The 72089-nt window shown below is 30.9% G+C and overlaps 1 protein-coding gene across 1 annotated transcript; it reads left to right on the forward strand.

The window, feature by feature from the left end:
* The first annotated feature begins 39558 nt into the window (after positions 1-39558).
* On the forward strand, positions 39559-49742 carry LOC127282111 (piggyBac transposable element-derived protein 4-like). Its single transcript, XM_051306195.1, has 3 exons — positions 39559-39642; positions 48487-48684; positions 49056-49742. The coding sequence occupies exons 1-3, from the start codon at positions 39559-39561 to the stop codon at positions 49740-49742; spliced, it is 969 nt and encodes a 322-aa protein (XP_051162152.1).
* The last annotated feature ends 22347 nt before the right edge of the window (positions 49743-72089 follow it).

The following is a 72089-nucleotide window of genomic DNA, read 5'->3' on the forward strand; positions in this document are numbered from 1 at the left end:
ATTGTAATTATGAAAATTTTTTACTAAAAGATTGACAATTTTTTTTGTATTTGTTTCATTATTTTTCTACTATCCAATTCTCTTTTCAAAATAATTTTAAAAATAAATTTGGTTTATAATTCATTAATAATCTTTTGTTGCTAAAATCATGACAAATGAATGTTTCATTTCAGAAAAATAAATTTTATTAGGATTAAATAATTGTATTAATTTTTACAACTAGGCACGTTGCAAAAAGGAAAGGAAAAGTTGTTAGAGTCTCTGCTATTATCTGAAATTGACAGTGAGAACACGGAAGATTATGCTAACAAGTATAAAAAGTCTAGAAAAAATCGAACGAGAATTAATCCGTTGACAGAAAATGTTAAATCAAATGAAAATTAGGCGACGAAACAAAAAGCCACTGAAACAATCCAACCACCAAAGCCAAACCTCACAGATAGTATTAGTCAAAATTCAGGTGAAAAAAACAATATAATATAAAATATTATATTAAAAAATGTTTAATAATTATAATAAAATTATTTTAATCTATTTTATTCAGTATAAAAATTAAATTAACAAAAACAAAATTTATTTTAAATAATTTACAAAACATCTTCTTTAACTGGAACTTCAGTTTCGCAAAAACCAAAAATTACGGAGATGAAAACATAGCAAGAAAAAATCAATCTTTCAATACCACCATCAAAGAGACCTAGATTGGATAGTAAGGTTGAAAAAGTCTCAGGTAAAATATAACATTAAAAATAAATAAATAAACGGTAATAATTTTATTTACTAGATATACCCGTGTGGAAAAAGCCACGATCTTGTCCTCAAGAGTTCATGAGGGCTGATCCATATGGCGAATCCATGAGGGGCAACGTAGGGGCCCCGCAGGGATCGCCCTCATGATCGATTAGCAAAATTTTCTACGTCCAAAATTCAAATATTTTTTCATCAACACAAAATGAATGTTTCCAATGATTCAAAACAACGAAAAACGCGTTTTTAATAAAAATATATTTACACTTTTTTTGAAAATAACACTCACACTTATGGCAAAATAGATGAGGGCCATCGTAGGGGCCCGCATGGATCGCCCTCATGATCGATTAGCAAAATTTTCTACGTCCAAAATTCAAATATTTTTTCATCAACACAAAATGAATGTTTCCAATGATTCAAAACAACGAAAAACGCGTTTTTAATAAAAATATATTTACACTTTTTTTGAAAATAACACTCACACTTATGGCAAAATAGATGAGGGCCATCGTAGGGGCCCGCATGGATCGCCCTCATGATCGATTAGCAAAATTTTCTAAGTCCAAAATTCAAATATTTTTTCGTCAACAAAAAATGAATGTTTCCAATGATTCAAAACAACGAAAAACGCGTTTTTAATAAAAATATATTTACACTTTTTTTGAAAATAACACTCACACTTATGGCAAAATAGATGAGGGCCATCGTAGGGGCCCGCATGGATCGCCCTCATGATCGATTAGCAAAATTTTCTAAGTCCAAAATTCAAATATTTTTTCGTCAACAAAAAATGAATGTTTCCAATGATTCAAAACAACGAAAAACGCGTTTTTAATAAAAATATATTTACACTTTTTTTGAAAATAACACTCACACTTATGGCAAAATAGATGAGGGCCATCGTAGGGGCCCGCATGGATCGCCCTCATGATCGATTAGCAAAATTTTCTAAGTCCAAAATTCAAATATTTTTTCGTCAACAAAAAATGAATGTTTCCAATGATTCAGAACAACGAAAAACGCGTTTTTAATAAAAATATATTTACACTTTTTTTGAAAATTCACCTGAGATGATTCATGATAATAATCATAAAGCATATAATTAATTATATTTTATAAATTGCATTTGATTGGAAAATATAATTTAATATCTTAACTTTAACTAAATGATGTTAAGCACTTTTCTTTGTTAGGTATTTTTTAAGTTTAAATAGCATCAAGAAGTTAGCATTCGTTTTGAAGTAGCGTGCGTAGCGTAGTTGGTAAAGCGTTAGACTCATAGTCCGTAGGTCGTAGGTTCGATTCCCCCCATGCGTTAGATTTATTTATTTCTCAGGTTTGCGTTTAATCATTAATTCTATGTATGAATTAATTGAAAAATGAAAATATCCGTTAATAGTATGCATAAATTACATATTTTTTAATTTTTTAATTAATTAATTTATTATTACTTTTAATTATATCCGACAGTTAATTAATTAGAACGTTAATTAATAAATTCAATTTGAGTAAGAATTTAATTTAAAATTGAATAATTATTAAATAAATATGTTATTTATTCATAACTTAAGCTTATTTATTATTAATTAACTTTTATTATTAATATTATTGATTAAAAAACATTATGGCAAACTTGAGGGCAAGATGAGGGCAAACGTGAGGGCCCATAAGGGCGCCCTCATCGATAAGCATGTCGTTTCCATGAGGGGCCCCTGTGGATCATCCATATGCGCCCCTCATGGAATGAGGGAGATCCATAAGGGCCCCCACTGGGGGCCCACATCACTTTTCCACACGGGTAAAAATAACTTATTTACAATATTAAAGTAAAAGGTTTAATTAAATTAAACAGAAAAGTATCAAAATTTTAGAAATCTGGAATTCTTTTATCTGTATATTTTGACTCTACTTTAACTTTTCAAACTTTTTTTACGATAAGATACACTTGTACAATTCGAACCATCTCCATCAATGTCGACAAATCACAAGGAAACTAGCCATGGTTCCTCGAAACATCAGGAGAGAAATAGAGAAAGCGAAATTAAATTTGATCACTTGAAAAGCCTTGATCAAGAAGACCAAAACTCTGGTATTAAAACGGATATAAAAAACATCCATTTTAACCCCTTAAACTTATTGTGACTTTAATATTCCAAGCTTTTTTTATTTCAGGTGAAAAAATTGCCGCAAATAAACTCTCAGGTATTTCTCAACTATTGATTCTTGAGAACTGATTTAAATATTAATTTAAATTTATTAATAATTTATTAATTTTAATAAAAGAATACTTAAAAAGTTTAAATAAAAAATTTAATAAATTTTATATTAATAAAAGAGTTATATTTAGGTTTATAATTTTTTCAAGTACATCTACTTGAAAAAATTGCAATACTATGGCGGCCTTACCAAGATGAATTTATTGTTTTAATAGAGCGAGTTCAAAACAGATTTTTGCGTTTTGCTGCCAGGCAAACTGGTTTGACGTTAGACTATAATAATCATGATTATAGTGAAATTAGACGTAAACTTAAAATACCACTAATGTCTGAAAGATTTTTGTTTTCTGATCTTCTTTTTTTATTTAAAATCATCAATGGTCGAATTAACTGCTCAGACCTGTTGTTTTTATTTGATTTCTACGTGCAGCAAAGATCGCCTAGAAACCCATCATTATTGAAATTACCTTTCATTAAAGAAAACTACATTATAAATTCAGTGATCAACAGACTGAGCAGTGAGGCAAATCAGTTTCACAACAGCATTGATTTTTTCAGTAATTCACTCACAACTTTCATTAATAATTTGCGTATCTTAATTTTCATTGATTATAATAACAATGCAGCCAATTAATATACAATAAACATAATGTATCTTTATAGTACTCTGTACGAATGGGCTTTGCCCGTATATTTTCAATAAATAAATATCAAAATTAATTATAGTAAACATACAATTTAAATGTATTCTAAATATAAAAATATTTTACTTTTTTTGAGCTGTTAAGTATTTTTTTATATTGACTCTATTTTTACACTGGATATATTTTTTCAAAAGATATAAATTTACAACCTGAACCATTTTCGTCAACGTCATCGAGTCACAAGGAAAGTAGCCATGGCTTCTTGAGAAATCAGGAGAGAAACAAAGAAAGCGAAATGAAATTTGATTACCAGATAAGCCTTGATCAACCAGACCAAAACTCTGGTATTACAACGATTATGAAAAAACATCCATTTTAACCATTTAAAATTTATTATCAGTTTTAATTTAAAATTATTTTGATTTTTCATGAAAAAATTGCTGCAAATAAACTCTCAAGTATTTTTCAACTGCAGATTCTCAGGGATTGATTCCCAAGGACTTGCATTGAATATTTTTTCTTGGAGCTTTCTTCAGTTGTTTTATTTTATATTTTGACTCAAACAATACAAATATTTTTTTGTAAAATGATACAAGTTTGCAATTGAAACCAACTCCGCTTTCGTCAACATCGTCGGATCACGAGAAAAGTAGACGGGAATCCTTGAAGCATCCACAGAAAAAGAGAGAAAGCGCTACAAAATTTGACAATTGCATGGCAAGCCTTAATTACCAGGACAGAAAATCTGGTATTTCAATGATTATGAAAAAAATATCTATTAACTTAAAGAGAATAATTTTAAAAAATACAATTCTATTGTAAAAATTTGCAAGGTTTATTGGCTTGGTTTTTCAATCAGTCGATCCTTTTTTGACTCTGATAAGTGCCCGAAATTGACCATTTCTTCGGAATCAGACCTTAATCAAATTTCTGAGAAATTGAAAAGTAAATCTCTGAAAATGAAGTTGGTAAGAAATTTTTCCTAAATTTTCTTGGAGTGAATTAAATTAAATTCAACTAAATTTAATTAATATATAAACTATATGATAGGTATATCACTTCAAGTAAATCATTAAAAAAATTTAGATTGAAGCTCTGGCATCTATTGGTGGTCGCAATGTAAATAATGCCATAGCCAATGTTTGTCAAAAATTATTTATCAATTCATTGGCAAACCAATATACTTGGTCTGGGAGAAACAAAAAAAAACTTTCTTTGGATGATTCGATTTTGACAAATGTTATTATAGGTGAGTTTAAAAATACAAAGAATTATGATCTGAAATGTTTATTTGTCACAGTGGCTTGAATATAAGCTTATTTAAGTAAATAAATAAATTAGTCAATAATAATAAAAATTATAATACAATAATTTATTTTAAAAATATCAAAAAACAACCAATTAAAAAAAATATTAAGATAGAGTATGTTTTATCAAAATCTAATTAACTAATATTTTTAAAAAATGTATAACTTATATTTAGAGAGAAATGTAAGAAATAATTAACTGACAAACAGAATTGATAACGATTTTTGTATTATATTTAAATAGTGTCAAAGTTAATTTTCCGAAAGAAACTACAGATACGATCAAAACTGCAGGATCAAAATGGTTGGCCCAAGCTCGGACTAGATTAGACAGAGAAACGTAAGCAATATGTTTTCAAGCTTTTGGCATAAAATGCTTAACGTAATCTTTTAGATGTGATTATTGTTGATTAATATTAATTAAAAATAATAATATAATAAAATATAATTGACAGCAATGAATATTTTTCTCTCAATTTTTTCCTCGTTATTATAAAGTCATCTATGATATTGATTTTTCTTTTAACAGAGGAAAGAAAATTTCAGAAAATAGTGACTCAGAGAGAGAAAACGATGAAAATAAAGATCCCGAGGACAATGTTGATAACTATGAAGGCGATAGACTTGACGCCGATGACGAGGAAGACGATGTTTGAGTTTTAAAAGCAGTTTTTTTTATTTTCTTTATAATATGATACTCATCATAGTTATCATTATTATTGTTACAATCATCAATTTGTAATTATTTTCTCATAAATAATTAAATTAGCATGAAATACGTTCCATTATTTTTACTAAGCGATATCTTTTGTATTTTAATATTTATTGTTCAATAAAATTCTATTTGTATAATTTAAGGTTTATAGTTTTTTTATTTTTCTTAATATTCAAATTCTTTGTATTATAAACTATTGTTCGGAGAATTACTAATTTTTTTATTAAAATATTGCTGAAGGTATTTTTGTAATATTAGTGGAATGTCGCATCGAAATATTGCTATAAAATTTCAAAGAAACATTTCAGCAACATTACTAAAAAATGTTCATGCAACTTTCAAAAAACATTTTTTGAAGATTTTTTGCAATGTTTCTGTAATGTTTCACTGCAATATTTATTAAGTCAGACATAGCAATGTTCCATTTTAAGTTGGAATATTCCAAATATTGCAAAATAATGTTGCAGCAATGTTGCTGCAATATTATCTGTTATATTGTTATCAATAACAATAATTAGAGGAGGGTGAGGTAATGGGAGCTTTTAAATTCCAAGTACTTAGAGACTTTGAATTTTGCTGAAATAACTCGGAAAGCTTCGACAACTTTTATTTATGTCATACGAAGACAAACGGTCATATTTCTGATAGAGTTGTAGAAACAACAAGGAAAAATCAAGTTTTTGAGTTTTTGTTATTAAATGGAAAATATTTCTAGAGATTAAAGTAAATAGTAAAAAAAACTTATTAAATTATGTTTTGTGATTATATTAGAGACAAATATGTGCAGATTTAGATATATGAATAAAAATAGAGGTAATAATGAATTTTTTGTTTTTGAAATTGTGGCTTATATAAATTCTTTGGAGCAATCGGAGAATATTGTCAATATATATATATATATATATATATATATATATATATATATATATATATATATATATATATTCACATATAAAATAAGTTGTATATTCCCGTGTAGAAAATTAAAAAAAATAAATTGTGTTTTCCATATATTTACGGAATTATTTTGCTATGAAGACTAGGTGGACCCCCGATATTTGAACCCTATTGTGGCTTCTACCGTTTGTGAGCTGCGCCTAGACGCGCTCAGCCAAGGGAGGCTATGAAAATCAGTTACAAAGTGTCATTCATAAGGAACAACATCGAACAACATCGAACAAATATTTTTTAAACCAAATAGTTTTAGCCTGGAATTGGTCCTAAAAGTTACTTTTTATGTTTTTGGGGTCGCTGATTACGATGCTGGTGTCCGTATGACCCCATCACGTCAGTCTCAAGGTAAACACAAGGTCAAATACCATAATTTGAAATATTTTTTTTGACCCCGGATTCAGAAAGAGCGGAAAAATTTTACTTCCAGATATGTCTTGACCTTTTTTTAAACTAAAATTTCAAGGTCATCTAGAGGTCAAATTCTTCTTTCAATCTCTGAGCCGGAATATTATCATGGAATTGGTCCTAGAACAGTTGCTTCTTATGTTTTTAGGGTCGCTGATTATGAAGCCGATGTGTGCAAAATCTAATCTCGAAACTCGATCGAGATTTTCGTTTTTCGATTTGAGCCGAGTCGAGCATTATTAATTCGAGCTCGAGACGAGTTCGAGTCGAGCCGAGCTGTATAAAAAACTCGAAAATAGTCGAGTCAAGTTGGTAATATTTGACCATTTATTTTTATGTGAGAACGTTTGTTCCTATCGATCCGGAGCAAATGACGACTGACAATGCATTTGCATGGGTTTTTATACTAGAAAATCATCTTCAGTGGTAGTAAATAAGTACAAAGATCACCCCATCTCCAAGCTTGACTCTTAGATTTTCATAGAACTGCAACAATTCTCAGAGCTTTAGATGAACACCTGCATCCTGTATCGCACAGCGCAAGTATCGCTATTACATTGTCTACAAGCATCTCACAATAGTGCGACGCTAGAATACTGTGCTTGCGCCTCGCTAAACGCTTACATGAGTCATAAGTCCACTCGCTGCTACAGAGTATTGTGCGTAGTAGTGTCAAATGACATAGGTTTGATTTCTAGGAATTGCCTACCATCAGGCTTTCGATATTCAAGTCAAGGGTCAGCCTATGCGATTTGATGCAAGTGAGAAATAGATCATCGCATAAAACTTTATACTTTATGCAGCTGTAAAAACAATTCCTAAGAATTAACTGAAGCATTGCGTGGGAATCAAATTAGAAAAATGTGTATACTGAACATTATTCATATTTTTGAATAATGGCATTTTGAATACTTTAAAATATAAAATATGTAAGGTTTATTTTTTCTAATAGTAATAGGTAACTGAATTTTAAATATAATAGCAAAAGAAAATAATTAATTTTGAAGAATTAGGGCGAAAATTAGTATAGATAGTTTTCGCTCTTGTTCAAAAACCCACTCTATTCCTCAACATAGCCCTTCTGTAGCGGGAGGTCACCTTCGATGATGCATCTACGCGCTATATCTATACTCATATATCAATGCCTGTACGGACTATATCTATATACATCGTTCGCTCACGTCGAGTCATAGCATGGAGGCAGCATATATGCGTATATATAGATATAGGCACATGTAATGATATATATGTTACGGGCAATGTGCGGGAGGCGGGCAATGTCCGAGAATGCCCGGGCATTGTCGACAATGCCCAAAATCAGTGGGCATTGTCGACATTGCCCACTTATTTTTAAAAACGTTTACAAAAGGTTAACAATGCCCGGTCATTGTTGACAATGCCCGGGCATTTTCGACATTGCCCACTAATTTTTGGGCAATGTTGTTTATTATAAATAAGTAACATGTTATTAGAAAATAATGCCCGAAATATTTATTTTCACTGTCACTGTTAATAGGTCTAATTAATTTCTTGTTTCCGTTCACGGAAATTGTGTCGTATTTTTTTAAAAATCTGTAACTCCTCGAATCCTTTTTTTCGCATAACTTTAATTGGTCCACTTTTTTAATGTAACTTTCATATTCCTCACAAGACATGTAAGCACAATTGTCTGTCCGTTTTTTTGACAGCAAAATAATTTGTTGTACTAACAAAGCGTTGATCAAATAAATTTTTCTCACCTTAATTAATATTTTTGTAGAAATAATAAAATTAATTGATAATTAAGTACAAAATTTATTAAAACTTTTTTTTTTACAATTATAAAACATTATTTTAGTACATTAAATATTAAAAATTAAGAATTACAGCCGAGTATCACAATGAAGTCTATACTTATGTTTGATATCGTAAAATGACGAAAAGTCCTCCTTTTGGGGCACACAAAATGATTGCAAATAAATCCATTGAATTGACTGCACAAATAAAAATAAATTTAGTAAACAGCGTTAAATTGATTATATTATTCAATTATTCAGTTTTAACAAGTGATGAAATATTTACTTATATTACAAATTATTTTTTATTAAAAAATTTTATGCATTTCAACATTGCCCAAAATGGACTGGGCATTGTCGACATTGCCCAGAAAACAGAATTTTATAAATAATTTTCGACATTGACCGAAAAAAACAGGGCAATGTCGACAATGCCCACTGATTTTGGGCATTGTCGACAATGCCCGGGCATTCTCGGACATTGCCCGCCTCCCGCACATTGCCCGTAACATATATAAGTCAATCCTTCAATACAATTAGAAATAATTATAATTTTAGATTATCAATTTTGAAAAGATTAAGAATAAAGATTTGTTTACTACTATTATTACTACTTATTATATGTCTATATAAATGAAATATATTTACTTAAATAAAAGTATTTTAAAAGAAATTTCCTTGAAATTAAAATTTTGTTAAATTAAAATGTATTCAAATGCAAAATTTCCTTAATGATTTATAACCGAATTTCAATGTTTTCTTCATTTAATATTCTTTTTATTCCTCATAGTATCGGTGTTTAAGTACCTCATATTTTAATTCTAATACTCGCAGAAGTCTCTGATATTGAATCGCCAATCAGTGAAAGTAATTATTTTCATTATTTCTAAAAGACGAATGTTTTTTTGCAGGAATTAGAATTTAAAAGAATTATGAAATATTTCTTAGTAAAGTATTTTAACTGTAATCAAATAATCGATACTCCAGGATGACTCCAACGTACATCATGATGACTAGGAGTCAATTGGACAACTTCATCAGGGAATTTTAGCTGTAATCAAATAATCGATACTCCAGGATGACTCCAACGTACATCATGATGACTAGGAGTCAATTGGACAACTTCTTCAGGGAATTTTCGTTTTAACCAAATAATCGAGTTTCTATGACAACTCCAACGTACATCCAGATACCCAGGTGTCAATTGGGCAACTTCTCCAGGGAATTTTAACTGTAATCAAATAATCGATACTCCAGGATGACTCCAACGTACATCATGATGACTAGGAGTCAATTGGACAACTTCTCCAGGGAATTTTAGCTGTAATCAAATAATCGATACTCCAGGATGACTCAAACGTACATCATGATGACTAGAAGTCAATTGGACAACTTCTCCAGGGAATTTTAGCTGTAATCAAATAATCGATACACCAGGATGACTCCAACGAACATCATGATGACTAGGAGTCAATTGGACAACTTCTCCAAAGAATTTTAGCTGTAATCAAACAATCGATACTCCAGGATGACTCCAACGAACATCATGATGACTAGGAGTCAATTGGACAACTTCTCCAGGGAATTTTCGCTGTAATCAAATAATCGATACTCCAGGATGACTCCAACGAACATCATGATGACTAGGAGTCAATTGGACAACTTCTCCAAAGAATTTTAGCTGTAATCAAACAATCGATACTCCAGGATGACTCCAACGTACATCATGATGACTAGGAGTCAATTGGACAACTTCATCAGGGAATTTTAGCTGTAATCAAATAATCAATACTCCAGGATGACTCTAACGTACATCATAATGACTAGGAGTCAATTGGACAACTTCTTCAGGGAATTTTAGCTGTAATCAAACAATCGATACTCCAGGATGACTCCAACGTACATCATGATGACTAGGAGTCAATTGGACAACTTCTTCAGGGAATTTTCGTTTTAACCAAATAATCGAGTTTCTATGACAACTCCAACGTACATCATGATGACTAGGAGTCAATTGGACAACTTCTCCAGGGAATTTTAACTGTAATCAAATAATCGATACTCCAGGATGACTCCAACGTACATCATGATGACTAGGAGTCAATTGGACAACTTCATCAGGGAATTTTAGCTGTAATCAAACAATCAATACTCCAGGATGACTCCAACCTTCATCATGATGACTAGGAGTCAATTCGACAACTTATCCAGGGAATTTTATCTGTAATCAAATAATCGATACTCCAGGATGACTCCAACGAACATCATGATGACTAGGAGTCAATTGGACAACTTCTCCTAAGAATTTTAGCTGTAATCAAACAATCGATACTCCAGGATGACTCCAACGTACATCATGATGACTAGGAGTCAATTGGACAACTTCATCAGGGAATTTTAGATGTAATCAAATAATCGATACTCCAGGATGACTCCAACGTACATCATGATGACTAGGAGTCAGTTGGACAACTTCTTCAGGGAATTTTCGTTTTAACCAAATAATCGAGTTTCTATGACAACTCCAACGTACATCCAGATACCCAGGTGTCAATTGGGCAACTTCTCCAGGGAATTTTAACTGTAATCAAATAATCGATACTCCAGGATGACTCCAACGTATATCATGATGACTAGAAGTCAATTGGACAACTTCTCCAGGGAATTTTAGCTGTAATCAAATAATCGATACTCCAGGATCACTCCAACGAACATCATGATGACTAGGAGTCAATTGGACAACTTCTCCAAAGAATTTTAGCTGTAATCAAACAATCGATACTCCAGGATGACTCCAACGAACATCATGATGACTAGGAGTCAATTGGACAACTTCTCCAGGGAATTTTAGCTGTAATCAAATAATTGATACTCCAGGATGACTCCAACGAACATCATGATGACTAGGAGTCAATTGGACAACTTCTTCAGGGAATTTTCGTTTTAACCAAATAATCGAGTTTCTATGACAACTCCAACGTACATCCAGATACCCAGGTGTCAATTGGGCAACTTCTCCAGGGAATTTTAACTGTAATCAAATAATCGATACTCCAGGATGACTCCAACGTACATCATGATGACTAGGAGTCAATTGGACAACTTCATCAGGGAATTTTAGCTGTAATCAAACAATCAATACTCCAGGATGACTCCAACGTACATCATGATGACTAGGAGTCAATTGGACAACTTCTTCAGGGAATTTTCGTTTTAACCAAATAATCGAGTTTCTATGACAACTCCAACGTACATCCAGATACCCAGGAGTCAATTGGACAACTTCTTCAGGGAATTTTAGCTGTAATCAAATAATCGATACTCCAGGATGACTCCAACGTATATCATGATGACTAGAAGTCAATTGGACAACTTCTCCAGGGAATTTTAGCTGTAATCAAATAATCGATACTCCAGGATCACTCCAACGAACATCATGATGACTAGGAGTCAATTGGACAACTTCTCCAAAGAATTTTAGCTGTAATCAAACAATCGATACTCCAGGATGACTCCAACGAACATCATGATGACTAGGAGTCAATTGGACAACTTCTCCAGGGAATTTTAGCTGTAATCAAATAATTGATACTCCAGGATGACTCCAACGAACATCATGATGACTAGGAGTCAATTGGACAACTTCTTCAGGGAATTTTCGTTTTAACCAAATAATCGAGTTTCTATGACAACTCCAACGTACATCCAGATACCCAGGTGTCAATTGGGCAACTTCTCCAGGGAATTTTAACTGTAATCAAATAATCGATACTCCAGGATGACTCCAACGTACATCATGATGACTAGGAGTCAATTGGACAACTTCATCAGGGAATTTTAGCTGTAATCAAACAATCAATACTCCAGGATGACTCCAACGTACATCATGATGACTAGGAGTCAATTGGACAACTTCTTCAGGGAATTTTCGTTTTAACCAAATAATCGAGTTTCTATGACAACTCCAACGTACATCCAGATACCCAGGTGTCAATTGGGCAACTTCTCCAGGGAATTTTAACTGTAATCAAATAATCGATACTCCAGGATGACTCCAACGAACATCATGATGACTAGGAGTCAATTGGACAACTTCTCCAAAGAATTTTAGCTGTAATCAAACAATCGATACTCCAGGATGTCTCCAACGAACATCATGATGACTAGGAGTCAATTGGACAACTTCTCCAAAGAATTTTAGCTGTAATCAAATAATCGATACTCCAGGATGACTCCAACGTACATCATGATTACTATGAGTCAATTGGACAACTTCTCTAGGGAATTTAAACTGTACTCAAATAATCGATACTCCAGGATGACTCTAACGTACATCATGATGACTAGGAGTCAATTGCACAACTTCTTCAGGGAATTTTCGTTTCAACCAAATAATCGAGTTTTTAAGACAACTCCAACGTACATCCGGATACCCAGGAGTGTATTGGTCAACTTCTTCAGAGAATTTTACACGGAGAAAATTTAAGTATCACTTTTTGTTAAACTCATATGTATTTTTAGTAAATTGATTACTAAAGTGGGGAAAAAACGAGAAGAAGGCGAAATTTCTTATTTAATAGAAGTCTCTTTATCAATATATGACCTCTTTTTTTCAATATTTAGTAGTCAAGTTAAGAAAAATTGGACGTGGACAGTGTCGTAACTTAAAAAAGTTAGATGAAGCCCCGACTTAATCGCAACAATTATTCATTATCTTTTAATTATATCATAAATAATATTAATGAGGCTTTAATGTATAGGTTATTATTCTTTTTCTGTGTTTAAAATTTCACAATCCGGTTAGATTATACATTGAAAATACATTTTTTATGAAGTTAGGGGCGCTTAAAACATCAAGTACTCTTCTGAGCACATGTGAGCTTGTCTATGAAACCCCCCCAAAAAATATATCATGTCATGTACATCTCTTATATGAGAGATTCTTTTTCAATCGCCCCAGCCCAAAAAGTCAATGTTCTGGGATTGGCTTCATACTTTGGTTAATTGTTGTCCGATATGATAGTAATAAATCCCTAAAATATAAACGCATTAAAAAAATATTTGTAAAAAGTAGAGGGGGTTGGAGTTTTGACGTTAAGGGTAACATTGTCATTTTCAAATCCGTATAACTATGACAAAAGTTAATGGATTTTAATTTGTCAATAGTGAATTTTAATGAATATTTCACGAACTTTTCAAAAATGTTTACGAAATTTAAAAAAAAAAAATTTTTACCCCTTTTTTTCAAAATCAACCCTTATTTTTCGATTTTCACCCCTTCGGATATTTTTTTTTATTTTTTTTCTTTTCATTGGAAAGCTGAGGTTTTTTCCCATGAGCTATGTAAATATGAAAATGGGACAACAGTAATTTTGTGAGAAACAGAATATTAAAGTAGGCGGAGCCGATAAGGGTGCCGTTAAGGGTAACATTGTCATTTTCAAATCTGTATAACTATGACAAAAGTTAATGGATTTTAATTTATCTATAATGAATTTTGATGCATTTTTCACGTACTTTTCAAAAATGTATACAAAATTTAAAAAAAAAATTTTTGACCCCTTTCTTTAAAAAATCAACCCTTATTTTTCGATTTTCACCCCTTCGGTAAAGTAAATTGGGACAACAATAATTTTGTGAGAATCCTAATATTAAATAATCATAAATATTAAATCCAAGTTTATAATTCTTTTAATTATTGAGAATCAGTTTGAAGCGAAAATTCCCTTAAGAAGTTGTCCAATTGACTCCTAGTCATCATGATCTACGTTAGAGTCATCCTGGAGTATCGATTATTTGATTACAGCTAAAATTCTCTGGAGAAGTTGTCCAATTGACTCCTAGTCATCATGATGTACGTTGGAGTCATCCTGGAGTATCGATTGTTTGATTACAGCTAAAATTCCTTGAAGAAGTTGTCCAATTGACTCGTAGTCATCATGATGTACGTTGGAGTCATCCTGGAGTATCGATTGTTTGATTACAGCTATAATTCCCCAGAGAAGTTGTCCAATTGACTCCTAGTCATCATGATGTTCGTTGGAGTCATCCTGGAGTATGGATTGTTTGATTACAGCTAAAATTCCTTGGAGAAGATGTCCAATTGACTCCTAGTCAGTAAGATGTACTATGGTGTTATCCTGGTGTATCGATTGTTTGTTTACAGCTAAAATTCCCTGGAGAAGTTGTCCAATTGACTCCTAGTCATTATGATGTACGTTAGAGTCATCCTGGAGTATTGATTATTTGATTACAGCTAAAATTCCCTAAAGAAGTTGTCCAATTGACTCCTAGTCATCATGATGTACGTTGGAGTCATCCTGAAGTATCGATTGTTTGATTACAGCTAAAATTCTTTGGAGTGGTTGTCCAATTGAGTCTTAGTCATCATGATCTACGTTAGAGTCATCCTGGAGTATTGATTATTTGATTACAGCTAAATTTCCCTGAAGAAGTTGTCCAACTGACTCCTAGTCATTATGATGTACTTTGGAGTGATCCTGGTTTATCGATTGTTTGATTAGAGCTAAAATTCCCTGGAGAAGTTGTCCAATTGACTCCTAGTCATCATGATGTTCGTTGGAGTCATCCTGGAGTATCGATTGTTTGATTACAGCTAAAATTCTTTGGAGAAGTTGTCCAATTGACTCCTAGTCATCATGATGTACGTTGGAGTCATCCTGGAGTATCGATTGTTTGATTACAGCTAAAATTCCCTGAAGAAGTTGTCCAATTGACTCGTAGTCATCATGATGTACGTTGGAGTCATCCTGGAGTATCGATTGTTTGATTACAGCTAAAATTCCCCAGAGAAGTTGTCCAATTGACTCCTAGTCATTATGATGTACTATGGTGTCATCCTGGTGTATCGATTGTTTGTTTACAGCTAAAATTCCCTGGAGAAGTTGTCCAATTGACTCCTAGTCATCATGATGTTCGTTGGAGTCATCCTGGAGTATCGATTGTTTGATTACAGCTAAAATTCCCTGGAGAAGTTGTCCAATTGACTCCTAGTCATCATGATGTACGTTGGAGTCATCCTGGAGTATCGATTGTTTGATTACAGCTAAAATTCCCTGAAGAAGTTGTCCAATTGACTCCTAGTCATCATGATGTACGTTGGAGTCATCCTGGAGTATCGATTGTTTGATTACAGCTAAAATTCCCCAGAGAAGTTGTCCAATTGACTCCTAGTCATCATGATGTTCGTTGGAGTCATCCTGGAGTATCGATTGTTTGATTACAGCTAATATTCCCTGGAGAAGTTGTCCAATTGACTCCTATTCATCATGATGTTCGTTGGAGTCATCCTGGAGTATCGATTGTTTGATTACAGCTAAAATTCCCCAGAGAAGTTGTCCAATTGACTCCTAGTCATTATGATGTACTATGGTGTCATCCTGGTGTATCGATTGTTTGTTTACAGCTAAAATTCCCTGGAGAAGTTGTCCAATTGACTCCTAGTCATCATGATGTTCGTTGGAGTCATCCTGGAGTATCGATTGTTTGATTACAGCTAAAATTCCCTGGAGAAGTTGTCCAATTGACTCCTAGTCATCATGATGTACGTTGGAGTCATCCTGGAGTATCGATTGTTTGATTACAGCTAAAATTCCCTGAAGAAGTTGTCCAATTGACTCCTAGTCATCATGATGTACGTTGGAGTCATCCTGGAGTATCGATTGTTTGATTACAGCTAAAATTCCCCAGAGAAGTTGTCCAATTGACTCCTAGTCATCATGATGTTCGTTGGAGTCATCCTGGAGTATCGATTGTTTGATTACAGCTAATATTCCCTGGAGAAGTTGTCCAATTGACTCCTATTCATCATGATGTTCGTTGGAGTCATCCTGGAGTATCGATTGTTTGATTACAGCTAAAATTCTTTGGAGAAGTTGTCCAATTGACTCCTAGTCATCATGATGTACGTTGGAGTCATCCTGGAGTATCGATTGTTTGATTACAGCTAAAATTCCCTGAAGAAGTTGTCCAATTGACTCGTAGTCATCATGATGTACGTTGGAGTCATCCTGGAGTATCGATTGTTTGATTACAGCTAAAATTCCCCAGAGAAGTTGTCCAATTGACTCCTAGTCATCATGATGTTCGTTGGAGTCATCCTGGAGTATCGATTGTTTGATAACAGCTAAAATTCCCTGGAGAAGTTGTCCAATTGACTCCTAGTCATTATGATGTACTATGGTGTCATCCTGGTGTATCGATTGTTTGTTTACAGCTAAAATTCCCTGGAGAAGTTGTCCAATTGACTCCTAGTCATCATGATGTTCGTTGGAGTCATCCTGGAGTATCGATTGTTTGATTACAGCTAAAATTCCCTGGAGAAGTTGTCCAATTGACTCCTAGTCATCATGATGTACGTTGGAGTCATCCTGGAGTATTGATTATTTGATTACAGCTAAAATTCCCTAAAGAAGTTGTCCACTTGACTCCTAGTCATCATGATGTACGTTGGAGTCATCCTGGAGTATCGATTGTTTGATTACAGCTAAAATTCCCCAGAGAAGTTGTCCAATTGACTCCTAGTCATCATGATGTTCGTTGGAGTCATCCTGGAGTATCGATTGTTTGATTACAGCTAATATTCCCTGGAGAAGTTGTCCAATTGACTCCTAGTCATTATGATGTACTATGTTGTCATCCTGGTGTATCGATTGTTTGTTTACAGCTAAAATTCCCTGGAGAAGTTGTCCAATTGACTCCTAGTCATCATGATGTTCGTTGGAGTCATCCTGGAGTATCGATTGTTTGATTACAGCTAAAATTCCCTGGAGAAGTTGTCCAATAGACTCCTAGTCATCATGATGTACGTTGGAGTCATCCTGGTGTATCGATTGTTTGTTTACAGCTAAAATTCCCTGGAGAAGTTGTCCAATTGACTCCTAGTCATCATGATGTTCGTTGGAGTCATCCTGGAGTATCGATTGTTTGATTAGAGCTAAAATTCCCTGGAGAAGTTGTCCAATTGACTCCTAGTCATTATGATGTACTATGGTGTCATCCTGGTGTATCGATTGTTTGATTAGAGCTAAAATTCCCTGGAGAAGATGTCCAATTGACTCCTAGTCAGTATGATGTACTATGGTGTCATGCTGGTGTATCGATTGTTTGTTTACAGCTAAAATTCCCTGGAGAAGTTGTCCAATTGACTCCTAGTCATCATGGTGAACGTTGGAGTCATCCTGGTGTATCGATTGTTTGTTTACAGCTAAAATTCCCTGGAGAAGTTGTCCAATTGACTCCTAGTCATCATGATGTTCGTTGGAGTCATCCTGGAGTATCGATTGTTTGATTACAGCTAAAATTCCTTGGAGAAGATGTCCAATTGACTCCTAGTCAGTATGATGTACTATGGTGTCATCCTGGTGTATCGATTGTTTGTTTACAGCTAAAATTCCCTGGAGAAGTTGTCCAATTGACTCCTAGTCATCATGGTGAACGTTGGAGTCATCCTAGAGTATCGATTGTTTGATAACAGCTAAAATTCCCTGGAGAAGTGTTCCAATTGATTCCTAGTCATCATGATGAACGTTGGAGTCATCCCGGAGAATCAATTATTTGATTGAAACGAAAATTCCATGAATTCTGGGAAAAAACCAAAAAAATTCCGGGAATGTTCTCAGAATGTTCTGGGAACTACTCCCAGAGTCACTCTGCAAAAATTCCAGGAACCTTTTCACGTGGGTCACGAGGAGCTTTGGAATTCAGCCATTCGCGTTTTTCAAAGCATGAGATATGCTAAAGTTTGTATGGATTATGAAGGACCCCGGTATTAATCAATTGGGTGAAAACACAAAAAATTAAAAGGCATTAAAATTAGCTGCAACGCTTATTATTTTAATCCAATTTTGCTTATTTTAATCCATTTTGGTATTAAAATAAACAAAATTGGATTAAAATAATAAGCGTTGTAGCTTATTTTAATGCCTTTTAATTTTCTGTGAACTTTAAGAGGTTTTAAAATTTTACGCAAAAATTGTCTGAGTACGAATTTGAAAGCTTTGGAGGACGTCTATTTAATCAAAACCCTTTAGAATTTTTTTTGCTGAAATAAAGCAGAACGGTGGTTGAAATTTAAAACCGAATTGTACCGATTTTTTAAATTATTATAAAAGTTTGCTTTTAAATTCACTTGCGGGTAATAATTTACAATTTTTATTGTATTATTTATTGCTCGCGAACCGATGGTTGATGCAATGGCTCCGTTTTTTCAAAAAATCGTAAATGAAAAACTGCTGAAACTTATTGATCTCGATTGCTTTTTTTGCTACGGTAACATTCTTAATGAATGCGATTATAACATCGGTTCCCATTCTTGCGATGGCACTCTTTTAAGCCATGTCACATACTTTCCACGCATATTTCATCAAATCAGATTTTTAACAAAGAGAAAAGATTATCTTTTCAAAGTTACGAAGTTCGATTCTGTGCACTGCGATCATTCCGAGTTTCTTAAATGGACAATTATTTCGACATTCGTTGATAGTCTCGCACGAGCTTATTTTAATTTTCTATGAAAAATAATGAAAGGAAAAATCGGTTCTTCTGCAGAATGTGACGTGTTGCAAACAATAGCGTAAAACGATACCAAAAAAAGAACTTTTAGGCTGTGACATACTAGTTTTCAGTTCGTAAGATTGTATATATGTTGTTTATATTTTTATAAAAAACAGATTTTTTTATAGTTTATAGTACTTTAATATATTTATAAAGTAAGAGAAATTTTTATTAGCGTGTGAGAATTTAAAAACGTTGTTTAAAAATTTGAGTAGTTTATAAGAATCAGTTTTTATAAAAAGAAACCAATAACTAGTTCTTAAAAATGTAAATATTTTGACACTTGAATGAAGATTTTTATTAGTATATAAGAATTTAAAAACCTCATGTTTAAAAAAATTTAATGGTTTATAAGAATCTTCCCTAATAACACAAGATATCTTGGGATATATTGATAATATCCCGCAGATATTCTAAGGATGTCATATGGATATCAAAAGGGTCCCTTAAGGATATCCAAAAAATCGGCGGTTTTGATATCCTTTGGATATCCCATGGATGTCTGAGGATATCCACAGGATATCTTCTGGATATCTCTATAGACTTTCATAAATGTCCTCCAGATATCCCATAGATATCGTCAGGATATCCCACAGATATCATCAGGATATCCTATAGATATCGTCAGGATATCCCACAGATATTTTCAGTATATCTTCTGGATGTCAAGAAGATATTCTCAGGATACTGTTTTAAAAATCATTATGAGACTACAAGTGAGAATATTTTGTGAATTAAATTTTATATAAATAAAATAAAATACAACTTGTTTTTCGAGAAACTTGTTTAATTTGAAAAATTATTAACTAATTTTTTTCTCATTCGTGATTCATTCCTTTATTCATATGCTTAATATTGTCAGAAAATAAATTGGCTTTAAACAATATTAATTCTTCCCTGCAAATAACGAATAACTATTAATATTAATTGTACATTAAGTGCATGAGTTTATTTAAAAACTTTGAAAAATGCGTTTCAAATCTTCATTTAAAATAAATTAGAAGCTCATAAGATTTTTGTTTTTATTATATTAATATTCATTATATTAGCTTAACAATTTTAACCTTTAAAAATATATGTTGAGATATTAAATATCCCGTGAATATCCTAAGAATATACCACAGACATCCTGAGGATATCCTGCGATATAATATCCAATAGATATTTTGTAGATGTCTTAGGGATATCCTTTGGATATCCTATGAATGTCCTGTTGATGTCCTATGGATGTCCTGTTGATGTCCCACAGACCGGCGGTTTGGATATCTTAGGGATATCCTATGGATATCCCAAGATATCCTGGGGACCATTCTAGGATATCGACCATTGATATGGATATCCTACGGATATCCTTTTCTTATGAGGGTTATTTTTATAAAAAAAAACCTAAAAAATATTTCAGAAGAATGTAAATATGTTTTAATAGTTTTACGTTAAATTTTATTAAAGGTTATGGAAGAAAATTATTTAAAAAAATTTCTCCTTTTTTCCCATGAGCATGACTAATAACAAGAAATATTGAAAAGTAATTGATTTAACCTTTCTTTATGGCGTTCTTTTCAACGCACTATATTTATAATTTTACACTTTGAAATTTTTCTTTGTTCCAGATGGAAAATGTCAATCAAACTCATGAGGGTTGTTTTCTAAGCGAATTTTTGTGTTTAATTTATCAACTACATTCCTTTCAATTCTTTTAAAAGCAGAAGGTCTTTCAAATTTTCTTTGGAATATATTATTTTTATTATACTGTTAAACTGTAAAATCTTATTTCTGATAATGTTTATACATATTTTATTTAACATTAATTGTATTAGAATAACAAATAAATGCTATTTGTCAAAATTTTTTTCTTATTTCAAATACATGGAAATATGTAAAAACTACATTATCATTTACGTATCGCAACACAATTAATGTTCTATATGTGAGAAGCGATCGAGGCGCCTCAACCGAGGAGCGACGAACTATTCAATGTATTTCTCGCTTTCATTGTGGCTTGTCGGGCCTAACTAATAATTTTGGAATTTAAACAAAGATCATTTACAATTGACTGAAGTAATATTTATTTAATACAAATAAATATTTATTTTATCGTTGATAATATTTAACTTATTATTTGAATTAAAAAAAAAGTTCAATCTAAGTTTCGGAACTTTTAAGGACAATTTTTTTCATTAAGGTTAATATAAGAACAATTAAAGCTTTTAACAGACTCAAATAAAACATTTTTTTCTCGAGTTGCAGTTGACTGATTTAAAGAAAAAGATTTTGTTCCTTTTAGAATGTAACCTTCAAAAATAATTTTTATTTAATATTCCTTTTATTTTATATAGCTTTTTAAATAGTTTGAAATTAAAAATGTAGGGCGAAAGTACCGGTTGTGGGCACCCCTATCCAATTTTTGACACCAAGTGGATGTTACTGATCTGAATACGATCAATCTTGTATCTTGGCAGTACACTATTTTTGTGTTAATACCGAAGCCAGGCTTCCAAGTGTAGTAGGAGGTCAAAAAAAGTATAAAAAAGTAGTATTTTGAGAAAAAAGTAGCCTCTCAATTGAAAAAAAGTATTACAAAAGTAGCATGATTAAAGTGAAGTAAAATGAGCTTTTAAAGTAAGGAATTTAATTTTAAATAGTTTCTTTAATGAAAAAAACTGTAAGGAAGAAACAAATAACAAAAAGAACTCACAAAACTTTTATTAAACTTTTAAATAATCATGAAACATATATACCCGTGCAGAAATTGACACTTTTCATCCCGATTACCGAGCTGGTCCCGGGTTAGTAAATTTCTATGGGCCAGGCTTGGTTGCCATATTTAAAATTTTTAAAAAACTAGTGAAAATACATTTATAGCATTTTATGACATTTTTTACTCTCTAAATCTAAATTAGTAAAAATGTTTACTAATTTGCCCCGGTCGGGTTCCCTGTTTCATTTCGATCGGGCCCAGATCAGGATGCCAGATCTGGCCCCGGTCGTGCCTGGTCAAATTTTCTGCACGAGTAATTATAACTTTTTCGCCAATATTTTACACAAACAAAACATAATCGTTCTTTATGTTTCGTATATCATAAATCGTAATTTTCAGGCTGCGTCTACAATAGATTAAAAAATGTGTAACGATCGTGTAGTGTAGTATAGTGTAAAGTCGTGACTTAGAATATTGCAAATTAACTGCTGTTAATAAACAAAAACATAACCTCAAATTCAGATTTTTAATATTAAAAATTAAAATTAATAATTAAATTAATTAAATTAATATTAAAAATCTGAATTTGAGGTTATGTTTTTGTTTATTAACAGCAGTTAATTTGCAATATTCTAAGTCATACAAGATACACGACTTTACACAACACTAAACTACACGATCGTTACACATCTTTTAATCTATTGTAGACGCAGCCTCAATAATAATAAATATGTTATATATATTATAATATATAATATATTATATATATTTACACGGAAAATAATAAAACATTGACTTGCGGACTTTTTGAAATCAAAAACTTTACTAAATAATACAAATTTTTAAATTCTATCAATTTATTGCGCTCTTGTTTAAAAAAAGTAGCATTTAGTAGCTTTTGGACAAAAATATTCGTAAAAAGTAGTCTCGTTCAAAAAAAGTATCAAAAAAGTATGTCACTTCGAAGCCTGCGAAGCGATACGCGCATTTTTTCAGAAGCAGTGAGCATAATGAAAATATCTTGAAACAAATGATGACAACTGTGATTTTCTACTTTTTTCTAAGTGTGTTGAACAGATGTGTATTATTAAAAAAAGGTGACCCAGGCGCGAAGGGACGCTGGGTTCAGGCCTTTTAAAGACTCGTTGAGCATTGGCCAATATTGACTGAGCCTTGGTCAGTCAGCGGGAATAAGACTCATCCGAGCTAGAATGTAACACCGATTCGGACCTGAAGCTCCACCCTTAATTCAGCATTGGTAACCAAGACTCAATCAATCTTGCCGAATGCCGATTCAGGCTCGCTCAAGACTGTTCCCACTGTTACTTACAATTCTCGCGTTCAATAATTCTTAATAATATAATTATATTATATATTATTATAATAATATAAGCTGTTTTATATAGTTCATAATAATAATAATATAATTACTATTTATAAAATGTCAAATATAAAAAAATTAAAATGCTATAAATAATATTATTTATACTACAATTTAATTTAAATAATAATAATAATAATAATAAATCTTATTCAAAAGTAATAATTATTAATATAACTTAAATAAATTTTTTGTTGTACTACTACAGATTAAAGTAGTAACAGTTTCGCACCAAGAGAAAAGAAGCGCAGAAATCGAAAAAATAGAAAATCATTAAAGAAACACAATTTAGAGAGCGACAGCGCTGAAGAACCAGCCAGAAGGAATTCGCGAAAAACAGGACCACGAAACAAAAACAATCAGACATTAAAAAATAAAGTGATAGTCGAAGAAATTGAATCTGATGCAGGCAATCAAGGTTTACAAGGGAAAATTGATGAGAATCAACCCTTGCCTCGCTCTAAAAATATAGAAATGGGAAATAAAACAGAAGAGATAAATGTCGATCAATCTTCAATGGATGGAGCTACAGAACTTTATAATAACATGGACCCAGCTTTTAAAAGTAATTATACAGAATGCCAGTGATCATTTTTATGTCAATTAAATAAACATGATTAAATTAAATTAAGAACGTTTAAATATGTATTATTTTATTTTAGATTTGGCTCGTTTCTGCGAATTGAAAATTCTCCAATCTCAAGCAATTCTAGTTGGACAACTTAAAAAGACAAGAAGAAATATTTAATTCGACTCAACTCACAGTCTGAAACAAATGTCAGCAGATTTCGCTAGTCATAATTATTACAATCAAAATACTGTCAATACAGAAAACCGCCCAGACAGCACCGTTTTTCGCAGGGAGTTCGCGGGGAGTTCCCCGTGTTAAGTTCGGAAACTAAGTTGGGGAGCTTCAGGGGAAGTTCAGGCGAGCTCTATATGTCCTCGGTTTTATAACTCGCGGTGCGAAGTTCAGGATAGTTATCCGATTAAGTTTACCGAAAAATTGTGGATAAAAGTTTAGGAAATATTAAATTTTGACTTTAACAGAAATTTGCTTTGTGAATTTCTTTAAAACTATCTCCAGAAAGTACTCTAAAGATATATAGACAAATTTCCTGTAAAATTAAAATGCAAGTTTTTAGTGAATTTTATAAGGTAAGTTTATTATAAATGTTTTATAATATTTATTAAATAAAAGTAAAATTAAAAAAATTTATTTTTCCCTTATTGCGCTTTCTTTTATTTTTGCCCAACATTAACGGCGCAATTTTCGGAAATAAATTTGGAGGAGCTGGGGATTGAACCCGGACGCGCAACACAACAGCCAAGAACCCTAACCACTAACCTAACCAACGACCTGAAGGTGGGTAACTTTCGGGTCTTTATAAGCTGCAAGCCTTGTCGTCATCAGTTGACACGAATGGCGGGAAAATTTAAAAATGTTTTCAACGAAATATTTTTAAATTCTATTATTAAATTAGTGTCTTAATTAAAAGGGCATTGAAATAATATTGCAATGTTAATATTAATATTATTTGTGAAACTAGTAGCAATATAAAACGATTTAAGGTAATTCTTTAAAAATGAAATTTATTAAATACTGAATCTCGTTATAAAAAATTCTGGACTTGTCAAATTTTTATTAAATTATTATTCAATTAAAAGTAACATAATTAGAAAAACTTTTTGAACATTTATCAACGTATGTTTATGGCTTTTATCATTAATTAATTAATTAAATTTACCGAGATGTATGGTGGACATTTAAATCGTCAATTTGTAATTTGATAAATTAATTTAAAAATTAAAGTATCTGCATTTTATAATAAATATTTATAATTATTTGTCAATAATAATATAAATTATTTATAATAATTGTAAATAAATTTCTTGCATTCTTTAAATCAAAATTTTTTATACAACGCAATGTTTTTTCATATTTATTATAATAAAAAAACATATCTGTATTAAAACACAAAACACACTGTAACACGTCGTATAATATATATAGTAATTTAAAAAAAATTTATGTATTTACAAAAATTGATTCAAAATTTCAATAAAAAAGGAAGGATTTTTTTATTGTACCAACATCAATTTAATTATAGAAGGATTTAACTCATCCAGTCACTTTTATTAGATTTAAAAAAAAGTATTAAAATCTAGTTTTGTGGGTTAATTGTTTTTTCAAATAACTGTGAACCGTTTTGGAAATACAATTGTTTTTACAATTTTCTAAAAGTCTTAAATAAAAATTATGTCTTTATCGAATTTTGAAAAAAGACAAGTTTTTCACGTAACCGTCTTAAAATCCAGCAATAAAGCTTTTTCCTGTTTTTCCCTGGTCAATTCAAAACATTGCTCAATAGGTAAATATTTATTAAATAATACTATATTAAATATTAATACTTAAATAATATTAAATAGTTAAAAATATAAATGAAATAATCGTAGCTAATTACGATTTTTAATTAATTTATAGATATAAAAATTAATAATAAGTTTCTTTATTATAAAAAATATGAAAAAAAATTGCGTTGTATAAAAAATTTTGATTTAAAGAATGCAAGAAATTTATTTACAATTATTATAAATAATTTATATTATTATTGACAAATAATTATAAATTTTTATTATAAAATGCAGATACTTTAATTTTTAAATTAATTTATCAAATTACAAATTGACGATTTAAATGTCCACCATACATCTCGGTAAATTTAATTAATTAATTAATGATAAAAGCCATAAGCATACGTTGATAAATGTTCAAAAAGTTTTTCTAATTATGTTACTTTTAATTGAATAATAATTTAATAAAAATTTGACAAGTCCAGAATTTTTGATAACGAGATTCAGTATTTAATAAATTTCATTTTTAAAGAATTACCTTAAATCGTTTTATATAGCTACTAGTTTCACAAATAATATTAATATTAACATTGCAATATTATTTCAATGCCCTTTTAATTATGACACTAATTTAATAATAGAATTTAAAAATATTTCGTTGAAAACATTTTTAAATTTTCCCGCCATTCGTGTCAACTGATGACGACAAGGCTTGCAGCTTATAAAGACCCGAAAGTTACCCACCTTCAGGTCGTTGGTTAGGTTAGTGGTTAGGGTTCTTGGCTGTTGTGTTGCGCGTCCGGGTTCAATCCCCAGCTCCTCCAAATTTATTTCCGAAAATTGCGCCGTTAATGTTGGGCAAAAATAAAAGAAAGCGCAATAAGGGAAAAATAAATTTTTTTAATTTTACTTTTATTTAATAAATATTATAAAACATTTATAATAAACTTACCTTATTAAATTCACTGAAAACTTGCATTTTAATTTTACAGGTAATTTGTCTATATATCTTTAGAGTACTTTCTGGAGATAGTTTTAAAGAAATTCACAAAGCAAATTTCTGTTAAAGTCAAAATTTAATATTTCCTAAACTTTTATCCACAATTTTTCGGCAAACTTAATCGGATAACTATCCTGAACTTCGCACCGCGAGTTATAAAACCGAGGACATATAGAGCTCGCCTGAACTTCCCCTGAAGCTGCCCAACTTAGTTTCCGAACTTAACACGGGGAACTCCCCGCGAAAAACGGTGCTGTCTGGGCGAATTGGAATTAAAGCGATTCTCGGAGAAAATTTTCCAATCAAAGACGACGACAAGTTTTTAAAATTCGAAAAATCATTGGGCCCTGAAAATTTAGAACAAAAGGATGTAAATGAGCAAATCATCGAGTATTCCGGATTGGAAAAACAAACGGCTTTAGTGTCATTATTTTCGGTTTGGATTTCCCCAAATGAAACGTGGAAAGATTATTGCAAAAAATTGCTTTCAAATGCTGTTCACAAAGATGTCCAGAAGCTTTACAGTGGTCAGGGGAGACAAACATTAACGTCAAAGAAACGGGACTTCAGTAAAACACAAGTTTTTCAATGCTTGCAAAGTAATTATTAAATTTAAATTCGTAAAATTTTATCTTCATTGCTTATATTTTTATTAATTTGTTTTTTTTATTTACTAACAGGATTTTTAATTGAACGCTTTCCGAGCCAGACCATGAATCTTGTCCAGTTCGTGGGGTCTTTATTATCGCAAATACCAAAAGAAAAAAATTTACAAGTTGATTAAAAAAGTATATTAAATATACTTAAAGATATCTTGTTTTATTTTTTCGAGTTTATTATTAATGTTTATAAATAGCTAAGTAGAATTTATTATTTATTAAAAAATATTTAAAATTCTAAATCATATAGTATATAATAATAAGATTATATAGTTACCAAATTTTTGTTTAGTTAAGACTTTGCAAAATAATGTACTATTATTACTTTTTAAATATTCAAAGTGTTTAATGCTCATTTAAAGTAATTATAAAACATATGTTAATATCTTTGGAGATGTGAAAACAAATGGGAAAAACATTTATCAAAATATTTTTATTTGCATATAAAATAAATTAATTTTTTAGAATTTTGCTATAATATTTTTAAAAAATTAGTATTTATTCGCGATACTAAAAAACCAATTTTACAAAAAAAATTGAAACTTTACCATCTCTAATGATATGTAATTCAACGAAAAAAGGTTGTAATTCTATTCAATCTTGTTTATGAAATAGTCAATTCAACAAAAATTCCAATTTTTGTTTAATAAAATATTATAGTGCAAACAATTATTGTATACAATCTGTGAATACAATAAAAAAAACTTTCTATAAATTCAAAGTATTATGTTTATTTTTAGTTAAGTGTAAACATAAATATTTTTTTTATAAAACTCATTTTTTCGAATAACTGATCATTCAAAATCAAACAGTCAAATTTTAAATGTTTTAACTGTGATGTAGAAAAATTGCAGAATAATTTTCACAAACTTTTAGAAGAAGACATTTTTTTCACAGAATTAAGATTGAAACTTTCTACACGAGTATTGAATCCTTTTAAAGAAAAAATTCCAATTTCTGAAGATGGGCACGGGTTATAGAAAAAGTTTCCACTGCCTGAATCGCAATATCCCTCAATTCTGATGTCTTCTGGTCTTGCAGTGTTCAAGTTAATTTTCTCATATATCAATATTTTCTTGATTAAAAGGAATTGGTTGTTGTCCAAGTAAACCAAGTTATTTGGTTTTTCGGTTCCAATTGTTACTTCTTTGTACTTTACCGATTTTAAATTGACCATTTGATATCCATTTCTAACGCTGAAGTTTAATGATTTTTGGGAAATGCAATTACTGAGAATTTTTTTTTCTTAATTTTGTTCTGTTCTCGTTTATTCATAGCTGTTAGTCGATTCACAATTTGAGCAAGAGGCTTCGCATGACCCGTAACAAGATTTTTAAATTTTCCTATAAAATTTTCCCCCAAAAATGCAGATATTTCTGTTAGTGGGACCTGAAAGTGTTCAACGTCTGCGCTGAGGTGGAGTAATCCATGAGCGTGCATCACTTGACAAGCTTCACCATAATAACTTGGCATTAAAATGAAAAACTTTTTAAGAAAATCATGTGCACTTTCGTGGCACTGAACAGCTAATTCTTTACTGCACAGTATTCGAAGGCCAGCATTAAGAAGAAGAAAATGATCATAGACATCCTTATCTAAGACATGTTTTAAAATCACAGGTCCAGCGTAGAGAATCAAAAATGATACCTGAGTGGCTTTCCATTGAGAAAAGTAAACAATATCAAACTCTTTCCGTTGAAATTCAGTGGGAACATTCTGAGAAATAATTTCCATTAAAGTTCTAAAGGTCTGAACTTTATCTGGTTTCAGTTTATATGGATTTTTTTTCACAAGCCAATTTTTCATAATTTCTTTTCCAAGATTCAAGTACGATAAGTGCATACTTTCAATAGGAACATCTTTGATAGGATCAATTGGTATGTCTAATAATGGTGATTTTGAATCCGTCAGCTGATGATTTTTATCCTCTCGAGAACTGAATGATTCCAAAGTGCGTTTTTTACAATCCACTTCCGGATAAACTCTTTTCCTATGTACAGTACATCCTTCCACCTTACATCGTTCGCAAGCGAAAAATCTGTTTGGTCCCTTGATGCATTTTAAAAATGCTCTCACTAGAGCGTCTGCAATAATGGCGATAATTTTAAAATGATAAAATATACCATGAACCCTTACGCCGTTAGCAGTGTAGTCCCTCGCTTCTTCAATGAATTCAATGACATTTTTTGGTTTCGAAGTCCCATAATAAAGACCCACCACAAATGGTTCTCTCTCGTAATCTTCATGAATAATTTTTAATAAAATCGGCCACAATTGTCCCTTAGAATTGGAATAAACAGTCATGCCATCAATAAAAACAAGAACTTTTATTTGTGATTCCTGATAAACGTTTGGTTTTATGGCATTTTCCAAACCATTTTTTATTCCGATATAAATGTATTCGCCAATCGTATCCCGTTTTGAAATAAGAGGGCGAGTCTTTATGGCATGAGAAAACCCTAATAAAGTGACAGCTGATGAGGGTAACTCATTGTAACCTTCTGTTTTTAAAAGTTGGAGTAATTGAGAAGCTGCAGTTAACTTTACACTTGAAATGTTGTTAATTAACCAGTCGGTAATTTTTTCCTTCATGGCAATTACTTCATTTTCATTAGAAATCAAGTAGTCCTCTGAAGATATTTCTGAAGGTATTAACCTTTCTACCGAACTGCGATTTTCGGAACTGTCATTTACGTAGCCCAAGCTAAACATCTAACCTCTTACTAACTAACCTGAACTGACCTAAACTTACCTGCAGTATGCAGCATGAAGTAAAGTGTCACTCTTTTTCAAAGTATTTGAAATGTTCTTCATTTTTTAAAGGTATCTTTTATTTTATATCTATATTATTTTGAAATTTATTCTTTTAAAAGAAGAAAATAATTTTGCATCAATTTAACTTACTTATTGAAAAATAAGAATAATAATAAAAATTATTATTATTATTACTGTCATAATAAATTAATATTTATAAAAAAATTAATGTAGGTTTAAATGTTAATTATTGAAAATTATTATTATTAACCAATTGTTATATTTTATTTATTAATTATTGTTGTTTTTAATGAAATATATTATTAAAGTATTAATTATTATAAGTATTTAATAATTATATTTTATTAAATGGAAAATAATTAATAAGCTGAATAATTGTGTCAGAGTTGACTCAAGGTTGAATCTAGACTGAAAGTTTAAGCCTCGCTCGTGAAGATTGAATCAGTCTTCAATCAAGCATTGAGCAAGCATTAGCGTCCAATCTTGAACCAATGTTGAGAGACAGTGATATAAATACTGTTCTTAGTCTCGGTTACTCACGCTGGGCGTCCAAGCTACAATCAAGCTTCAGCCCAGCGTCAGCATGGGTATTTCGCGTTTGGGGAGTGAAATTTTTTTTTCTTTATACGTGCATGCAAAAACCTCGTTTGGCAATCACTTACAGCCATCCAAAATAGTCGAAACCTTCACCGTATGCGCGGACGATAAGCAATGTATTTTGCTCACCGTTAAGAGGTGGACAAAACAGTTACCTAAGGCCTGTAAATTCCCACTGTTACGCACAAGTCTCATAATATATATTTGGTCAAAAGTTATCAGCCATAAACAAAATGGTAATAAACATCGTTTTTCAGTCATTTATGTACAGATATGCTTCAAAATTGAATTTTCACATAGATTAAACATATGAATTAGAAAAAAATCATATTTCACTTGTTGTGCAAATTTTTGCAACTTCTGATTTTTTATCAATTTATATGTAAAATGCGTCTCAATTTCAAATCTCATAAAAAAATATTCATTTTTCCTAAAGTTATCATGATTTTTAGTATTTTTCAAATACATTTACATTTTTGGTATCTACTAATGTTGTTTTTGCGATGTTAGAATCGCTTGATAAGCGACAGCAATGGCATTGTGACAATAATTTTTCTTTTACACTTTTTAAAGTGAGCCTGTCATCACTTTTATACACTGTAAAAAAATACTTTCTACGTAGGTCCAAAATCTTACGTACTGTGAAAGTGGATTCCCTGTCATTTCCCCGAATGCAAGTTCGCCGACAACCGTTTCCCCGAAAAAGGATTTTTAATAATTCACCGAAAAAATATTCCCCCAAAAAACTGTATCCCCGAAAAACTGTATCCCTGAAAAACAATTTTACTGAAATTTAAAAAAAAGGACGAATGTTTGAAATAAAAGACAAATGACTGTATTGACATAACCCATGTTTTCAGATCCAATTAGTTATTTTCTTATGACCTTTCGAGTTTTCAAAATTTGAAAGTTATCAGAATGAGTATGACACTTATGGCGCACAGGGGTGGAAAGAATATCTGCATGCAGTTGGATGCAATATCGTCATGACTTAATTTATTTTATTTTTATATTTTTATTTATTTATAAATATTTCATTTTTATATTTTATTTTTACATTTTTATTTATTTACTTTTATTTCATTATTATATTTTATTTTTACATTTCTATTTATTTATTTATATTTTATTTTTATATTTATATTATTTTATTCGCATTCATGCTAAAAAATCGATTTATAGAAATATTTGGAAAAAATATATTTTTCTTCTTTGCAGCAATTTTTTTTCCATTCGGGGAAATGTCTTTTTTGAATTTTCGGGGAAATGTCCTTTTTGTGTATTCGGGGAAAAAATTCAGGGAAATGTCCTTTTTGTCGATTCGGGGAAATGAGTTTCGGGGAATTGGACATCGGGGAAATGTAAATTCGGGGAATATGATTCGGGGGAATGGTCGGGTACCGTGAAAGTGGCATAAGTACATAAAACAGTATAACAGCATCAAGAATGGGGAATTTTACTTTTAGAATTTGTAAATTTACATCTAGTAGTGTAAAAGTACAACACAGTAATTTTAAAGATTATACACTCAAAAAAATTGATGGTAAATTTGACTAAATTTTAACTATTTTTCCTAGTTCCAGGAGGCACCTATTAACAAAAAGTAGTTGACACAACTATGTAAAAACAGTTAAATCAACTGTAAAATTTAGTTTTAAAAAACTATTCAAAATAGTAAAATTATTATTATTAATATTTGAGATCCATTTTTGCACCCTCTCCTCTACTACTTTCTTTTATATATGACTTATATTATTTAATTTTTGTATACCTAACAGAGAAAAATCCCTAAACTCTGGGGATTGAATGCACGACCCTAACATTCGCAAGCCGGGAACTTAACCATCTAACCACGCACGCACGCTAAGATGGCTTGAATGATATTTGAGGACATTCTTTTAACTACACAAATTAAAAAATAACTGTTTTTAATACTTATTTTAATTACATAAGACTGTAAGTCTAATGGTTTTACTGCATCTAGGAAGAAATGGTTTCTTCAACTACATAAATCATAAAAATAACTGTTTTCAACATTTATTTTAACTACCTACATGAAAACAGTAAATCAAATTTTTTCTGCAACTAATAAGAAATGTTTCTTTCACCTACACAAATCCTAAAAATAAAAATTTCTAACAGTAGTTTTAACTATTGAAGTAAATACACCGATAGCTAATGTTGTGGCAGACACTACCTATGCGTATATAGATAAAAGTAAATGTTCTCGGGTTTTACGGCAATCTTATTCTATGCACAAAAATCGACATCTGCTTAAGCCTACATTAATTGTTGCCCCTGATGGCTACATTTTAGCAATTTTCGGTCCATACTTTTCTGATTACAGAAATAATGATGCAAATATTCTTTGTCATGAGTTTGAAAGAGATGCAAACACCTTGTCACAGTGGTTTCAAAACGGAGACATTTTTTGGTAGACAGGGGCTATCGTGACGCAATACCCTTTCTTCAAAGATTAGGAATTAACCATAAAATGCCTGCATTTTTAAATCGTAGACAAAGGCAGCTATTAACGGAAGATGCAAACTCGACGCGTTTAGTAACAAAATATCGCTGGATAGTGGAAGCAAAGAATGCTTTCAGATTGGTTTTTAAGATGCTTTCGCAAACGATAAATCTCCAACATGCCAAGAATCTCAATGATTTCTACTGCATAGCTGGGGCCATACTCAATAGGTACCATCCTCCAATACATATGCAAAATGTTAGTGTACAGCTTGCTAGAGATATGATTGAAAGGTCAAGAAATCCCAATGTCATACAAGCTAGGGTGGAAGTGGATAACTTGACAATAAGAAATGGTCAATGGAGACGATTGGGTGATTGTTTTCTAGATTTCGAAATCAAGTAAAACATCAAACTTTCATCGCGTACAATAACGAAAATGTTGATGAGGATTTTGAAAATGATCCGATAATTGGGTATTATTGTACCTGTCAGTCTGGAGCTCGGACCTTAGGCACATGTGCACATGTTGACAGCGTTTTGTGGTATCTTGGATTGGCAAGACATCAGGAGCAGGTACATTACCCTGACACGTCTTTGCTTCATGCAGTACTTGATGTTGCACAGCGAGAACCTTTGTCACAGGCGGATGATGTTATTGATGAATAATATGCTGAGTATTAAGAATGTTGGAGAATAAATTAACATTATTAGTGCATCACATAGTTTGGTGTATCATTTGTGATGATAGTTGTACTTATCATAACTTTTAATTTTTTGTTTGTTGTTTTTATATTTTATTTTATTTAAAAGAAATAATTGTTATGTGGAAGTCAAAAATATTGCTTTTTGATTACTTTCTCAATAAAACGTTTACTAAATTTTCTTCTTGTATTATATTTAATTTTTATTCTTTAAACATAATAATTCTTTCAAAAAAAGAATAAGCAGAGTGTTTTCTTGATTCAAATGTATTATTTAGTTTTCTACTGTGGAAAGAAAGATATCTAGTTTGATTTCACAAAAAAAGTATCGTTCTACTAATTCTTCGTTTTTTTGTTATAAATATATTTATATTTTACTCTAATGAGAGTATATGTTGCTACAAGAGAAATTGCTCGTTTTTGAAATGCCTTTACTTACTCAATTAAGTATTACTGATATGAGGTAAATATCACGGAAAAAATAAGTATGTGAATCATTAATATACTAGTATGTCACTTTGAGACGGGACACTTTTTCTATCAATGATTGCTTAACTTTTGTTAATGATTGAAAAACTTTATTAAAATATAAAAAACGAGTCATTCAATTTTTAGAATTCAGTATATGACTAGCTGTCTATGATTAATGCTGAACTATTAGCAATAGTTGTTTGAAAGTTTGTTAATATTTATTAAAAGACATTTAAAGGTTCAAATATTTTTAATTGAATTCTTAAAAAACATAGAATTTGCGAAAGACTATACGAGTATACGAAACATTAGTTAACGTCTACGAATCATTAGTGAAAGTTTGTGAAAGTTTGTTGGCTCGTATTTCAATCGGTACTTTTCTTTACACTTATTGCGCATAGGTTTAAGAGCATCATTGCTCAGTGCTCCTTCTGCTTGCAGTAGATGAGTGAAAAATGTTTGTTAATGCAAAATGGAACATGTTTTATCGCAAATTTTAAGAAGTCTGCAGTTTTAACAAAACGTGTAAGTACAGACTTACATGAAGTAATATGTATAAATAAGACATTTTAAATGAGTGTAATTTCAGAAACAGTCTTCCCAGTTATAGTGTATTATAGGTTATGTGGAATATGGCTTTACTGAATTTTATTAATTTATTATTATTATCATTCAGAATTTAAGATTTTAGATTAAATTATTTATTTTTAATAAATTCTAGTATACAATTTAATTTTTAAAACTTTCATGTAAATATTTCAATAAATTTATACACTAAAAAGTCACGTGTCAAATTTATGTATTGTTAATATTAATTATTTAAATTCACGTTGATTTTCATGTTATAGAAATTTTTGTTAAAACAATTATAAGAATTTGGTAAAATTTCATTTTTCTGGAAGGAAATGAAGCATTAAAACATTAATTAGCAAAAAAATTATTTGACAGGGTAACATAACCTATAATAACAATCAAACACACAATTACTTTTTTAAATTTATAATTGTTTTTCAATCATTTAAATTGAAACAATAAATGAATGGAACATTATGAAACAGAAACATTGTAATTGAAGTATAAATATCAACTATAAGTATTTTACAGATAAACAATGGAGAGTACGCAAGAAAAGGTGAGATTTTGTGTACAAAAACTGATGAAGTTATTAACAGTTTTATTTAAAGCAAACTCGATAAAATTAAAAAATTTATTTAATTTGAAATCAAGTTAAATCGTGATCTGGATATTTTTTAGAGTCTGGAAGAGAGCACATTCGAAGAGGGTGACATACTTGTAGAATTCGAAGACGAGATTGTCAGAGCAGAATTTAATAAAACCGTTCCAACGGTCGAAACGCAAGTTTCTCAAACAATTGATCAGTCGGAGGCAAATTCAGATTTTAAAGTTTGTATATTATTTTTTTATACATATTTTCTTATGTTTATAAATGCTAACAAAATATATACTTGGCAATTTTATAGAAATTGAAGCAACTCCTGGGTAATGAAGCAAATGCGAAAATATTGATAAATTCATATCAACATCACAACAAATTTCTAACCGAAAATGCAAGAAAATTGCTTGTCCATACTTTTATAAGTAAGAAGAAATATGAATTATTGAAAAATTATTTTCCCGGCAAACCAGTAAATGACTGGATGTATGTATTTAATAATTAATATTATTATTCATATTTATTGCTTTAATATATTGAAATTTATTTCAGTATAGAACATTTTTTAATCGATATTTTAAAAATTAATTTATAGCATTGAAAGAGACGAATTTTTGAACTGTGCAAAGTCAATCGTCAAGATATTTCCAACTTAATTAACTGACACCTACTACACTCCATTTCGAGTTGAGAATGGCGAAAGAATACAAACAGCAGGAAAATTAATCAGTCACTTTTCTTATGTTAAAGGATGTTTAAGAGAAGACGGAGTTCTACAACAACCAAAGCATACAAAGGCTAAAGAAAAAATTTCCAGCAACTCTCTTGAAAAACAAATTAGGCAATTTTCGAAATTTAAAAGTTTTGTTGTTTTGAAATATTTATTTTTATTTTTAACGTACCATAAAATTTTCGTTTTTGAATTTTCTATGCTTCATTTAAAACAATATTTATTTTCAGCAACTGACACACTTAAGTTTAAATACCTAGAGAATCATTCCGATGATGCAGAGAAAGTTAAAGAGTATTGATCTGACACTCACAAATGTCGAAAAAATATTTTGCATGAAGAGAAAAAAAACGTTCACGATTATATAAAACAATTTAAAGCTTTACGGGAGCAATTAGGAAAAGACTTGGTAAGTTCTTTCAATTTCTTTATTAAACTATTGTTGTAAAATTTAGTAGTTAGTCAGGGAAGTCAGGGAAATACCAGGAAAACAATTTTTTTGTCAGAGAAAGTTTTGAAACTGAATGAAATAAAAAATAAAAAAATATTAATATTAATGTTAAATTAATCAATAATCAAAAAAATATTAAGTTTTTAGAAATGCACAGAAAATTATATTTTTTGAACATTTTTAATTAAAATTTTTAATTTTGAAAATTGTTGTTTTATTTTTTATTATGAAAAGTTTTGATTTAGGCCAGAGAAAAATTCAAAATTCTGTTTACCAGAGAAAAACAAAACAAAATTTTTGTGTCAACCTTAACCTTAAATTTTTGTTGAAGTCCGTTATCTATAATAAAAAATTTCTGTCAGGAAAAATTTTTGAACGTCAGGCAAAAGTCAGCGAAATGTCAGGGAAATTAAAAAATGGATTCTTGTGGTAACCCTGTTAATATTGCCTCAGTAATTTTTTTATGTTGTGTTGCAGATTCGACTCGATTTTGAATTGGAATATGGTTTAAAGTCGCAGTACCTGTTTCAAAGATGGGATATCGTAAAAGATTATTTTATTAAATTGATAAAAGAAAGTCAACTTTCCAAAGCGGATAAAGCTTATGTTGATGTTTTACCAACTTTATCCTCTGGTATGACAATATTGTTTCATATTAAATATAAAGTTATTCTTTCTGTTTAGAAAAAAGATTTTAAATACTTTGTTTCAGATCATCAAAGTGCAGTTGTTGCATATTTGCTTTGGACTGCCAATTTCCAATAGCCTCGAGTAATATTTACTACTTACTTCAAAGTAAAACTCGATGAAAATTTTCTTTATTTTATTGTTGTTTGACGTTATTTTAAATATTAAAAATGTTGAATTGCTTTGCTTGTTCGTCATCGTTTAACGAAAACTGTGATTTAATACGCCATGTTGAATTAACACATTTGATGTCGAACTTTTTTACATGTATGGAAGAAAATTGTCTTAAAAGCTACACTCTATTCAAATCCTACAAAAAACATCGTCTTAACAATCATCTTCCGCCAATTTTTGTAAAGAACGAGTCTCCAAATTCATCCAATGAAAATGTAGTATGCATTGTCGAAGAAAATTTCGAAGATGAACCTGTTTTGTTTGTCGACGCAATTGATTCTAAAAGCGTGTTAAGGGCAGAAACTGACGATTCAAATAGTTCGTCTAATGAATACGAAGATGAATTTTACGATGCTTTAGACGAATTTTCCGAAACATCAAGTGTGAATAATACACAACCGTTTGAAAAAAATGTAATTTTATTTTCCGCAAAAATGTACAAATACACTGATGTTTCTAGAAAAAGGGCCAATGGTATTCTAAACGACGTATCTAATTTGTTTGATAATCATATGCAGTTAATGAAGGAAGAGTTTAATAATACTGTTGAACGTTCAAGTAAAAAAACTGTAACTTCTGCCGAAATTAACGAGGTTTTAGAGAAATTTTCATTGCCTTTTAAAAATATGAGTACCGAAGCGAAGCGTTTGAATTATTTCAAAAAATTGGAGACATTTGTCCCTCCAGAAAGCGTTAAGATAGGGGAAGTGAAACAAATTGTTGAGAAGAATGGAAAAAATTGTTAAAAAATAAGGATATAGTAGTGCAGTTTATTTCTCTTCGGTTAATTTTAAAACTATTTTTTGAATTGCCAGGAATTTTCGATAAAACGGTGAAATATTTACGAAAAGTTAAATGCAATGCTGACTTGGTAACAAATGTCGTTCAAGGGTGCCTTTGGCAAGATCTCATTCGTATGTATCCTGACAATAAAATTCGATTTCCAATTACATGTTACACAGATGATTATGAATGTAATAACCCACTCGGTAGTCATAAAAAAATTAACAAGTGTTAATGTTTTATGTTTTTATGTTAATATTCCTGTTTTACCACCTAATCTTCGAGCAAAAGTTGAAAATATTTTCATGTTCATGCTTTTCAATACCAACCATCGATTAAAATTTTCAAATAAAATCATCCTTACAAAAGCCATAGAGGAATTACTGTTCCTTAAACATACTGGAATAACTATATTAGTAGATAATGTCAAATATCAACTTTACTTCGATTTGATTTTACTTCAAGGTGATAACTTGGAAATAAATTCCATTCTGGGACTAACTGAAAGTTTTTCAGCAAATTTCTTCTGCTGATTTTGTCTAACGAAACATAAACATATAAATACAGTTTTTAATGAACGTGATTGCGTCCTTCGAAATGAAATAAATTATTCTACTCTCCTCGCAAAGCAAAATATTTCGATTTCTGGGATAAAAGAAGATTGTGCATTCAACCAGGTAGATGATTTTCACGTGGTAAAAAATTTTGTTGTTGATATGCAGCACGACATTCTTGAAGGTATTTTACGCTACGATTTTGCTCTTTTGTTAAATTATTTCATATATATAACGAAATTCTTCTCGCTCGATGAATTAAATCTTAGACTTTCTGGCTATCAGTACGGAGCAGATGATAACGTGAACAAACCTCAACCAATTTCAGAAAAGCATATTAAGAATGGCTGCATTATTATTTCAGCTGCTGAAATGCTGAATCTTTTTAGAAGTCTATATCTCATCTTAGGGCCCTTGGTACCGGAAGAAGACTCTCATTGAAAGTTGCTCCTAAAATTCAAAACTGTATTTGAAATAATTTTCAGTAAAACTGTTTACAAAACGACGCACAATTTACTTGATACTGTAATCTCGGAATACTTGTCAACACTTTCGACAATGTATCCAAATCATATGAAGCCGAAGCATCACTTCCTAATTCACTACGCTCGAATTATGAAAGCGATTGGACCTCTCCCTCAAGTAAGTTCGATCCGCAACGAAAGTAAGCACAAGGAGGGCAAAGAAACTTCACGAGTGTCAATCTGTAGAAAATATATATGCAAAATTATTGCCACCAAACATCAGCTCATTTTAAATCACAGATTTTTAGTTAAAAACGAAGATTCAAGTCTATTTGAATCTGGACCGAAAAAAATAAAAAGCTATGCCGACTTGCCGAATGAACGCGAATTCAATCATCTGTTACCATATTTTGCTGGAACGAATATACGAACGACGAAATGGATTAAATACCTCGGAAACAAAATTAAATGTAACAACATTTTAACTGTATTCCCTGAAAATGGTCCACAATTTTATCAAGTGCATTTGATTCTTATTTCTGATTCCGAGGACCAATTTGAAATCGTTTGTAAATTATTACATGATTGTTTTTTCAGGGAACATTTACAAGCTTACAAAATTTACGACGAGACAAATTATTCCTTCGCCGTTTTAAAATCAGATGAAATCATGTACAATACACCTGTTAGTGTTAAAAATCAATTGAAAGACGGTTTTAATTATATTGCCAAACACTGGATGTAAATGGATTTTTTGTAATAAAAAAAGTATGTTTTCGAAGTGCTAATTCTCATGTTGCGTATTCCTAAAAATATATGTAATATTACAATGTATTTTTACACGGAGAGAACTCTCTTACGAATATTGCACGACGGGCTATTACTATTTTTCCAACAGAATATGTTTTGGAAATATCGCTTGAGACTGGAAGTATTTTTTCACGAATTTATGAGTTTGTAGCAAAACGGTGCTGTGTGAAATATTAGTATAAGTCAACATACTAATTCTACAACAAGTGTATGCAACAAACGCTCCAGAAACATGACGAAAATGCACAACGCCTTTCTTTGCTGCATTTGCTCGAAATCCATGAAAAATCAGCATGGATTTCTTGCAAATCGAGCTAAAACGTAACGCGCAGGCGTCGTTAATTTCGTCAATGAAAGAAATCGAAACGCATAGGAATAGAAATCACTCAGCCTTCACCCTCGCGCCTTCGGCGCTTGGGCTACGGCTTCGTTCTTCTCAGTGCTCGACTCGTGCTAAAAACATTCGCCCTCTTCGTAAATGGGTCTGTCTTCCCCATGTTAAGCAATATACTATACTAGTGGGTAAAAATTTTTTATATGAACAATAAATATTTTTATATAAACTTAAATTTGCAGCCAATTTCTGTCTAATAATTGATCAGGATAACAATATATTTTTTTATATTTCTTACTAATTAAAAAGTGTTTATCAGACTCGCTATCGCAGTGCATAATCATTTCTCACAAGTGTAGAAAAATTTCTCCATTTAGTATATAAGAACAGTTCGCTTTATAACTCGCAGTGTTATAAGCGTGCGTTTATATGTGTACAGTTATTAAGTATGTGAATATATATGTATGTTAGGTTTAGGTTATATGCGTTAAACTCCGTAAATGTGTAGTTCCTAAGTATAAGAACCATCGAACTGTGCAATGAAAAGTGTGTTCCCTCTCTCCCAATCAGTGCATGAAATTACCAATACTTGTAAAGAAAATTTTTTTTTTTAGGATTTATATCCATCTGACCATCTTTTGAAAGTCATAGAAAATTTAGCAGACTGTTTTCTAAATTTTAGTGAACAGTTTTTATATTTTGGTTCACAGTTTATTAATGTTTGCTTAACTATTTTTGAAACTTTCAAAACAGTGTTTGTGAGAGTTTCAATTCCTTGTACTTAATATTCCTTTGACATTCGGTAAAGATTACACAGGCACACAAAAAAAATAATTTGTCTGTTTCTTGAACTAGACATATATTTTCTATAATATTATGGCCAGCTGAAACCGAATCTGAGCTCAGAATTGCTCCATCACCCTCAGTTTTTTTTAAATCGACCAAAACCACCCTTAAACGGACAAATTCACACTTCGGAGATAAAAAATAAATCAAATTATTTTTTTAAAAAACCGAATTTTACATCTACGAAACTTTGCTCCACTAACTCAAAAAAAGCCAGCATTGATCCAGCACCCCCTGAATTTTTTTAAATCGAAAAAACTACCCCTAATCTGTAGAATCAAATTCAGGAGGTAAAACAATAAAATAAATGTTTAAAAAATTTTATAACCAGGTATTTTTACTCCAGCAATGCAGAAAGAAAGCCAGAAATGCTCCCTCACTCTCTAAATTTTTTTTTAAATCGAAATAACCACCCTTAAATAGAAAAATTCAAATTTAATAAGTAAAAAATATTAAATTACTGGTTTTTTTTTAAAAACATGACCTTACATGTACGTAGTTTTGCTCATCTAACTCAAAGAAATAAAGCCAGCATTGATCCATCACCCTCTGAATTTTTTTAATCAAAAAAACTACCCTTAATCTGAAGAATCAAACTTAGTAGGTAATGTAATATAATTATATTGTATTACCTCCTAAGTTTGATTCTTTGGTGGTTTTTTCGATTTAAAAAAAATTTAGAGGGTGAGGGAGCATTTCTGGCTTTGTTTCTGCATTGCTGGAGTAAAAATACCTCGTTATAAAATTTTTTAATCAGTTATTTTATTGTTTTACCTTCAGAATTTGATTTTTCAGATTAGGGGTAGTTTTTTCGATTTAAAAAAATTCAGGGGGTGCTGGATCAATGCTGGCTTTTTTTGAGTTAGTGGAGCAAAGTTTCGTAGATGTAAAATTCGGTTTTTTATAAAAATAAGTTGATTTTTTTTATCTCCGAAGTGTGAATTTGTCCGTTTAAGGGTGGTTTTGGTCGATTTAAAAAAAACTGAGGGTGATGGAGCAATTCTGAGCTCAGATTCGGTTTCAGCTGGCCATAATATTATAGAAAATATATGTCTAGTTCAAGAAACAGACAAATTATTTTTGTGTGCCTGTGTTAGTGAATGTTTTCTAAATTTTAGAAAATAACCCGTGATGATTGTAAACCAACGATTTTTATTCGATAACAGATTTTATGTCCCGTCTCAAAGTGACAGACTAGTATACTAATGATTCACATACTTTTTTTCCGTGTATAGAAAAGATTTCGTTTACGTAATAATAAGACTAAGTTAATGTTGGTTTTTTGCGTTCGCTTATTTTCCCTGTATTTCCCTTTGCATTATTTTAAACTTGTTTTGTTTTGGCTTTATTTTTTTGTATTAATAACGAATTTTCTTAGAAATTATATGATTGCCTTCATAAATAGTAATTGAAATATTTAAGTTGTTTTAAAACTCAAAAGAAAGGTTTCAAGTTTTAAGATAAAAAAAATATATATAAATAAATTAATAGTTAACAACATAACAGAAAATTCGAAAAATGTTTTATCTAAAATATCTAGAATATTATCGACTCTTAACAGATCCAACAGGAAGTAATTACAAAAAGTATAGGTGAATTTTCAAAAACTGTATATGGATGCGTAGTATGAGCCAAAAATTCAGAACGTTCGCCGAACAAAAAAAAATTAAAATCAATTTCAAGACTTTTCTGTTCGCCTTTTTCCTAAAAATATATCAAAACATTGTCTTTCACTACACCTTACCAAAATCTATATTCGGTATGATGCGCTCGAACCCCTAAAACCACCCCTAACACATATATCGTATACGAGGCCATATATTGGTCAATTTGACGACTTTTCTGTTTTCCTTTTTTCCTAAAAATATATCCAAAAAATTGTCTTTTACTACACCCTACCAAAACCCATATTCGGTATCATGCGCTCGAACCCCTAAAACCACCCCTAACACATGTATTTTATACGAGGCCATATATAGGCCCATTTGAAGATTTTTCTGTTCGCCTTTATTTCTAAAAAAATATCAAAATTATTTCTTTTTTTATACTCAACCAAAATCCATATTCGGTATCACGCGCTCGAACCCCTAAAAACCATCCCTAACACATATATCGTATACATATATTGGTCAATTTACGACTTTTCTGTTCGCCTTTTTTTCTATAAATATTGATACCGGTCACAATGTGAGAATGAAGGTGACTGGGTCAAAGGGGAATGTAGGGTAACGTGTGAATAACTATAATTTCTGCGCAAAATAATATGGTGGTCCTGAAAAGGACCGATGGTTACAAGTGGGGGGGGGAAAGAGAAGTCTGGCGTGAGCGTGATAGATTTGCTCTCGAGCTACTCGATCCACCCAAGAATCAGACCCATCACACACAAGCGTAAAAATAAATGTTAGGACAACGGTCCTCCAAGCACTTGGGAGTGGTGAGCGTGGAAACGGCAGCAGACACTAGTGCCTTCCACTCGTGCACTTGTAGATTGTGCTGACGTACGGACGGATGAGTCCTATAAAGGACAACTTCTCGGAGAGGTTGCCTGGTTGACACGGAGATTCCGTTCGCGACTGAGTTCGGGGTTATCACGGCCAGGTCAAGGTCCAGGGTCAAGACCGTGGACCGTTTCTGATGGTCCTCAATCGGGAACAAGGTGCGCCGCGCTAAACTATATTTAGCACAGAGACGACGGCGCAATCTCTGCACCTTTTGGAGAGGTACAGAGCCGACAGGGAGAGGTGCACAACGCCCATAAGGGGTTACGGCGGTGAGTAAATCAGTCTCGGGCGTAGCCTCCGGGCTTTGAGTGACGCCGTCCTGACTGTCGGCTTCCTGGCGGACCGCTTCCAGACGGGCTGCTTCGTGCGCTTATGGGCCTTAAGTCACCTTTCTAGCACCACGAGAGGTGACTTTGCGTCGGTCGAAGGAATGTTACCCGTTAGCCCGGAAAGCGACGACGATGGCCCGGCTGTCCCAACCTGAGGGAAACTGGTTCAGACTCGGAAGGTCCCCGGGGGGCTTCAGGTCGTCTTTACCAGCACCTTCTACAGGGAGTTACGCGATGGTCCACGTGTTGTGGAACCGTAGGTGACGTCCGGGTGGCGTGTCCTTCCTCTTCTTCCAGCGGTGTCTATCTTCTTCTTGGTAGTTGGTCGGTAGTCCTGAGAAGGACTGGTATAATTCGTACGTAAAAATTTGTTGCCCTGAAAAGGGTAGATTGTGGGTAAATGAAGAAAAAGCAGTTTCGATTGGTATTATTTCTTTATTCCAAGACCCTTCCTAAGGAGACGGCACGAGCACTGGCTTAGCGGGCGGTGTCCACTTGAGTGCGAGAAACCAGACCGCAGAGGTCTTTTCACTTCGAAGGTCGAGAGAGTTCTGAGAGGGAGTCTGAGAAATGCGCGGTATTTACAGGCTCTGTCCGGGCTGAGAGCGCGAGTTTCCCCTTCCCACTGGCTGGGAGCCAATCAGCGTTCTCCGGTACAATTTTTATTGAATTCTTAATTATAAAATTGTAATGAGAGAATAAAATTTATAATTTAGTTTAATAATAATACGAAAACAAAATTTATAAATCCATATTAATTAACATTAATAGAATATTAAGCAATAAAATGTTAATTAATAGTTCGAAGGAGTTACTGCTAAAAGGAAAAAATAATATAAAAATTTATATGTAAGAAACTTTGTCTAAAATTAGAAATAAGGACGACGGACTGTTTTGGGTTTCCCCCAGTCGGCGTCACCGTCTCGAAACAAGACAAGGTTTAGGCCTCTCCAAATGTTTCTTACCCGGATTTATAATGTTTGTGCAACTTGCTTTCACCTTTTTCAGGTACAGTTTGCAAACACAAATATCCAAATCCGGAGTAAGTGGATATAACAATATATCCAAAAATGTTTTTTCATTACACCCTCCAAAAATCTGTCATTGCCATGACGTGCACGAACCCCTAAAACCTCCCCTTACGAGCGCGTCATGCCGAATATGGAGTTTGATAGGGTTTAATAAAAGATAATTTTTGTATATATTCGTTGAAAAAAAGGCGAACAGAAAAGTTGTCATATTCTTAATTTTTAGGGTTTCGTGGTCCCGGGCCGAAAGTCGTCCGTCGTACACTCGTATGGTTTCCATGGCAACCGCTTCCATAGCAACCATTACCATAGCAATCATTTCCATAGCAACCATTACCAAAGCAACCGTTTCCATGACAACCATTACCATAGCAATCATTTCCATAGCAACCTTTGCCATGGAAACCGTTTCCATAACATCTATTACCATAGCAACCATAGCAATTCACAAATAATGTAATTATAAATTATTTATTATATTTTTTTAAAGTTTTTTTTGTTTGGTAGATTATAGAAACAAATAAGTTCTCTATAACAGACATTAAACTGACTTTATATTTTATCGAATAGACTTTAAACTAAGCATAGACTGTAGTTTGAGTAAGTATTAAACTAAAACCTTAAATCGTCTAGAGATTTAAAAAAATTGACTTTAGAGACAGCAGACCTCAGATCAACTGGACATTTAATTAAAAGAGTTTAGATCGATTAAGCAACATCCCGAATAGATTGAAAATCGATTAGACATTCAATCGAATAGACTTTTGAATCGAGTTAACTTTATACTAAGTGGACTTTAAATCGATGTGAATGTCTTGTCGATCTTAAGTCTATTTGGTTAAATGCTTAGTCGGTTAAATGTCTCTTATGAAAAATCCCAAAACTTTACAAATATTTTACTTTAACTGAACAGTACAACCTTTTGTATTTTTTTGTTAACCATGTATTCAAGTTACTCTTTTCAATTTTTAAAAACTAACACTGGATTCGTGATCAGCGACCGCAAAAACACCTGACTAGTGATTTTCATGAGTTTTGCTCAACATTTTGAATTTTTTGTTCCGCCATATTGGATCCGCCATTTTGATTATTGAAAAACTGACACCAGACTTGTAATCAGCGACCCAAAAAATCCTAAGTACCACTGTATTTAGTATTTCATAATATTAATTTTACTTTTTTTTACGTTATCTTGTAATTCTAATGTTACTTAAACTTAATCTTCATGGTTTAATATCTTAGAAAGTATAGTTAATCGGACATTTTTGCAAAGGAAACTTTTTTCCTACATGCTGAAATCTACACTGAAAAAAAATTTATTTGATTCAAATACCGGTGTATTTGGTTATTATCAAATAAATATTTACTTGAATCAAATATTTCTTATTTGCTTCAAATAAATGGTATTTGCTTCAAATACTGAAATATTTGATTCAAATATTATATATTTGATTCAAGTAAATATTTATGTGATAATAACCAAATTCACCGGTATTTGTATAAAATAAATTTTTTTTTCAGTGTATCTAAAAAAGAAGTTTAAAAAAATTTAACCGAAAGCAATATTCAATACATTTTCTGCGGGGTCCTTTATATAAACATTTATTTGAAACAAATTATTATTATTTGAGTTACAATATATAATAATATATTAATATGAGAGTGACGAGATATGAATAAAAAGGAATATATTGAGCAAAAAATTTTAGGTTACATTACATAACTGTTACTTTTAAAGTGTCAAATAAGGTATATTTATTTTCATATGCAAAAGTCAGAAAAATTGTATTTGTTTCATTTTCAAAGTTGAAAAACTACTGGGTTTTTAAAATTTACTATTTTGAGGGCGTTTATTTAATTTTTAAAAATATAAATTTGCACAAAAAATGTAACATCACAATTTTTTGTACTTGTACATTATAGAGTACTTTTGTCGCTTTCAAAGCGATGGCTGGGCGTAAAAACATGATATCTCGAATTGGCGTTGAAAAACATGATATCTCAGATTAGCGTTAGAAAACATGACATATCGTCGTTTAAGTTGAAGAAAATGACACGTCGAAAACGAAATTTTTCTTTTCAAATTTCTGTTGGTACCACTGACGGCAAAATTTAAAATGGTTTGTTATATTACATTTTTTAAGAATATATGATGATATTAAAATAATAGAAGTAAAATCTTGCACTATACACATATAATTTTGAATATTTTACATGAAATTCGTTTTAAATCAACGGGATTACAATACTGTATTTAAATGGTCGTCTGTATTATTAATTACTTTTACACCTGTATGAGGTAACGTCATGAGTGGCAAATCCTCCAGGAAATGAATAATTGGAGGGTTTACTAGAAAAAATTTACCTAAGTTAATTTAATTTATTTAGTAATTGTGTTTAAAAAATATACTTTACTTACTCTCCATGATTGACTCTTTAAACAAATATTTAAACAACACCAATTGTAATAGAATATTTACAATATAAATATTTATAATAAAATAGAATTATTTATAAAATCACAGATTTTATCAATCTAAATATAAACTTTATAAAAAGCTATTTAACCTAATTTTTCTTTCAACTGACATATTATGATGCAAAATCATTTGTTTCATAAAACAGTTTCAAAGATTTGACACATTTTAAATTTGACGTTACGTTTCTATGAAATTTGCTCTCGGGTAAAATTCACCCAGTCAGTGGCGAATGTCTGAAAAGGCAAGTCAGGTGAAAATGTAAATTTTTTCCAAACCACTATAATGTGTTTACATAATTTGTTTGACATCTAATAAAGTATATATTTAAAGGAATCGTTTAGATTTCACACATTTCTGCATATATTTGGTCGCATTTTACGCAGTATTGAATACTGGTATGTACTATTTTCAATGTTTTTAAAAATATTAACTGTTTTTGACAGAACTAAAATTTGCAGTAAAAATAAATAAAAGCGACTAGTTTTCGGTACAAACTATTATTATTTAATTATTTATTAGATGCAATATTTTCAGTAAAAAATGCTTTTGATGTTAAATAATCAAAAATAAATCTTTAATAAAGCAAAAACTACCATAAACATAACCAAAAATTTTAAGCAGCTAAACACCCTTTCACCGTGGAGCGTCATATATGTATTCTAATATTTACTGATTTTGAATGTTTATTTTTTAGTGTTTTTTCGTAAAAATGTCTCGTCCGAGAACTCGGAGTGTGGCAGCTCTTGAAGAGCTTTATAAACATGGAGACGTAGAGGAGGAAGAGAGTGCATCCGATAATGCTAGCGATACAGATGATGCTGTGGACGAAGTAGCTGAGAGTTCTCATAATTCAGAAACAGACGCTGAGAGTTACACGGAAAAAATTAATTCAGTATATTTTACAAAACTGTGACGGAGTAGCGGATACAGCTCTTTACGAAACAGAGTTTTGTAAAATGTGATGGATATTTTCGGATAAACTACAGAAATTTCATTGTTTATACTGAATATTTCTGAAGTTTATCCTGAATATTTAGTGACATTTTACAACACTCAGTTTCGTAAAGAGCTGTATCCGCTACTCCGTGATAGTTCTGTAAAATCTACTGAATTAATTTTTTCCGTGTATGGTAGTTCAGATGAGGAATCAATGGAAGAAAAAGAGCTTGACGAAACCATGGCGGCCCCTCTCCGCAAACCAGGACGGCCATCATTTCTGCGTTCAAAAAGTGGCACAAATGGTCTCTTTCTGCTCCTGAACAGAAGGGTAGAAATGCACAAGTTTCATATACGCCTGCGCCTAAAGGTGATGCAATGTATACCAGATCTCCCGTGGAATCTTGGGCTATCCTGTTTTCTATTGAAATCTTAGAAATTATTCTCAAACATACTAATGAACAAATAAACAGGCGAATCGGTGAACTTGAAAGAAGGCAAATGGTAATTGATACATCACTTCTCAAAGTTACAGACATTGTGGAATTAAAAGCTGTTTTTGGATTATTGTATTGCGCTGGCGCTCATAAATTAATTAAATGTAAAACGATGAACTGGTGGAGTGTTCATTCCATGCCTTTATTCAAAGCAACGATGTCAAGAAATCGTTTCACATTTTTATTTGATTGTTTACGGTTCGATGACAAGAATACTCGAAACGAGAGGAAACCAATTGATCGCTTCACGCATATTAGAGAAATTTGGGATTTGTTTATTGAAAGGTGCAAAAATAATTACGAACCGTGTAAAAACATTACCATTGACGAACAACTGCTTTCCTTTCGAGGTCGTTGTTCTTTCAAAATGTATATACCGTCGAAACGAGACAAGTATGGTTTGAAAATTGCCTCTATGAATGATGCGGATACTCACTACATGATAAATGCGATTCCATATTTCGGAACTGTAACTGAAAGGGTAGAAAATGAACCTATTCCTACCTACTATGTCTGAAAATTAAGCGAACCAATCTATGACACAAACCGTAATATAACTTGTGATAATTAGTTTTCGTCATACTCGCTTTTTGAAATGATAAAAAAGAGTACAATTTATCTTTAGTTGGAACGATAAAAAAACAAAAGAGAAATTTCAGCTCCATTCAAAAGTGTGCCGAAAGGTACCCCAAACATTCGATTTTGTTACTCATACAATAAAACGTTACTTTCTTACAATCCGAAAAAAAAGAAATTTGTACTGGTTTTATCATAATTCCATCGTGCAAGTAAAGTAGACGAAGAATCTGGTAAACCGGAAATGATCCTTTTTTACAATCGAACAAAGGGCGGTACAGACAGCTTTGATCAAAAATGTCATCAATATACAGTGGCAAGAAAAACAAACAGGTGGCCAGTTAGAATGTTTTACGGAATGCTCGATCAAGCTGGCGTAAATTCTTTCGTTTTGTTTAATTTAAATCAAGATAACAGGCCAATGAAAAGATTAGAATATTTAATGGAATTGTCATTGCAACTTGTTCATCCCTATTTAGTAAGAAGATTGGAAACTCCAACTTTGCGTGGAACTCTGCGTTTATTGATTCAAGATTTTATAAGGCCCGAAGATGTACCTGCGGAAATTGACATCAGGCACGATGTATCTGATAATAAAATGACTAAGCAGAAACGCTGCTCTTTGTGCCCGTCTTCATTAGATCGCAAGACTTATTTCAAATGTTTGCAATGTGATAAGCCAATGTGTCGAGAATATGCGGCAAAGATTTGCTTCCAATGCGCAAACTAAAAAGTCAAAATAAAATCTTTGTAATTTGACGATTTTAAAAACTAACAACAATTTCATTGTAATATACCCATTTTTATAAATTGATATTTTTTAACGTAATAAAAAAATTTGTTAAAACAATTTCTGTTGTCGGTTTATGTTACATTCATCAATTTTATCAACAACAAATGTTTTATGCCGTATAAACAAATTTTTTTTTACAAAATTTGGGATAAACTTGTTGACTGACTTTTTTGGCTTCTTTAAAAAAGGGGTATTTTCAATCTTTCAAAAAAAAATATTTTTTGGAATTAATTGCAAAACGGCTAACGCTATCTTCAAGATAAACTTTTCAGCTTTCCAAAAACCACCTATAAAATGTTTTTCCATTCTTTTTTACAAAAATAAAAGATTTGGAAAAAAAAAATTTTTTTTTTCAAAATTTTTGGAACACCGCCTACATTTTCAACTGTAACTTTTATAAATTAAAAAATATCACAAATCTTACAAAACCATCGCATTTCTGAGAAAATTTGCGATTGGTTTAAAAAAAATTGTCTTCATTGATTAATTTCAGTCTAAAATACAGTCGATCAAAGATGCTGGGTTAGGCTAACCCAGTCAGTGGCGTCTGCAACTTTTTTGAGGGTTAATCAAACCCTTTTTTCAAAAACGCGACGTGATGGGAAGTTTTTGACTCCAGATCCATATTCAACACGAAAAATCCGTTTGGAAACACTATGTCCAATTTTATTCGCAAAACCCATGCAGGGCAGTGTTATAAATTCGACGCTAGATTTAAAATTGGTCCGGGGAGTCTTACATTGGGTTCTGGGTCCAATTTTAAAATTAACTTTCAATTTCTAATCTGTAACCCCAAAAACCCTCGAAGACGCGATTTTTTAAATTTACATATTTGTAGAAGAATCTTGGCCCCTTCACCTCTCTAAGATTGAATATGTGGAATTTTCACTTTTTTCATGTCAGAATTTTTTTTCACTTATTAATAAGTGAAATCAACTTTTATATAAGTGAAATATTTACTTTTTCATGTGTGAACTTGTTTTTACATATCAATAAGTGAAATCTACTTATAGCTAATTGTGAGCTTCGGAACGTCTTCTTCGGCCAAAAATATTAAAAATTTACCAGATTTACTTGAAAACTGTCCCTTGGGGGTTTTTGGGGTCACTGAATGCAAATTTGAGGTCAGATTTAAAAAATTCAAAATGGCAGACTCAATATGGTGACCCAATATAGCGGAACATTTAAAAATAGATTCGATTCGTTCAATTATCGTAATTCGGGGGTTTTTGGGGTCTATAAATCCAAATTTTTAATTGCTTAAATCTGACCTTAAATTTGGATTCAGTGATCTCAAAAACCCCCAAAGGACAATTTTCAAGTATATCTAGTAAAGTTTTAAATTTTTTTTGCCGCCATATTGTGTCCGCCATTTTTAATTTTTTAAATTTCAATAAAAAAAGTGATCAAAAGTTGCTAAAATAGCCATTTTTTGACCCTTTAGGATTCATTTACTAAACATCCTGACGTGATGGGACATTTTGGAGGTCAGATTCGTTATTAGCACAAAAAAATCACATATAACTATTTTGGGTACTGGAAAAAATTAAATTTCGCAGGCCTGTGTAATTTATTCTAAATAATAAGATGAGTTGTTTCCTCTAGATTGTTTTAAAGAATTAATTTAATTTAGTATTTACTAAACTGTCTTCGGGAATTATGTTCTGTTCTCTATCTGTTTTCTCGATGAATATAAAACGGTTGTCATTTCCAAAAATCAAATTTGTATTTTATGATACAAATATCATATTCGTAATCAGTGATCATGAAAACAGTAAAGTAACAACTTTCAAGGAATTCTAATGAAAACTTTTTTTATGGGTTATTAATTAAATAATTATCAATATAGTGTAACTTTATTTATGTATGTTGTAAATTAAATTATAAAAAAATTATTTTATATAACTATTTGTTGTTTTCAAATATACTACAAACAATAACTATATTACAAAAGTTTACAATCGATCACTAATATTTAATAACTTATGTTAGTAACATATAAAAATGATTGACTTTTTCTGTAAACTACGTCATAAAGAACATGTTTACATTATTATTATATGAAGAACATTATAATAATAAACAGAAAAAAATTACATTATGAAAAAGTAAAATTACATTTTAGAATTTATGTAATTTTACTATTTTTCAGTGAGATATTTATATACTTTTTAAAATTAGAAATATAATCTTGTAACTTTCCAATTTTCGTAGTGGTAAAAGAACAAAATGTTGTAATAGTACAAGATTAAATTTCTCTTGTGAGAGTTTCCTAGTAGGTAAGAAAATGGACTTTCTTAATTAAGTTTCATAAAAATCCAACAATTTTTAAAAAATTCATCCTCCATATTGGATCCGACATTTTGAATTTTCAAAATCTCACTTCAGATTCGTAATCAGCGACCTCAAAAACCTCTAAATACCCAGTTTCATATAAATCTATCAATTTTTAAAAAAATCGTATACCACCAAAAATGTGAAATGTTTTTTGAGGTTAGGAAAAAACGTACACGTGCAGGAGAAAAATGGACTTCAGATTCGTGTTCAGCGGCCCAAAATGCATGGGGGTAGGGTACTTTGATCTCCCATCCCGGGCACTTTTTTTGTGTGGCTGTGTAATCATAAAGCATAGAATTAATTATATTTTATAAATTGCATTTAATTGGAAAATATAATTTAATATCTTAACTTTAACTAAATGATGTTAAGCACTTTTCTGAGTTAGGTATTTTGCAAGTTTAAATGGCATCAAGAAGTTAACATTCGTTTTTACATAGCGTGAGTAGCGTAGTTGATAAAGCGTTAGGCTCGTAGGTTCGATTCCCCCCATGCGTTAGATTTATTTATTTCTCAGGATTGCGTTTAATCATTAATTCTATGTATGAATTAGTTGAAAAATGAAAAAAACGAACATAGTATGCAGAAATTACATAGTTTTTAATTAATTAATTTATTGTATGTATATTACTTTTAATCTATATCCGTCAGTTAATTATTTAGAACATTAATTAATAAAATTAATTTGAGTAAGAATTTAATTTAGAAATGGAAGAATTAGTAAATAAATATGTTCTTTATTCATAATTTAAGCTTATTTATTATAAATAAACTATTATTATTAATTTTGTTGATTTAAAATCATTAAGGCAAACTTGAGGGCAAACGTGATAAAATCTTGTACCACACTTTATTACATTTGCTACATTCTTTATGTATTAGAATTTCGGCATTTTCGGAAAGAGTACACTCAAATACGTTGGATGTAGGTTTTTCGAAAATTTGGGACTTTTTTCTGAAAAATATCATTGCTTGAAGTTAGACTAAAATTTCAGTGCAATGGGGCCTAATGGGTTAAAAATTCAAATATATGCATTCTAGATATAAATTAACCCGTATTTAATTAAATTTAAGAAGAAATTTTTTCGAGTTTTTTGCATTTATTAACAAAAATATTAGACTTAATAAAAACCATTGTTATTGTACGCGGCCCCTTAATTATAATTTGGAAATGTGTGTAAATTTTAGGATATAATTATAATGTATTTTGAATGAAATTATCTTCTCAAACATACTAACAAGTTTATTATTATTTGTCCATGGAGCAACGAATGAAGTATATTCTCTATCCCCAGAAGGGCCGTGGGGAAGGTGACCGCTTAATTTACTTGCGTTATGGCATTGAAGCATCTATTAATATTACGTCTGTTATCTAAATGGTTTTATGCAACAACCCAGCATGTTTTTTATATTAAGTCAATAATGCGACGACAATATATGGCCCAGCTGGACGATAAGTTTACAAGAAAATGAAATGCCTTGTATATAAGGACTTTACGATTATAATCCAGAGTGTCTGGATTGTCTTACGATTACTACCCACTTGTTACTATTCAATAGTTTTATACATTTGTTGGAGTTTTACATATTTGTTAGAGTTAAATTTTACAGCGGAACTCGAGTTACGCAGTGTCATTACGACTTTTCAGTAGTCGATCGGTATAGTATTTTATCGATTCAAGAGCATTGCTGTTAAATGTTTCCTCTCTACAACGCCGTTTCCCTAGCAGAGATATGGAAATTATTCGAATATCGCATCTGTAAATTATTGCACCTGAAAGGATGTAACAGATCGGATACTTGATTTTTTACGAATGTTGGTAAAAATGGTTAGTTTATTGAGACGATAAGGCTAAATGCGTATGTTTATGATTCGTGTCTCTTGTTGGGGATTTTTATAACGTGATAATACTGTCAGTTACCTTCGTATCAATGGCTTTTATGAACTGTATTTTTATTTGTATCTTATTTTAGAAATACACTCATTGCTGTAATTTTCGAAAAAATACAATTACAAAAAAATTAAAAAATTTAAGAAAAATGCCAAAGTTATTTAAAATTTTATTTTCCTTTAGAGTAGAAGTGGAATTAAAATTTTCCTTTTCTCCTTTTGATTGACTTAAACTTAAATTTTTGTAATTCAGTAAAAATATTTTATTTGTTTAAATTTATAAAACGTTTCAGATTCTCCAAAAGTAAACTGTTTTATAAATCGTCACAAAATTTTTGTTCCGTTTTTATTTCATGAGACAAAACCCACAAATAATTTAGTTTTCGTATTGCAATCACAAAAATATTAGTTGTTTTGTCTTTCAACTTTCTGATAAAAAAATAATTATTTTTAATACAAGTTCGTATAATGTGATTTATGTACGAGTAATATATAACAGTTTTTGTAAATCTAAAGCATAGAAAATTACATCAATATTGGGAATTTAGGTAGAAATAAAAAAAATTTACTTGTAAAGTTAAGAAATAAAAAAAATATAAATTTTTAAAAAATCGCAAAAAATTTTGATTTTCTTCGAATTGATGAATTATTTATTAATGTGTAAAGTCTAAAAGTCTTTACCACCTATACAGAAATTCCCACGTTTTATCCCGATTACCGGCTTGGTCCCGGGTTAAAAAATTTCGATACCATATTTATAATTTTAAAAAAACTAGTGAAACCCTTATAGCGAGACTTTATCACCCGTCCGTTGTTCTTAAGTCATAAGTTTTCATCTTATGGTTCTCGCACAGGATATGATTTTATTTGTTATTAAGTTGGCTAGAAGCATTTTAAAAAAATTTTAAATCTCTTTTTTGACAGGCTTTCTTCTAAATAATAATTTATTTCACTTTAATGTTTTGTATTTTTATATATATTTATTCTGATTTTTTGATTTTCACTTCTGCTGAACTTGTTAATTAGAATCAATTTTTTTAAGGGAAATTATTATTTCATGTAATTTTAATTCAATTCAACGTCAGTAATTAACTTATTGTCGAACGGATATCCAGGTCAACAACGGTTAACATGTGTAAGAAAGTTGACTAAAAATGTCAGATATCGAATTCCAACCAAGTAATTAGTCAAGTCACTATGTATTACCAGCATATCCAGGTCAGTTGTGATCAAATTTTTCAAAAAAATTAACCTTATTTTAAAACTAATCCCCAAAAAATAACTAGACGTCTAAAGGATATTTAAATAAATTCTAATCAATTTCCTCAAAGGATTTAACCTCAAATGGCTGATTTCAAATATTATTATAATATTCAAATTAATATTCTTGTCAGCTTCTCTGAGAATCTGCAGGAAATCACCAATCGTTAATCGACAATGTAAATCAATTGTAATAATCTTTTTCTGATAATTAAGCATTTTTTAATATATATAATATATAATAATGTATTTATTAAAAGAATTTTTAATATAATTGAGCTGCCGAATCTAAGAAGGGCACATAACTAATGTAATTATGTTATGTGTCCTTCTTTGATCCGGCAGCTCAATTATAAAAAATTTAAGTAATTATTTAAATTTTTATTTTTTATAATTATATTTCAGATTAATTTTTTCCGAGAAAATAGAAAATATTTAAAAATATTTTGCCTGTCAATTTACTAGTTTTTGAGGTTCAATGTTTATTAAAAAATGCTAAATTATCTGAAAAGTTTATTACATTTGATTTGCATTGTCAATTAAGGGTATGTGGGCAAAGGACGTTTTTTGTGGTTTGAAACTTTCTTTAAAATAAAAAATGAATTCGGGTTAAAATTTTGGAAAAATGATTTTGTTTGGTGCAAGGAATCTCGCTGTTCTTCAGATTTACTATAACATAACACAAAAATAATAAAAATAAAGCAATAAATAGTAAAATAATATATTACATCCTAGTTTATACAGTGCTTACTTGCTCGAATTCACGCTGTTTACTGGAGCACTGATACAATCAAGCAACGTCTGTGTATGCGCCGCCATGTTTGTTTTCATTTTCGTTTAAAAATGCCACTTTTTAAACAAAAATCTTCTTTCATTTTAGAGTAAGATATATACTACCAAAATACATTTTCTTATGCTAGGTCACGTGGGAGGTTCCCACATACCCTTAAGGGGTTATATACCTTTATGCGCGTCAAAAAAGAGAAATTTTCAAAAAATTTGTTGGTCGTTATTTAAATTTTTTTTAAAACGAAGTAGATTTTATCGAAAAGTGCATATTTCGATGTACTTGTATATAAATTTTTATTAAAAAATATTAATAATTGTGGAAACTGTAGACCTTGCACTAAAACAATTTTTTTATAGCTGCTTGCGGTGACTGCGATAAGTCAGACAGAGTTTAACTAAAATTAAAAAACAATGGAAATTTCGTTAGTATAATATATTACCTCGTACGTGAACGAAGGATTTTGAAAAAAAAAGTTTCTAGAAATGGTGATGATTTTTCCTCAAAAATCGTAATTTTAGGGTTTTAGAATTTGGTTTTTTGGCCAAAAAAATATTGATTTTGGTTCAAATTTAAATTCCTTCGTTCACGCACTACCTATTGTATGTATAAAGAACCCCTCAAAATTTCATCCTCATCAGTTAATCGGTTTTAAAAAAATCGCAGTAACCGTAGTTCTCAAAAATCACGTTTCCGAAATAATAGCTTTTAAAGTTTCAAGCGTATATACTCTTCTTTCAGAAGTAGCGGATTAAAACAGCCATAACTTTGGTTCTAATGTTCCGATTTTTATGAAATTTTGGGAAAACATTCTGGAGAGTATGTACTTTTGATATATGCAATGAAAAAAAATTAATTTTTTGACACATAAAAAGGTATATTAGCCTGTCCACCATTTGTTAAAATATTTTCTAATCCGTTAATATCAATAAGCGCCGAGCTGCAAAAGTTTCCTTATTATCTAAGAAAACAAATATGGAAATTCTGAAGTCGATCTATGAATAATTGATAAACCCTAAAACTTATTGAATATAAAAAAAGAAATTTTATTAAAACTGAGCTTCTTCTTCGTCCCGTATTAAAATTCGATTGTAACGTTCACAAATTTAACACCACGCTCTGCAGCATCATTAATTACAAATAAATTTTGAAAGAACTCCGAAGCAGTTTGATATTCTTCATTATCTTTCCATAAGGATTGATCAAGTTTGAAAAATTCAGTTTGAATTTAAAAAATGGAAAAGAGAAGTTTTGTTTTGTGTGACACGATATCAGATAAATCACAATTAAATAAATGTTGCACATTCGGATAAGTTCAGTCTTTTAAAAAAACCACTGTATGATTATTTGTTTTCAAATGATTCACCATTTTTCTCTTGATTTCAAGTGAAACGTTCGGATCAAAAAATGCCAGACCCACTGTTTCTGGAGTCATATACCACAAGAGATTCTTAAGGCCAGGTCCAAGTGAGGCAGCGCCATCTACATTGATACTAAAATTTTGGAAAATTTTCAACAGCCTTTTCTTGAAAACAAGAAGGTAAAATGCTTTTTCCTTTATGGATAATTGATTATTGGCAAGGTATACACCAGCTAAAACTTTTTTTGAGTTAAAATAATAAAAAAAAATTCATGTCAATAAATTAAATATGAGCACTTTTTTCACAAAAACTGTAACAGTACTTTCTCAGAAATTACTTTAAAAAATGCAATTTCCATTTGGAAAATTAATAAACGCTAAAAAATACACGACCTAAGATTTACCAATCACAAAATAACAAAAAAAAAAATTATTTTAACATAACATATTTTACTCATTATGACAGCCGTTTGGCAGGTTATATATGTCACCAGACGTTTCGCAGTTTTGCCGAAAGGAGGAGATTGGCGCTGTTGCTAACCACCTGAAATACATAATCTACCAAAGGGCTGTCACAATCAGTAAAGCAGTATCAATATGTTAAATATTTAATAAAATTTTTTTTTGTTATTTTCGTGATTGGTAAATCTTAGGTCGTGTATTTTTTAGCGTTTATTAATTTTACAAATGGAAATTGCATTTTTGATTGTAATTTCTGAGAAAGTACTGTTACAGTTTTTGTGAAAAAAGTGCTCATATTTAATTTATTGACATGAAATTTTTTTTATTATTTTAACTCAAAAAAAGTTTTAGCTGGTGTATATCTTGTTAATAATCAATTATCTATAAAGGAAAAAGCATTTTACTATCTTGTTTTCAAGAAAAGGCTGTTAAAAATTTTCCAAAATTTTAGCATCAATGTAGATGGCGCTGCCTCACTTGGACCTGGCTTTAAACTTCTGAATCACCGCGTGAGACACAACTTCATCGATTTCAGAAAAGTCGAAAGCGTTATGCAAAAAATTCAAATCTTGATTGGGACATTTAATGGGATTCGTGCATTCATACCAGGCCTTGATATAAAGTTTTACTACAAAAATCGAGATATCTCAAATAGAATTAAGCTCTCTTGCAGTCAAATTAAATTGGTCACGAAATAGAAAAATTTTTAGACAATAAATGGCCTTTGACATAAATCTTGCGTGAGATGTTGCACCACATGTGCTAAATGCACCAATATCATCACCAAGAAATGTGATCGTAAGCTCCAAGAATTCCTTCTGCTTTATTTCTTTACCTCCATCATCGGAAATTTTCGAGGTTACAATTGGATTATCAATACCGTAACTGAATTGATCTTGTTCGATATTATGCCATATGTTTGCAAATCGATTGAAAATTATTGTTTTAGGTGCATTGCTTTTACCGTACTTTTTCTCAAAGACATTTTTAAGTAAAATCTCAAAGATGTGATGACGGCATACAAGGCGAAGGAGTTTTCGATCGAGAAAGTCATCCAAAATAATGCAAGCACCTTGATCAAGGCCAGTATTCGAAGAGGTAGTATCAAAGCTAGAAGCCACAACTTTGTCCGAAATTTCCCATTCCACTAAAGTTTTGTGAACAGCTTGAGCAATGTTCTCACCAGTACACGATTTAATTTTGGGAGCACCTAAAAATTTAGCCGTTCCATTGTAGCTCACAAGAACTGCTACACGATCTACACTGAATTTACCGACTAAATCGGATAAAAATTTCCCATCTCAGTGAACCACCAAACAATCATTGTTGTTTCATGAAAAAAATGCAAAATGAAATAAACTTACTTATACAATATATAAAATATATAATATATATAATGCGATATATTTTGCTTGACCATATTGATAGTGTCGATTGTTTTCACGTAATTGCTGCAAAGAAGTACGATTCAGAACTAAATTAAATTCACAGCTAAGAAATACTATAAAAATAACATTTCTCACCAGAATGTTGCAATTTCAATGTTTCTTTGTGTCTTAAGTTTCGCACATTTTCCTTTTCTTTCCTCAAATTCGATCTTTTTTCTTTTGATGCTAATTTCATATCAATTCCCCTCATTGAACCAAGCCGTCCTTTTTGTCGCTGTTTTTCTAATAACTCTTTGTCCTCTGCGTTCTACATCGTCGTCAGTGCGTCGGCAGTTGCAATGTCAAAAAGATTGTCTAACATGTCCATGAAAACATCAAATTTTTGCTTTATTCCGGCTGTCATTTGCTCAACCTTTACCTTATTTAACGTTTTCCAATCTTGGTACATTTTAAGAAGTTTTACTGCAGATTTATGAGAATCGCGAGTTGGTATACGCGCTTGTTACCAATATATCAAACAGCATTAATCGTTAGGCTTGCACTCTTTTGGATTAATTTGACAAAACGCATGTTGTAGAAAAATACTTCTAAAACTTTTCTATCTGACGGTAACTTCGCTCCTACAATTTGATGTGATACATGTCCAATCATAGCAATTTGTCGCTGCTTTTTATCAAAAGTTACGTGTTTTCATCGATGAAACAGACGAATCCAATGCTTTCGCTATTTTAAAAGAAAACTAGGTAATATAAATATAAAATAACTTATTTATTATAATCGAAATAAGAATGCAAATAATTAAGTTTGACACGAGGTTTTTTAGCTCTATTTTACATATGAGGCATATGGGCATAGGCATTAGGCATGCGCTGATTCGTCATGTGTTTTCATGATAACCCTGCGCATGCTCAAACGTTTTCATTTATTTTTAAAATGAAAGTATGTATATTCAAAACAATAATTGAAAATTATTCCTGCCCAAAATAGATTTTTTATTTATTTAAATAAATGAAAACGTTTGAGCATGCGCAGGGTTATCATGAAAACACATGACGAATCAGCGCATGCCTAATGCCTATAAGCTATACTCTTTATCATATGTAAAATAGAGCTAAAAAACCTCGTGCCAAACTTAATTATTTGCATTCTTATTTGGATTATAATAAATAAGTTATTTTATATTCATATTACCTAGTTTTCTTTTAAAATAGCGAATGCATTGGATTCGTCTGTTTCATCATCAAAAAATGTTACAAAAATAACCAGGCTAATATCCCAGATATTTTGGGATCTGAACGGGACGTCATTTGGATATCCACACAATATCATGTGCTGTACGGGTTATATTAAAATTTTTATTAATGACTTTGAGTAAATACGTTTTAAGCTTGTGTTATCTAGTCTCAAAAATTTTTGTATAAATGTTTCTTACGACTAGAAAAACTCAATAAATGTTTTGAAAGAGAATCAGGAGTAGTTTTATTATTTCTGTAGGATATTTTCTAATTTTAATCCAATTTCATTTCCACTAGTGGGGCCCGAGGCTTCATTCGCCCCAGGGCGCCCATCTCTCTTGTTAAACTACTGCCTTTACATGCCTGGATTCGATTTTATAAATGCTGCTGGCATATAGGCTACAGATTCACTATAAAAAATTGAGGTTTCAAATACAAAAAAAAAACAAAAAAATTGCAGCAGATAGGAAAGCTCAAATTCAAAAAATGTTATGCGAAAATTAGGTTTGATCGTAGATAAACCGAAAGCTGGTGGAGCTGGCACAACCAATGATGGAAACTCCGCAAGTATCGCATTTCAAAATGCAGATATTTTTGCAGAATGTTTAGGAATAGATCGTCAGTTAGTAAATAATCATAAAATTGTTTTACTTACTTTGTCGTGTGCAGTAGAAAATCAAACTTAGAGGATCTCTTAATTCGATTAATGGATTCCTCTGACCCAATTGTGTCCAGTATTTCTGCGTTGACTCGAGTAATAAAAAAACGTTTACCGTAACCAACAGCAGTAAACAATTACTTTCCTTCTATGATCAGGTTGATGACTGAGAATAACAGCGAAAAAGAAAGGAAAATTGAAGTTGAATCTGAAGACGAAGAAATCATTCGTTTAAATTCAGTTCTTAGGTTTACAAGATGACTTCGACCTTTCAGAAGAAGAAAATTTTGATGATGATTAAGTCGGCAAATTCATCGTTAATACGTGAGTAAATAAAAAAAAATTAAGTAAAATATAAAAAAAGTAATTTTCAAAAAGTTTTAAGATAACAAAAATAACAAAAACTTTTAAAAAATTTAAATTTAAAAAACTTACAAAAATACAAAATTTTAAAAATTAAAGAAAAACAAAAAAATGGGATTTTGAATCGAACTAGAAATCTGACCGCGGTATATCATAGGTTTATAATATTACAGCTGATTCTAGACAAACATTAAATAAGAAATTAAAAGAAAGTACCGTAAAATGGGGTAAAGTCGGCGTTTGCGGGTAAAGTCGGCCGGCGCTTTAAACACTTAAATATTGTATTTCATTTATTAATTTACATTAATTCTAACTACATTTTTAATAAAACTCGGATTTCTTCTGGAAAAAAGTAATAGTTAAACTTTAAAATGATTTAAAGCGCCGGCCGACTTTACACCCAAACGCCGACTTTACCCCATTTTACGGTACAACTAATTATCATTTTTCCTGTTTTATAAGAATATAAATATTCAATTTTAATAATTATATTCTAACAATATTCTTATGACGATATTAAATAAAATATTAAACTGCGTATGACAAGTAGATAATTATTTTAAACATTTATGTGAAAAAAATAGTTACAAACAATTTAAACAATATCCAACTATGTAACTTTATATTCGTAACAAGCGATCCAAAAACCTTCGATTAACGATTTTCAATCATATATGATGAATTTTTACTTCAGGGGGTCGATTCTGTAACTTTCTCACTTCCCAATTCTCACTTCAAAATTCCCACTTTTCACACCTCACTTCCTACTTCTGACTTCTCACTTCTCACTTTCCACTTCTTACTTGCCACTTCTAACTTCCTACTTCTAACTTCAAAATTCTCCCTTTCCACTCCTCACTTCCCACTTCTCACTTCAGTAAGAAGTGGGATGTGAGAAGTGGGAAGTTGGAAGTGAGAAAAAATATTTTTAAGTTTTGTTTTCTTAAAACAATACAATGATTAAATTTTCAATAGACACTAAATTTAATTCATACAAAATTTCAAATGACTCCACTTTTAATGAACCTTCAAATTCAGATTTTCTATATTTCGATTTATCATATTTTTGGAGTAAGAGTGATATTGAGAGTGAAAAATTTTTGAGTGAATGTGAGAGTGAAATTGAAAAATTTTTGAGTAAGAGTGAGTGACAGTAAGGGTGCGATTAAAAATTTTTGAGTGAGAGTTAGGGTGAGTTTGTAAAATTTTTGTGTGAAAGGGAGGGTGCATTTGAAAAATTTTTTAGTGAGAGCGAGAGTTACGTAAACTCACGCCTGGGACATGGAGTTCATCTTTCTCATTGAGAAGATGTTCCCAGTTTGCAATTAGAAAAAGCATAGCATGATTATTTAATAATTTATCGAAATGAATGCTAGCACTACTACGTACTATCGATTTTTTCAAGCCTCGAACACGAACTGCGCCTTTACTTATTACACCGTCCGACACGATTTTTCACACACGAAAAAATCAATGATTTTCAGAAACTAGGACCAAAAAAAAAGATACCAGTGTCTGGCCGTTTTGCTAGATCAGGTCATTTTTTGCTTTTAGGGGTAAAAACAACCCTTAAATGAAAGGTGATAGGAAATCTTGTACAAATTAATAATTTTTTATGAAACCTGGTATCTCGGGGTTTTCCGGGTCGCTTATTACGAATCTGATGTCAGATTTTCAAAATTCAAAATGGCGGATCCAATATGGCAGTCGAAATTTATAAAAATTCACCAATTCATTTGATAGTTGTTACTTAGGGGTTTTTGGGGTCGCTGATTACGAATATGATGTCAGATTTTCAAAATTCAAAATGACGGATTCAATATGGCGGTCAAAATTTATAAATATTAATTATTTTTTGTTAAACTGGGTATCTAGAGGTTTTTTGGGTCGCTGAGTACGAATCTGAAGTCAGATTTTTATAATTCAAAATGGCAGATTCAATATGGCGGTCGAAATTTATAAAAGTTCATCGAATTCACTTGAAACTTGTTACTTGAAGGTTTTTGGGGTCGCTGATAACGAATTCGATGTCGGGCTTTCAAAATTCAAAATGGGGGTCGAAATTTATAAATGTTATTAGTTTTTTATAAAACTTCGTATCTCTGGGTTTTTGGGGTCGCTGAATACGAAACTGATTGTAGATTTTTAAAATTCAATATGGTAGACTCAATATGACGGTTGAAATTTATAAAAATTGTTAATTTTTTATAAAACTTGGTATCTAAGAGCTTTCGGCGTCACTAAGTACGAAAATGATGTCAGATAAGAATAATAAAAACGCCAAATCTAATAAAGGTGAAGATCACAAATCTGAAAAATAATTTGGAAAATTTAAATGTTCGATCAATTTTTTGTTAAAATTTGCAAGCCAACATTTTAAAATTTTTATTTTAAGTGATTTTTAATCTGAAAATTTGTATATTTATTAACTAACTTTCTATTAGAATTAATAAATTCAAAAGGTTATAATCAAAATTTATTAAACAAATATAATGCAAATAAATAAAATTAATAGAAACATTTCATAACAATTCTTGTATTACGTTTGTGTAAATTTTAGACGCTTATTTTTACGATTTAAAGATTCGACCACCATATTGTATTCGCCATTTTGAATTTTGAAAACCCGACATCAAATTTGTAATCAGCAACCCCAATAACCTTCAAGTAAAAGGTTTCAAGTGAATTCGACGAACTTTTATAAATTTCAAACCCCATATTGAATCTGCCATTTTGAATTTGAAAAATCTGACTTCAGATTCGTACTCAGCGACCCCAAAAACCCCTAGATACCAAGTTTTACAAAAAATAATTAATATTTATAAATTTTGACCGCCATATTGAATCCGTCATTTTGAATTTTGAAAATCTGACATCATATTCGTAATCAGCGACCCCAAAAACCCCTAAGTAACAACTTTCAAATGAATTGGTGAATTTTTATAAATTTCGACCGCCATATTGGATCCGCCATTTTGAATTTTGAAAATCTGACATCAGATTCGTAATCAGCGACCCGGAAAACCCCGAGATACCAGGTTTCATAAAAAGTTATTAATTTGTACAAGATTTCCTATCGCCTTTCATTTAAGGGTTGTTTTTACCCCTAAAAGCAAAAAATGACCTGATCTAGCAAAACGGCCAGACACTGGTATCTATTTTTTGGTCCTAGTTTCTGAAAATCATTGATTTTTTCGTGTGTGAAAAAAAAAGTTGAATTTTGTCGGACGGTGTTAAATATATTATATTATTATAATATATACTATTAACTTATGTTATTAAAAATATTAATTCATTAAATTATAAACGATTATACATTTTAAATTAATGAGTATGCCAATGATAAGGCTGTACCAGATATTCTCTTGCAATTGAGATTTAATTTCTTTTTTGGTTTATTAAAATTTCCATTCATATGAAAATGAGATATTTGGAAGATTCAATTTTTCAGGATTCTAGACATACAAAAAATTCTATAAATAGTTAAAAATTAAAAAATTGAATAGTTAATTTCTATGAAAATTTTAAATACATATGAGAGATTCTTTTTCAATCGCCCCAGCCCAAAAAGTCAATGTTCTGGGATTGGCTTCATACTTTGGTAAATTGTTGTCCTATATGATAGTAATAAATCCCTAAAATATAAACTCATTAAAAAAATATTTGTAGAAAGTAGAGGGTGTTGAAGTTTTGACGTTAAGGGTAACATTGTCATTTTCAAATCCGTATAACTATGACAAAAGTTAATGGATTTTAATTTATCTATAATGAATTTTATTGCATTTTTCACGTACTTTTCAAAAATGTATACGAAATTAAAAAAAAAAATTTTTTAACCCCTTTTTTTTCAAAATCAACCCTTATTTTTCGATTTTCACCCCTTCGGGTATTTTTTTTTTTTTTTTTATTATTTTCATTGGAAAGCTGAGGTTTTTTCCCATGAGCTATGTAAATATGAAAATGGGACAACAATAATTTTGTGAGAAACAGAATATTAAAGTAGGCGGTGCCGATAAGGGTGCCGTTAATGGTAACATTGTCATTTTCAAATCTGTATAACTATGACAAAAGTTAATGGATTTTAATTTATCTATAATGAATTTTATTGCATTTTTCACGTACTTTTCAAAAATGTATACAAAATTAAAAAAAAAAATTTTTGACCCCTTTTTTTTCAAAATCAACCCTTATTTTTCGATTTTCACCCCTTCGGGAATTTTTTTTTGTTTTTTTTTTATTTTCATTGGAAAGATGAGGTTTTTTCCCATGAGCTATGTAAATATGAAAATGGGACAACAATAATTTTGTGAGAAACATAATATTAAATTAGGCGGTGCCTATCTAAATCCTCAAAGATGATCTCCAGGTACACCCCTTATCGGCACCGCCTACTTTAATATTCTGTTACTCACAAAATTATTGTTGTCCCATTTTCATATTTACATAGCTCATCGGAAAAAAACCTCAGCTTTCCAATGAAAATAAAAAAAAAAAAAAAAAAAAAAAATACCCGAAGGGGTGAAAATCGAAAAATAAGGGTTGTTTTTGAAAAAAAAGGGGTTAAAAAATTTTTTTTTTAAATTTCGTATACATTTTTGAAAAGTACGTGAAAAATGCAATAAAATTCATTATAGATAAATTAAAATCCATTAACTTTTGTCATAGTTATACGGATTTGAAAATGACAATGTTACCCTTAACGTCAAAACTTCAACCCCCTCTACTTTCTACAAATATTTTTTTAATGAGTTTATATTTTAGGGATTTATTACTATCATATAGGACAACAATTTACCAAAGTATGAAGCCAATCCCAGAACATTGACTTTTTGGGCTGGGGCGATTGAAAAAGAATCTCTCATATGTATTTGAAATCCTCAGGACAATTTTTTTATTCCTTTCAAACCTCTTATTTACTTTTACCCACTCCAATTTACGTTTTGTATATATTCCCTTCTTCCAATAGAAGGGTCCTTTCGAGGGTCCTTCAGGTTTTATGACTTTTTAACGCAAAATAAAAAATTATTTAAATTTAAAAAAATATTTTTTTAAATGTTATATTTGTAATTATTAGAATTTAACAATTCCAATCATATAAAATTTTTTGCAAAAACTTTAAAATTACATAATGATTATACAACAATCTACTCCATTAATTAAAATTAATTTTCAATAATTTAAAAATATTTGCAAAAATATATATACCGTTGTAATTGTATTAACATGTACATTACAAATGTAATATTTAAAAATTATTTTTCCAAATGCAACAATTGAGAGGGAGTGGATCTTGGCGAGAGGGGGTGGATGTGTCCGAAAGTAATTTGCGGAAATTGTGGGGTGGAGTCTATAGCCGCAGTTAACGCAAAATAGTAAACACGGCCTTCGGCCGCGTAAGGTACTGCTCGGTTTTCTTTTAAAAACAACCTTGGCGAGAGGGGGTGGATATGGCCGAAAGTATTTTGTGGAATTCGTTGGATCCTGAGTAAAGGTGAATATGGTACTATATACGAGTCAAATAATATGTCTAACCATGACTGTTGTATATGATATCATTATCATGGTGTTTTTGGTTTTTTGTATTTTTCTCGAAAAATAATGACTTTTGGTAAAAAATGCATTAAAGATAAAATGTGTGTTTTTTTTGAGATCTACAACTTTTGTCTAAAACTTTTTTTCGAAATTTTGCGTTTTTTACGGGATAATCGCAAAAAACCATGATTTTATGGTGTTTTTTATAATTTTTACCATGATAATCAAATTTGCACCAATTTTCACTATCATTTTCGTAATCAGCGCACCAAAATACGTTAGTATACCAAGTTTCATTAAGATCGGAGGTACCCCTACTTCGGAAGTACACCCCAAATTTTTTGTTTAATTAAATATTTGCTAATGCAAATTTTATTATTTGAATACATTAATATATGATAATTTGACTAACAATGTTTTTTGATCAATATAACAATATACCTATTATAACTTTACTTGTTCATTTTTAAAAATTATAACATTTTTTAAAATTATCATAATAATAAGTAATAAGATCTTTTATTTTTATAAAATCGAATTCTGCTTTTACGATCTCAGTTAGGTTAGTTAGCTCACGGGTTAGGTATTCGGTTTGCGTTCGTTAGGTTGTGAGTTCGATTCCCTGCGTTTGCGAGATTTTCTTCGATATAGTTAAATAAATATAATAAATTGTAAAAATAATAATTGAGTATGTGTAACTTAAAGATAAAAAAAATGTTGTACGATAAATGATTTTTATTTATTTTTTTAATTAAAAAATATTGATTTTTTTTTAATTTTCAAATATTTGTAGTCAGAATTCACGAGAAGTAAGTCAGGAATCTTTAAAACTATTTTATAGAAAGAAATGTTATTTAAGATCACAAATAGTCACAGGGTTTAATGATTTATGGTATGGCCAAAAAAGGGTCAGCTCCGACCCTCATAAAAAATCTGACTACTATTGACGATTCTCTGACTATACCTCACTTAGGCCCGGCGCACACTAGCCGATTTGTGTCGACCGACAAAAAGTCGGCCGATTTTCTGTCGGCGAAGCTGGCAACGCACACTAGACGATTTTTGTCGGCCGACCTGTAGTTAAGCGTGTTCATTCAATTATGTATATTAATTTTAATTTATTAAGTAATTAATTAACAAATTAAATAATAGTTATATATGATAACTTATCGTGAGCAACGATTTTACTAATAATTAGTTATATTTAACTAATTCAAATTTAGAGAGTAAATTTTATTTTCAAAATTTTTATTTATTAATTAATCACCAAATTAATTGACAGTTATTTAATAATAATTATTATTATTATCATACATTTTATATATATATATAGCTATTAATTAATTCTATTATTACTTATATAACCATAATTTTTAAATTATTTTATTAATAAAATCAACTTAATTGATATAAATTAATATTATTGTTTAAATATAATCTAATTTAAAAAGGATTAATATTAAACTATAATTGTTGTAGTTTATAAGTAAATCGCATAAGTACGTTCAGTTAAAGAAAATGAATCCCGGTACATAGAAAATCTACCTGAAACCTAGATAAACGGCCGACAAATTGTCGTCTAGTGTGCGCTCATACATTGGTTTCCATAAGCGACTGCTTCGCCGACAGTCGGTTGTCGAGTCGATTTCGCCGACAGCACGCCGACACTTTTGTCGTGTCGGTGGAAAATCGTCTAGTGTGCGCTCGCCTATGCTTTTCTTCAGTCGACGGGGGCAATTTTGTCGACCGACTTTTTGTCGGTCGACACAAATCGGCTAGTGTGCGCCGGGCCTTATTGTGGTGTTTTGTGACTGCAATCGTAACAAAAACAGTCTCAAAACGTCAGAGATCCTGATTAATTTTTTGACGTTCTGTGATTTCATTTTTAGCAGGGTTGACCAATTCTATCAAAAGTTCCATGATTTTTACACAAAAGGAAGTATTTTTGTCTACTATATTGTATTCGTTTTATTCAACAATGAGCAAGAAGCTGTGTTCTGATAACACATGCAGAATGTGCGATGACGGAGACGTCACCGCATGATTGACGTACGGTATAGCGAGTAACATCGTGAATGCACGACAACAGTCAGAAGTCTTCCTTGTAACCACCTGAGGTGCATCCTCAAGTTCTCGATCTTTCCCAACTTTTTCTTCTTCTTTCTTTCTTGCTCAGGTGGTATTGGTTCCTCAAGCAAGTGAAAAGAAGCACAATTGCGATGCACATGACGAAAGCAAGGACGATTCGTTATCTGTATATATTCAGCAATTCTCAGAGTGCGATGGGAACCCGCGCCAAATCGCTATAAATAGACGCTAATCTTCTCTCACGGTGAGCTTCATGCAATGATGAGTATAATGAAAATGGTTATAAAAACGGACGACAGCATTTCATTTGTATGCCATTTAAGCATTAAAATCCGTGATGTCCGAAATCACAGCTCATTTTTTCGAAATAACCTAAAATACAATTTTATTGCTTTAAGGGGGGAAACTCGTGTAAAAAAAATTTTTTACAATTTTTTTTTGCTTTAATAATTAGTTTACTATCTGTAGAATATGATCCTACATTACTAATCTATAATTAGATGTATGAATGTCTATAGTAAACATAAGTTTAGCACTTCAGATGCTTTCAAATGCAATTAACTATGGGTGTTTTCGGCATTAACTCTGAGTTAACAGGTGTACTCGACCCAGTTTTTACTTTTACGCGCACGCACTTGTGAATGAGGCTTTATCGCCTATCGTGAATACGGACGCCTCTTAAGTTTGACCATTCGTTATTTTAACTTATTCGAAGCACGTGGTGCTTCATCAGTAGAAATTATTTTTTAATAAAAGAGAAATATGTCAAGAAAATTAAATTATAAAATTATTAATGGTGTCGTCGACGAAAAGCCGGGAAAATTAGTTATTACGCAAGACGAACAAAAAATGTTATTTGCAAATCCGAACGGTAAGTAATTGCATAAAAAATATAAGATTATTTTGTTAATTTAATTATTTTTTAGTATGATTTAAAAACATTTTAATTAAAAATTATTTAATTATAAGCTTAATATATATATATATCTACCTATATTACAAAAAGATATCGCCGCCAACGCCGCCGCCGCTGTTCCAAGACTCTGAATATAGCCGCAAGTCAAGAAAAGGGGGGGAGAAGAGAAGGGAGAGGGGGGGGGACTTGCGGCTATATTCAGAGTCTTGAAATGATCTTAACCATTAAATTTAGGGTGGGGGAGGGGAAAAGGAGGGGAAGAGAGGAGGGGGTGGGGGTTGGCGCGTGAAGCCGCTGCCGCCGCTGTTCCAAGACTCTGAATATAGCCGCAAGTCAAGAGAAGGGGGGTAGAAGAGAAGGGAGAGGGGGAATTGCGGCTATATTCAGAGTCTTGAAACGATCTTTACCTTTAAATTTAGGGTGGGGGAGGGGAAAAGGAGGGGAAGAGAGGAGGGGGATGGGGGTTGGCGCGCGAAGCGCGCAGGGGGCATAGCCCCCTAGTATATATATATATATATATTTTAATTTAAGACATAAAGAATATGATTTTTAAAAAATAAAACTGTAAATATGGATTGAAATTCTTTAAAAAATTTACATTTTAAGAGTAAAAATTCTTATTTTTGATGAATATAAAATAATGTAGGGATCACCTTTTTACATTTTACACCTATTTCGATTATTTGTCATTAGTCCTTTAAAATAATTTTTTTCAACATTCTTAATCTAAAACTAATTTAAAAATCACAAAATTTTAATTCTTAATGTTGGTTTCATAAAACTAACTTAATTGGTTAAATTTTGAATAAACTTTAATTTTTATTGGTCAAAATATTTAAATTTGAAAAAAATCTAATTTTTAATCATTAAAATTTTAAATTCTCTAAATTTTAATTGATTTCATGTCCCTTAAGTTGTAAACATTTGAATAAACGAATTTTTTTAGAACTTTTTTTAACGTTGAATTTTGTAGGAAAAAATATTAATATCAATTTTTTATTAAATAAAGTTTGAATCAGTCGACACATTAATCCTGTCTAAAAAATTATCGTTCTGAATTATAAATTATCAAAATTTTAATCCTAAATTCAATTCAATTATCTAAATTTTTATCGATTTAAATTTGTATATTGGCCTAAAACACTATTTATTCAAAAATAAATCTACTAAAATTTCAATAATCATTACTCAATTAAATAATCCAAATTTTAATTCATT

This window comes from Leptopilina boulardi, unplaced genomic scaffold (assembly GCF_019393585.1).
Source record: "Leptopilina boulardi isolate dan_hultmark-lab unplaced genomic scaffold, ZJU_Lbou_2.1 LbouV2_280, whole genome shotgun sequence".
Lineage (NCBI taxonomy): Eukaryota > Metazoa > Arthropoda > Insecta > Hymenoptera > Figitidae > Leptopilina > Leptopilina boulardi.

Coding starts and splice junctions, on each gene's coding strand:
- LOC127282111 (XM_051306195.1), top strand. CDS start 39,559: ATGTATCCAAATCATATGAAGCCGAAGCATCACTTCCTAATTCACTAC. Junction 39,643..48,486: donor CGATTGGACCTCTCCCTCAA/GTAAGTTCGATC, acceptor TTTATTTTTTAG/TGTTTTTTCGTAAAAATGTC. Junction 48,685..49,055: donor ACACGGAAAAAATTAATTCA/GTATATTTTACA, acceptor GCTCCTGAACAG/AAGGGTAGAAATGCACAAGT.